The sequence below is a fragment of the Entelurus aequoreus genome, linkage group LG13, assembly GCF_033978785.1.
Source record: "Entelurus aequoreus isolate RoL-2023_Sb linkage group LG13, RoL_Eaeq_v1.1, whole genome shotgun sequence".
NCBI classification, from domain to species: Eukaryota; Metazoa; Chordata; class Actinopteri; order Syngnathiformes; family Syngnathidae; genus Entelurus; species Entelurus aequoreus.
Window position 1 is genome coordinate 35,287,542 of NC_084743.1, and position 72,089 is coordinate 35,359,630.

At 41.9% G+C, this 72,089-nt stretch overlaps 1 long non-coding RNA gene across 1 annotated transcript; it reads right to left on the minus strand.

Annotated features, from left to right (window-relative positions):
* Positions 1-7,793: 7,793 nt before the first annotated feature.
* Positions 7,794-56,756, minus strand: LOC133663842 (uncharacterized). The gene is made up of 2 exons (XR_009828420.1): positions 56,344-56,756; positions 7,794-8,096 (listed from the first exon to the last, which is right to left on the minus strand). It is a non-coding gene; the product is annotated as an uncharacterized LOC133663842 (long non-coding RNA).
* Positions 56,757-72,089: the final 15,333 nt, after the last annotated feature.

Here is a 72,089-nt window from a genome sequence, read left to right on the forward strand (position 1 = left end):
TGCCGTCAAAAAATAATTACCACTCCACTTCACATTAGCGACCCTGTAAATCCATTTCAGATGGTTAAGTTAGTGTTTTTTACACCTACCATTGTTCTCTGTTTGACTAATTTTACTCCTTCAAACCTTCTCCAACATTGAACACTGCTAAATAACAAAAGTATGTATTATTTCTGCATATATCGTATCAGATTTATAACAGTAGGCACCAATATCAGTATCGTATTAAGAGTTAAAAAGTTGTATCGGGACACATCTGGAATGGACTTACGCTGTTTTTAAGTCGCCGTGCACAATTGCACGTATTCTGGCTGTGCACCTTTCTACCGCTTAACTTACACTACCGTTCAAAAGTTTGGGGTCACATTGAAATGTCCTTATTTTTGAAGAAAAGCACTGTACTTTTCAATGAAGATAACTTTAAACTAGTCTTAACTTTAAAGAAATACACTCTATACATTGCTAATGTGGTAAATGACTATTCTAGCTGCAAATGTCTGTTTTTTGGTGCAATATCTACATAGGTGTATAGAGGCCCATTTCCAGCAACTATCACTCCAGTGTTCTAATGGTACAATGTGTTTGCTCATTGGCTCAGAAGGCTAACAGATGATAAGAAAACCCTTGTGCAATCATGTTCACACATCTGAAAACAGTTTAGCTCGTTACAGAAGCTACAAAACTGACCTTCCTTTGAGCAGATTGAGTTTCTGGAGCATCACATTTGTGGGGTCAATTAAACGCTCAAAATGGCCAGAAAAAGAGAACTTTCATCTGAAACTCAACAGTCTATTGTTGTTCTTAGAAATGAAGGCTATTCCACAAAATTGTTTGGGTGACCCCAAACTTTTGAACGGTAGTGTAAGTCTGTCACTACGCTCGTTCATCCATGATGCGCACTGTGGATTGGGCAACACTTAAATTTGGCCTTCGGCATATTCTCCCATCGACTTAAATACTTTTGTTTTTACGCGTCTCTGGAAGGTATATTACACTTAAAGTTTGGATGCAGTGTACATCACTTGTGTGATGTATATAGTTGCAAATAATAAAATAACACTACGTTTGTGTTTGTTTGTGCCATAAAAGTTTTCGTTTGTGCCGTTAAAGTTTTTAAGTGATTGTAAAATAAATTTTTTGACTAGTGATGTCATCGAGGCCCCACCTTGTCAAAATCTCCCCAAATATGTCACAGTCCCAGCGGTGTGTTAGGCGGCCAATTTCGTTTTAAAACGCTCTCCAACAGAACTTTTGATAAAACTAAGGTAGTTTGTACATACTGCAGTGACGAACTTTTCGTCGAAGCAGGTCAAGTTTAAAATATCATCTCAAAGCAAAACATGCACTTGAGGTTGCTGCTAGCAAAAAGAGGGGCGGGGTGCACGCTTATTTGATCTATGACATCACACCAGGCATCTGCGGCTCCTTACAAGCTCTGTTGTACATAATGTCCGCTGTAATATTGCCACAGATTACAGATATTATATCTGTAATGGCTATGCAGATGTTAAATTGCAAACAGCATGAAGAAATTATCTTAAATTGCACTACAAACATGACGCTACTACCAAGAAGGTCTCGGAGCGAATGCGGGTCCTAAGCAAAGAAAGACCACCGGGAGAGAGATTTTTCAAGGGAATTTTGGGACGCGAATCATTGAAACAAAACTTTTCAATGTCTCGGAGTTCATTTATTATGCTCTGTGGATATATGGAGGAAGTTTTAAATCCGAAGAAAAAACCCTGTGCTCTGGCCGATACTGTTCCAGATGAAGGTTGTTATTGTACTATTGTACTATCTTGCCAGTTGTGGGGAACACTTAGACTTAAACTTTGACTTAGACAAACTTTAATGTTCCACAAAGGGAATTGTTCGACACAGTAGCTCAGTTACAAAGGATGGAAAGGATAAAGATGGAAGGATAATGCATACAAGGGCACAAAAAGAGGGCAAAAACAAAAGGTATAAAGTAGTCTAAAAATGTACCATAGTAGCAATATAAAATATAACATATATGTAATATTTACATATTATATACACTACCGTTCAAAAGTTTGGGGTCACCCAAACAATTTTGTGGAATAGCCTTCATTTCTAAGAACAAGAATAGACTGTCGAGTTTCAGATGAAAGTTCTCTTTTTCTGGCCATTTTGAGCGTTTAATTGACCCCACAAATGTGATGCTCCAGAAACTCAATCTGCTCAAAGGAAGGTCCGTTTTGTAGCTTCTGTAACGAGCTAAACTGTTTTCAGATGTGTGAACATGATCACACAAGGGTTTTCTAATCATCAATTAGCCTTCTTAGCCAATGAGCAAACACATTGTACCATTAGAACACTGGAGTGATAGTTGCTGGAAATGGGCCTCTATACACCTATGTAGATATTGCACCGAAAAGCAGACATTTGCAGCTAGATTAGTCATTTACCACATTAGCAATGTATAGAGTGTATTTCTTTAAAGTTAAGACTAGTTTAAAGTTATCTTCATTGAAAAGTACAGTGCTTTTCTTTCAAAAATAAGGACATTTCAATGTGACCCCAAACTTTTGAACGGTAGTGTATATGGTATATAATATATACTGATATATTATATTTGAATATTATATATACAATATATAAAAAATCCCAATTACCATGTACAATACAGTATATGTAACAGCTGCAGCAAAAAAAAAAGGGCAGCATAAAATAAAGAGTAGATCCAGCAGAAAATATACATTATAGACAAAGAGAGGTAGCTAACATAGAAGCGGTCAGGTAATAGACAAATATCATCTATTGTTGTATGGCGAGTGATTATACAGCTGGATGGAGTGCGGAATGAAGGAGAGTTATTATATATATATATATATATATATATATATATATATATATATATATATATATATATATATATATATATATATATATATATATACATATATATATATATATATATATATACACTACCGTACAAAAGTTTGGGGTCACATTGAAATGTCCTTATTTTTGAAGGAAAAGCACTGTACTTTTCAATGAAGATAACTTTAAACTAGTCTTAACTTTAAAGAAATACACTCTATACATTGCTAATGTGGTAAATGACTATTCTTGCTGCAAATGTCTGGTTTTTGGTGCAATATCTACATAGGTGTATAGAGGCCCATTTCCAGCAACTATCACTCCAGTGTTCTAATGGTACAATGTGTTTGCTCATTGGCTCAGAAGGCTAATTGATGATTAGAAAACCCTTGTGCAATCATGTTCACACATCTGAAGACAGTTTAGCTCATTACAGAAGCTACAAAACTGACCTTCCTTTGAGCAGATTGAGTTTCTGGAGCATCACATTTGTGGGGTCAATTAAACGCTCCAAATGGCCAGAAAAAGAGAACTTTCATCTGAAACTCGACAGTCTATTCTTGTTCTTAGAAATGAAGGCTATTCCACAAAATTGTTTGGGTGACCCCAAACTTTTGAACGGTAGTGTATATACATATATACACAGAGTTATTGTTAATCGGTTTGGAGTGCACAAATGCAGCATGAAGAGGTTTGTGTACATTGTATTTGTTGCCTTGTAATATACTTGCTTCCCTTCCAGCTCATTCGTATTTCATCCGGGAGTTTGAATTAAGTCGACATTCTCCATTTCCTTGAATCTTAGTTTCTTTTTTTTCTCCCAGCGATGCAGTTCAAAATGTTCCGTTCTTTTAATTTGTGAAGCAAATAAACAGTATCCTCTTCATTATAATTCTTGCTATGTTTTTACTGAACGGCATCTGCTTTCGAGTTATGTCCCGCACGTTGAAACTGGCACATGTTTTCTCCTTCAACAACACAAATTAATAGGAAAGCACCAAATATGTGACAAAAAATAGAATAACTTTTACTCTGTGATGATAAAAAAAAAAACTTAACGCTGGCTTTTAACGTTACTGGTATGACAAGAAGACCCCACCTGAAGTGTTTTCTACACAACATGATCTTTTTTCCTTCAGTGGAACAATGGAGCTTTACGTGTATCAAACTGCAGCTGGATACGTGGAGATGTTGCATGTTCATTCCTCATAACTGAAGGACCTAATGACTAGTGATGCTTTTTTAATGGACTTTTTCCAGAGGAATAACCTCACTCTTTTGGACCCTCCTGTGTCTTTTGGAGATAGCCAGCAATGGAAGTTTACAAACATGGACATCTCACAGTGGGTGTCCTCCGTGAAGATATATTCACCACTAGCCTCCTGATAACACTGACATCAAGCATGCCCACAACTATTTGTTTTATTATATATAAACTACAATAGCCTTTTTTGACATTTGTATTTCTTTTTTTTTTTTCATATTTTTTAGCTGTGGTCTTAAAACTTTGATCAGCTGATGAACAGCATTCACTTTAATGCTTGTTTGCAATTGTATTTTGTCTCACTTCCATTTTTTATTTTTTTTTGCATTTTAAAGGCCTACTGAAATGATTTTTTTAAATTTAAACGGGGATAGCAGATTCATTCTATGTGTCATACTTGATCATTTCGCGATATTGCCATATTTTTGCTGAAAGGATTTAGTAGAGAACATCGACGATAAAGTTCGCAACTTTTGGTCGCTGATAAAAAAAAGCCTTGCCTGTATCAGAAGTAGCGTGACGTCACAGGCTGAAGGGCTCCTCACATTTCCCAATTGTTTACAATGCAGCGAGAGCGATTTGGACCGAGAAAGCGACGATTACCCCATTAATTTGAGCGAGGATGAAAGATTCGTGGGTGAGGAACGTGAGAGTGAAGGACTAGAGTGCAGTGCAGGACGTATCTTTTTTCGCTCTGACCGTAACTTAGGTACAAGGGTTCATTGGATTCCACACTTTCTCCTTTTTCTATTGTGGATCACAGATTTGTATTTTAAACCACCTCGAATACTATATCCTCTTGAAAATGAGAGTCGAGAACGCGGAATGGACATTCACAGTGACTTTTATCTCCACGACAATACATCGGCGAAGCTCTTTAGCTACGGAGCTAACGTGATAGAATGCAGATAGAAACAAAAGAAATAAACCCCTGACTGGAAGGATAGACAGAAAATCAACAATACTATTAAACCATGGACATACACGGTTAATGCATTCCAGCCTGGCAAAGCTTAACAATGCTGTTGCTAACGACACCATTGAAGCTAACTTAGCTACGGGACCTCGACAGAGCTATGCTAAAAACATTAGCTCTGCACCTACGCCAGCTCTCATCTGCTCATCACGATCCGTGCTCACCTGCGTTCCAGTGATCGACGGCGCGACGAAGGACTTCACCCGATCACCGATGCGGTCGGCGGCCCGGAGACGGAGGAAGTCAAGGTGAGGACAGCGGTGCGGCGGCGGGCGTTGTAGCTTTCGACGACACCCCGGCCGCCATCAGAGTCGGCAAGAAACATATATTTCCCCAAAGTTACGTACGTGACATGCACATAGCGCCACGCACGTACGGGCAAGCGATCAAATGTTTGGAAGCCAAAGCTGTACTCACGGTAGCGCGTCTGCTATCCATTTCAAAGTCCTCCTGATTGTGTTGCTGTAGTCCGCCGCTAATACACCGATCCCAGCTACAGCTTTCTTCTTTGCAGTCTTCATTGTTCATTAAACAAATTGCAAAAGATTCACCAACACAGATGTCCAGAATTCTGTGGAATTTTTCGATGACAACAGAGCTGTTTGTATTGGGACACAATGGTGTGCCATTACTTCCGTTCACTCCGTGACGTCACGCGCAAACGTCATCATACATAGACGTTTTCAACCGGAAGTTTAGCGGGAAATTTAAAATTGCACTTTATAAGTTAACCCGGCCGTATTGGCATGTGTTGCAATGTTAAGATTTCATCATTGATATATAAACTATCAGACTGCGTGGTTGGTAGTAGTGGGTTTCAGTAGGCCTTTAAGGAGTGCAAAATGTAAATGATTGCAATTTTCAACTGGACTTACAATTGTGTGTATTCATGGTTTCAAAATACCATATATTATTTTTAGAAGGGTTTTTAATCTCTAAATCCATGCACTGCGACAGTGACTTACAATGTGGGTAAAAACATACTTTTTGGTCAAGGCCACATGGGCAGCAGGCAACATAAAACATCCCAGATGTCACAAACCCAAGCCAACACCACCAGCTCTTCCTGGGGGATCTTAAAACATTCCCGGGCCAGATGGAACATTATTCTTGCCGGTATGCCGTGGGATCTCTCAATTGTCCAGAATATCCCGGGAGAATGTTATCCTGAAGGCATCATAATCCGTTCCAGGATTGTCACTAAACATTTACCCCAACTCTGTAAGCAATTATCATTCACTTTTTACTTTAGCACCAGAATTTTCATGGGTAAATACCAAAAACATGACCATCTCCTTAGTTTAAACTAAAACATTTTGTTTTAGTTTAAAGTGTAAGCAAGATGCAACTATAATTATTTTTTACTTGTTTATAATGACAAATGTACAGTTTTAGACTGCAATATTGTCAAATTAAGAACATTTATTACAAGGGATGTCAAAGTTAACACGATAAAAATGTGTTAACTATAAGTTCCTTTAACGGCGCTAATGTTTTTAACACACAATTAACGCGCATGAGTTCTGACTCCTTTTTGACCCTCAGTCCATTCCGTAGCGTAGGGGAAAGTAATGGCGAGGGCTTAATAGCGAGCAGGAATGCTCAAAGAAAAATGGGACATTATAGAAATCTCAGATCCAAAGCCATGGTAAGTCGTTCTCCCGACGAGACAAGACTATTTTATTTTCGATTGCTGGCACGCTTTGCCACTTGCAGAGGAGGAGCGTCCGTGTTTACATTACAGTTTAGTGCATTGATAATAGGGGTGTGGGAAAAAATAGATTCGAATTCAAATCGCGATTCTCACGTTGTGTGATTCAGAATTGATTCTCATTCTTTAAAAATCGATTTTTTTATTTTAATTTTTTTTTTTTTATTATTCTATTTTTTTTGTATTTATTGTATTTTTTTTTTTTTTTTTTTTTTTTTTAAATTAATCAATCCAACAAAACAATACACAGCAATGCCATAACAATGCAATCCAATTACAAAACCAAACCCGACCCAGCAACACTCAGAACAGCAATAAACAGAGCAATTGAGAGGAGACACAAACACGACACAGAACAATCCAAAAGTAGTGAAACAAAAATGACAGTATCGAAATTAGTTACAATTCCAACATAGCAGTGATTAAAAATCCCTCATTGGCATTATCATTAGACATTTATAAAAACAATTTAAAAAAGAACAATAGTGTCACAGTGGCTTACACTTGCATCGCATCTCATAAGCTTGACAACACACTGTGTCCAATATTTTCACAAAGATAAAATAAGTCATATTTTTGGTTAATTTAATAGTTAAAACAAATTTACATTATTGCAATCAGTTGATAAAACATTGTCCTTTACAATTATAAAAGCTTTTTACAAAAATCTACTACTCTGCTTGCATGTCAGCAGACTGGGGTAGATCCTGCTGAAATCCTATGTATTGAATGAATAGAGAATTGTTTTGAATCGGGAAAATATAGTTTTTGAATCGAGAATCGCGTTGAATCGAAAAAAAATCGATTTCCAATCGAATCGTGACCCTAAGAATCGATTTTGAATCGAATCGTGACCCCAAGAATCGATATTGAATCAAATTGCAGGATACCCAAAGATTCGCAGCCCTAATTGATAACATAAAATGTAGATTGTTACACTAACTGCTTTAGTAAGATGGAATAAAAGATCACCAGACAAAAAGACGGTAGACAGGAAGTTGAGAGTCACTTTTTAATCGGAGACTTTCGTCAAAATATGTCAAGACACCGCTTCTCATATCAATCACACACTGCCGGCTTCACAATGAAAGCGCTACGCATCACTTCCAGTCTAACAAAATAACAAAATGAAAAATCATCTTACATTATGATCATGCTTGATTGGCAACACTAAATTGGCCCTAGTGTGTGAATGTGAGTGTGAATGTTGTCTGTCTATCTGTGTTGGCCCTGTGATGAGGTAGCGACTTGTCCAGGGTGTATCTCAGCAGCTGAGATAGGCTCCAGCACCCCCCGTGATCCTGAAAGGGACAAGCGGTAGAAAATGAATAGATGGATGGATTATGATTATGCTTTGTCAAAATGTTTTGTAATGTAATCTGTGATAGTCTTACCTAAATAAATGTTTTCTGGCACATTGAAATAAAGTGTATATTATTTTAAAACCTGTTCTGATTGATGGTCCACAATTACAGAATGCTTAGCAGGCTGAATATTAAATTGTATTATTTAGTAGAGAACATTGACGATAAAGTTCGCAACTTTTGGTCGCTGATAAAAAAGCCTTGCCTGTACCGCAAGTAGCGTGACGTCGCAAGTTGAAGGGCTCCTCACATTTCCCCATTGTTTACACCAGCAGCGAGAGCGATTCGGACCGAGAAAGCGACGATTTCCCCATTAATTTGAGCGAGAATGAAAGATTTGTGGATGAGGAACGTGAGTGTAAACGACTATAGTGCAGTGCAGGACGTATCTTTTTTCGCTCTGAACATAACTTAGGTAAAAGGGCTCATTGGATTCCACACTTTTTCCTTTTTCTATTGTGGATCACAGATTTGTATTTTAAACCACCTCAGATACTATATCCTCTTGAAAATGAGAGTCGAGAACATGAAATGGACATTCACAGTGATTTTTATCTCCACGACAATACATCGGTGAAGCACTTTAGCTACGGAGCTAAGGTGATAGCATCGTGCTTAAATGCAGATAGAAACAAAAGAAATAAGCCCCTGACTGGAAGGATAGACAGAAGATCAACAATACTACTATCAGGAGACACCGAACCAAACACTGGACCTGTAACTACACAGTTAATGCTGTGCCGCCTGTCAAAGCCTAGCAATGCTGTTGCTAACGACGCCATTGAAGCTAACTTAGCTATGGGACCTTGTCAGAGCTATGATAAAAACCTTAGCGCTCCACCTACGCCAGCCCTCATCTGCTCATCAACATCCGTGCTCAACTGCGTTCCAGCGATCGACGGTGCGACGAAGGACTTCACCCGATCATCGATGCGGTCGGCGGCGTCGGATAGCGCGTCTGCTATCCAACTCAAAGTCCTCCTGGTTGTGTTGCTGCAGCCAGCCGCTAATACACAGATCCCACCTACAGCTTTCTTCTTTGCAGTCTCCATTGTTCATTAAACAAATTGCAAAAGATTCACCAACACAGATGTCCAGAATACTGTGGAATTTTGCGATGAAAACAGAGCTTTTTGTATGTGTCCCAATACTTCCGTTTCAACCATTGACGTCACGCGCAAACGTCATCATACATAGATGTTTTCAACTGGAAGTTCCCCGGGAAATTTAAAATTGCACTTTATAAGTTAACCTGGCCGTATTGGCATGTGTTGCAATGTGAAGATTTCATCATTGATATATAAACTATCAGACTGCGTGGTCGGTAGTAGTGGGTTTCAGTAGGCCTTTAAGCACTTATTGTCATTAAAGTGAGTTTATGTCCCTTTTGTGTTGAATTGTTTAAAAAAAGCATAATGTTTAAAAAAAAAAAAAAAGTAATTAAAGCAAACTAATTGTCCAGTCATGGTAATACAACTAGAAACGTACCTGTCTTAAATAAAATAATAAATACAATTGTATTTATCTGCGATTATCGCGATTCATTTTGAGTTAACTATGAAGTAAGTGTGATCAATTAAGATTAAATATTGTAACCGTTAGACAGCCCTACTTATTTCATATGTCTTGCGTGTGTGCTATTGTATGCTTAGCTGTTGTGTAGCTTCTAAATCCTAGTAACCTAGCCTACCATGTTTACCTTTTGACTTCATTGAAATACAACACCAACCTTGTGTGCTTATCAATGCATTTCGATGTTAACTGGCTGTCCAGCTTTGCACAAGTAAACAATTTGTACGACTCCTTGAAAGGGAAATTACATTACACATTTGAAATGCAAGCCCATTCAATCAATTTTTTGTTGTTGCTGATATCAGACCAATATTCAATGTCAATATCGGTTCGAGACACCCCGAATTATTATTGCTTTGGAAAACCTGATGTGACATATTCTGAACAAAAATATAAACGCAGCACTTTTGTTTTTGCTCCCATTTTTTCGCTTAAAGATCAAAATATTTTACTGTGTACACAAAATACCTATTCCTCTCAAATATTATTTACAAATCTGTCTAAGTCTGTGTAAGTGAGCACTTTTTCTTTGCCAAAATAATCCATCCCACCTCACAGGTGTGGCATATAGTTGCTGATTAAACAGCATGATTATTGCACAGGTGTGCCTTAGGCTGCCCACAAGAAAAGGTCACTCTGAAATGTGCTGTTTTGCTTTATTGGGGTATGGGGGAGTCAGAAAAGTGTCATTATCTGGTGTGAACACCATTTGCCTCACGCAGTGCAACACATCTCCTTCGCATAGAGTTGATCAGGTTGTTGATTGGGCCCCGTGGAATGTTGGTCCACTCCTCTTCAATGGCTGTGCGAGATTGCGGGATATTGGCAGGAACTGGGACACGCTGTCGTTTACGCCGATCCAATGCATCCCAGGAACATGCTGTCGTATACGCCGATCCACAGCATCCCAAACGTGCTCAATGGGTGACATGTCCGGTGAGTACGCTGGCCATGCAAGAACTGGGATGTTCTCAGCTTCCAATAATTGTGTACAGATCTTTGCAACATGGGGCCATGCATTGTCCTGCCGCAACATGAGGTGATGGTCTCGGGTGAATGGCACAACAATGGGCCTCATACGTCTGCCCATACCATAACCCCACCCCCACCATGGGCGACTCGATTCACAATGTTGACATCAGCAAACAGCTTACCTACACGACACCACGCACACTCTCTACCATCTGCCCTGAACAGTGTAAACTGGGATTCATACGTGAAGTAAACACGTGAGCATGCAGATGAGCTTCCCTGAGATGGTTTCTCACAGTTTGTGCAGAAATTATTTGGTTATGCAAACCAATTGTTTCAGCACAGTGGTTCTTAACCTTGTTGGAGGTACCGAACCCCACCAGTTTCATATGCGCATTCACCGAACCCTTCTTTAGTGAAAAATAAAATGTAGGTTTTTTTTTCAAATTCAAGACAAAGTTATATGTTTTTGGTAACACTTTAGAATGGGGAACATATTTCTATGTAACAAAGACTTAATTTAGGGTTTTTTGGACACTAGGGGAACACATTCTAAGTAACAAAGACTTAATTTAGAGTTATTTGTTTAGGTTTGGTTTACCGTGAATTGATTTACATGGACCCTGACTTGAACAAGTTGAAAAACGTATTCGGGTGTTACCATTTAGTGGTCAATTGCACGGAATATGTACTGTACTGTGCAATCTACTAATAAAAGTTCCAATCAATCAATCAATCATTTTTAGGGTTAGAGCAGTGGTTCTTAACCTTGTTGGAGGTACTGAACACCACCAGTTTTGTATGCGCATTCACCGAACCTGTTAGGATCCGCTGCTCGGATCAGTTTGTTTACAGTTTAGTGTCACGTGTTTGTTTCTGTTGCCATGACGGCAGATTATGCTCAGCTGCCTCTGGTTAGTGTTCGAGACGCTCACCTGTTGTCCGGGCACTAATCAGAGGGCTATTTAGTCTTTGCCCGGGCAGCACTCTGCCTGGCTTCGTAATTTGCTTTCACGCAACAGCTAACGACCACCTTGTTTCCTGCTAGCTCTCATGCTATATTATTTTGCTTACTAGCTCCCACGCTAGTCGTTTTTGTTTTTTTCTGTCTGATTTATTTGTGGAAATAAATCATTTTCCTACCTGCAAGCTGTGTCCGAGCTGTCTGCATCCTTGGGAGAACACCTCGCACCACGATGCGACCCGGTCGTTACAGTACGAAGCCAGCAGCAAGAAGTTCTCCCGCAACGAGCACGTCGGAGGAGATGGACGAAGGTGCGTGGATGGTGTTGCGAGCAATGGAGGCGGAGACTCTCCGCTATTCCCCCTCGGAGCGCCAGGACCTGATCTGGGGTCCTAACGGAAAGTTGGTCCCAATCCACTCCGTTTGGCCCGAGGACATCGCCACACCTCCGCACCACTGGACGCGTCAGCGAAGACGGAAGCCGCCAACGAGGTCTTCACTTCGCTGCAAAGACGCGCCACCCCCACAGACTCCTCCACCGGTACACAGTAAGCAATATTCAGCCCAAGATTCCCCTCCTCAAATGTTTGGCAACCCAATTGACCACTTTGCCAAACATTTCACCGATTGGGCTGTCAGTCAGCTAGAGACCCACACGGATGACGTCATCCCGCCCACTTTGGATGACGTCATAGACAAAGACTTTTTTAGACATCATGTCAATTCTTCCTGCCAGCCATTTTCAAGTAACCTTAACTCTGCGATTAATCATTATCAGGACATTTTTTTAAGGAGTAAATCTAGTCAGTCCCAGTCTCAAGTGTGGGGTGACAATAGACAGTTTGGACAATTTAGAGGAGAGGATTCAGCCCTCCCCCCGACCTCCCTCCGCCCACCCTTGAAGACGGTTCCAATCCGCAAGGAGCGCGTCTGGGATCCGCTTTTTGAGGGGGGGGCTAGTACTGGGAGCTGTGCGAGTGGGGTGGCACAACGGCGTGCTAAGCCGCAACCTCCTGCTCGGCCACCGCCACCAGTCCGTCGGCCTGCTAAGCCGCAACCGCCAGCCAGGCCACCTGCACCTAAGCTAGCGCCAAGGCTAAGGCTAGCACCAGCTCCACCACAGGTTCCAATACCTGCACCTCGGCTGGTTCCCACACCAGTACCTGCACCTCGACTGGTTCCCACACCAGTACCTGCACCTCGACTGGTTCTCACACCAGTACCTGCACCTCGGCTGGTTCCCACACCAGTACCTGCACCTCGGCTGGTTCTCGCACCAGTACCTGCACCTCGGCTGGTTCCCACACCAGTACCTGCACCTCGGCTGGTTCCCACACCAGTACCTGCACCACGACTGGTCCCCGCACCAGTACCTGCACCACGACTGGTCCCCGCACCAGTACCTGCACCACGACTGGTCCCCGCACCAGTACCTGCACCACGACTGGTCCCCGCACCAGTACCTGCACCACGGCTGGTCCCCGCACCAGTACCTGCTCCACGGCTGGTCCCCGCACCAGTACCTGCACCACGACTGGTTCTCGCACCAGTACCTGCACCACGACTGGTTCTCGCACCAGTACCTGCACCACGACTGGTTCTCGCACCAGTACCTGCACCACGACTGGTTCTCGCACCAGTACCTGCACCACGACTGGTTCTCGCACCAGCACCTGCACCACGACTGGTTCTCGCACCAGCGACTCCGGCTGCCACGACAGCGACTCCGGCTGCCACGACAGCGACTCCGGCTGCCACGACAGCGACTCCGGCTGCCACGACAGCGACTCCTGCTGCCACGACAGCGACTCCTGCTGCCACGACAGCGACTCCTGCTGCCACGACAGCGACTCCTGCTGCCACGACAGCGACTCCTGCTGCCACGACAGCGACTCCTGCTGCCACGACAGCGACTCCTGCTGCCACGACAGCGACTCCTGCTGCCACGACAGCGACTCCTGCTGCCACGACAGCGACTCCTGCTGCCACGACAGCGACTCCTGCTGCCACGACAGCGACTCCCACCGCTTCCACGGCGACATCTCAGCGACCTCGAGTGGTCCGGCGGCGCAAGCGGAAAGCAGGTCCCCGCATGCAGGCCTCGAGGACTCAGAGGCTGCTGAGATTCTGGCGCCACTCACGCCCACCTTCTCGGCGGCCACGAATGTGGCCTTACCGTGGTCGCCCGCCTCGCCCGCCTTGCCAGCGGCGGCGGCGTTCCATTCGCCGCCGCCACCTGACCCTTCCCCGGTGGATTCGGGGACACGTGGCCTGGCGACCCACCACCAAGTCACCCCCCCGCCCGCCCTTGACTCGTGAACTATTGCTTGTTTTTTTTGGGTTCCAGTTGTTTTTTTTGTTTTCTAGGGACATCTGGAATCTGTCCTTTTAGGGGGGGGTACTGTTAGGATCCGCTGCTCGGATCAGTTTGTTTACAGTTTAGTGTCACGTGTTTGTTTCTGTTGCCATGACGGCAGATTATGCTCAGCTGCCTCTGGTTAGTGTTCGAGACGCTCACCTGTTGTCCGGGCACTAATCAGAGGGCTATTTAGTCTTTGCCCGGGCAGCACTCTGCCTGGCTTCGTAATTTGCTTTCACGCAACAGCTAACGACCACCTTGTTTCCTGCTAGCTCTCATGCTATATTATTTTGCTTACTAGCTCCCACGCTAGTCGTTTTTGTTTTTTTCTGTCTGATTTATTTGTGGAAATAAATCATTTTCCTACCTGCAAGCTGTGTCCGAGCCGTCTGCATCCTTGGGAGAACACCTCGCACCACGATGCGACCCGGTCGTTACAGAACCCTTCTTTAGTGAAAAATATATTTATTTTTTTTTCAAATTCAAGAAATGTTTTTTTACTGGTGCACAAAATGAACCGTGCATGAACATCATTTTGTTCAAAGAACAAAACCAACACTGTTTGAGTTTGAGTTTATTTCGAACATGCAAGCATACAACATGATACATCACAATTTCCAGTTTCTCTTTTCAACATGTTCGAAAAGGAATAGAAAGAAGCAGAGCTTATTTAATCCTACCCCTTTTCTTTACATAACAGTTGCTAAAACGTTTTGTTCACTTCCTCTTCACAATTTATTCACAATAAACTCCATAAGTAATCACAATAAAAATAAATAAATAAATAATAGTAAGAATTTAATAATAATAATTACTGAAGTAAGTCATATTTCATATGATGAGATAAGTAAGATTACTTTAAGAATGAATGAATGGATGAAATAAATTGAGAATGTTTGTCATGGTTCTTCTTCTTTGTACTTTGTAAACACTTTAAGTTTTAAGAGTTTCTTGAAGTGGATCGTATTAGTACATTGTTTGATTGCTTTGCTTAATCCATTCCATAATTTAATTCCACATACTGATATACTGAAGGTCTTAAGTGTTGTACGTGCATACAAATGTTTTAAATTACGTTTTTCTCTAAGATTATATTTGTCCTCTTTTTTTGAGAAGAATTGTTGTATATTCTTGGGTAGCATGTGCATGAACTCACAACAAATTACACACCTTACACACATTACCATGAATTGATTAACGTGGACCCCGACTTAAACAAGTTGAAAAACGTATTCGGGTGTTACCATTTAGTGGTCAATTGTACGGAATGTGTACTGTACTGTGTAAACTGTACTGTTTCTTATAATGTATTCTCTTCCTTTGCAATCTGCTAGTAAAACTTTCAATCCATCAATCAAACAACCTGCAAATCAGATGGAAAATTAGAGGGAACATTGTTTGGGGGTATCCATAATACGCCAATAGGGAGAAGTTTTTATTTACACAATACATCGGATGTGTCTTTACCTCCGTGGCGGAGGCGCCACTGAACCCCTAGGGTTCGATCGAACCCAGGTTAAGAACCACTGTTTTAGCAGCTGCCCTGGTGGCTGGTCTCAGATGATCATGGAGGTGCACTTGCTGGATGTGGAGGTCCTGGGCTGGTGTCGTTACATGTGGTGCGGTTTTGAGGCTGGTTGGATGTACTGCTAAATTCTCTGAAACGCCTTTGGAGACGGCTTATGGTAGAGAAATAAACATTCAATACACGAGCAACAGCTCTGGTGGACATTCCTGCAGTCAGCATGCCGACTGCACGCTCCCTCAAAACTTGCGACATCTGTGGCATTGTGCTGTGTGATAAAACTTTTATTGTGGGCAGCCTAAAGCACTCCTGTATACTAATCATGCTAATCAGCATTTTGATTTGCCACACCTGTGAAGTGGGATGATTATTTTGGCACTAACACAGAATTGGACAGATGTGAACTATATTTGAGAGGACTACCCCGAACGGGACAAGCGGTAGAAAATGGATGGATGGATAGGTCTTTTGTGTATATAGTAAAAGTTTTAGATCTTTGAGTTCACTCATGAAAAATGGGAGCAAAAAAGAAAGTTAAATCCAAAACTACAGTAAATCTAAATGGAAAAAATTACGTTTACAAATATATTTTTGGTGCTCATTAACGGTCTTGAGAAGCAGAAAGTTATCAGTATCGACTTCAAAAAAATATAGTGTGTCCCTAATGATTTTAAATTAGAATATGATCTTTGTTCACTTCAAAGTACTGTACTTTAGTGGGGCAGCATAGCTCGATTGGTAGAGTGGCAGTGCCAGCAACTTGAGGGTTCCAGGTTCGATCCCCGCTTCCGCCATCCTAGTCACTGCCGTTGTGTCCTTAGGCAAGACACTTTACCCACCTGCTCCCAGTGCCACCCACACTGGTTTCAATGTAACTTAGATATTGGGTTCCACTATGTAAAGTGGTTTGAGTCACCAGAGAAGAAGCGCTATATAAATATAATTCACTTCACTACCAGTTCATTTTCAAACAAGGAATATATTCAGCATGAAAAATGTAACATGTATGTATCATCACAAATTAGTAGTATTTTACAAAAAAAATCACTAATGTCTTCTATCATTTTACCATAGCACACATAAGTCTGGGTTCTTATGGGTTAAACCGTGGATATTTTCCTACGAGGTACTGTATATTTTATTACTTTTTGTCCTCTAAACAAACTTTTTACTGCATGTTACCTCCTACCTCGCTTGTTTGTTCAATAAAGTTAAGCATTTTCCGAAAGTCTTTGAGTCATGCACCGCAGTCATTCTTGTTTCCTGAGCTGTTCTTGTAGCCTCAACAAATACTGAACAACTTGCATGTGAGAAATGACTCGAGTTCCTTTAAACTTTAGACTATCCCAGAAGCACTTAGACTTTCCAAAAGTCTTTTTATTTTTTGCATTTGCTTGAGTAAGCAAAATCAGAATTTTTTTTATACTTTGAATTACAGTAAAACACTGCGAGAGCAGATTTAAACCAGCCAACCAAGAAATCCTCTGCACTGGACATTTGTGTTTTGCACAACACAGCAACTGTTTTCTCAAAATGTGTATCTATGATAAAAGAAATAGAGCAAAAACTTGTCTGTTGCTTCTCAGGAGGACAACCCTAGCCCAAAGTTGGGCGAAATACCCAAAATCTAAGCAGCCTACTACAATACAATGTAATTTTGAAATCTATATATTATTTGCATATAAATACAAATACAACCATTTCAAAACGGCTTACAAAGGCCCCCTAATATGGCTGCTGATGTATGCAGTAACATATTGCGTAATTTCCAATTGTGTTATTTTCTCAAAACTATTATTAATCTACCTATTAATTTACTGTCAGTATTTGGTTGCTTTCTGTTGTAACATGGTTCTATCTACACCAGACCTGGGCAATTATTTTGACTCGGGGACCACATTCAGAGAAAAATATGTGTCTGTGAGCCGGTGCGTAGAACATATATATATATATATATATATATATATATATATATATATATATATATATATATATATATATATATATATATATATATATATATATATATATATATACAGTATATATATATATATATATATATATATATATATATATATATATATACAATAATGAATGTGAGTTTTTGTATTAGTGTTCCTGAAAAAAGTGACCCAAAAAGTGTATATATATATATATATGTATATATATATATATATATATATATATATATATATATATATATATATATATATATATATATGTATATTTGTAGCTGTAGAAATCTGATGTATATTATGTGTGTTTGGGTCACTTTTTCAGGATCATTAATACAAAAACTCACATTCATTATTGTGAGTTTTTGTATGAAAATAAAGAATGTTGGGTTTACAATATTAACTATGAACGATAAAACACTGAATATGAAGGTCGCTCCTCTTTTACTTCTCAGACCACCTCCCAAATCTTTTACAAACAAGCAAAACATAACAGAAATGCAACAAACACAGCAAAATACATATATATGCAAAGGGTAAAAGACACCTACAATCTGATGTATCACTTTTCTGCAGAACTTTGTTGTAAAAATCTGCTTCTGAGTCTGTCCTCGACACCTGCGTTCCAGCCTAGCTGCTCTGTAAACAAACAAACTGGCAAAGGTAATAATTGTTCTGCAGGTTTACCAACGGAACCCTTGTTACAGCTTTTATCCACTCTAAATAGTAAGGTTTTTTCTTCTCCGCGTACTGCTGGGGCTGTTGTGAGGACTTCACTAAACTATCCAATCCAAAACTGAGATAATTGTTTTTGGTGCTAAAAAAGAAAGGTTTAAAGTCGTCCAACACCTTCAATCACTGTCCCTGAAAACCTCAAATAAAACCAGAAATCTTGGGGTTATTTTAGATTCTGATTTACATTTCGACAGTCACATCAAATCAGTAACAAAATCGGCCTACTATCACCTCAAAAATGTAACAAGACTTAGAGGGCTCATGTCAGCTCAAGACTTTGAAAAACTTGTACATGCCTTTATTACCAGTAGGCTAGACTATTGTAATGGTCTCCTTGCAGGTCTTCCCAAAAAAAACTGTCAGGCAGCTGCAGCCTGTTCAGAACGCTGCTGCTAGAGTTCTAACAAAGACCAGAAAATGTGAGCACATTACACCAATTCTTAAATCCTTACATTGGCTCCCTGTACATCGGAGAATTGATTTCAAAATCCTCCTGCTCACATATAAATCACTACATGGTCTAGGGCCCAAGTATCTCACTGATATGCTCCCACTATATAAGCCCTCTAGATCACTAAGATCTTCTGAGACCAATCTGTTAGCGGTTCCCAGAGTAAACTCAAATCAAGGGAGAGCATCATTCAGTCACTGTGCAACACATAGCTGGAATAAACGTCCTGAAGATGTCCAACTTTCCCCAACTCTGACTACTTTTAAAACTAGACTGAAAACTTTTATGTTCACCTTAGCTTTCAGTTAAATCTTTTAATCTTTTAACTTTTAACGTCCGCACTGTTTTTATTTTTATTGTCTGCATTTTAATTTTGCTTTTATTTTCTTTCATTTCACTTTGTTGTCTGTGAAGCACTTTGAGTCTGCCTTGTGTATGAAAAGCGCTATACAAATAAAGCTGCCTTGCCTTGCCTTGCCTTGCCAATCCGTGTTTATTTGTTAATCTCAGTGTTTTAACCTTTTTGAGGTGGAAAAGTGATATATGTTTGTTTGTGGGGATCTCCAGAGTTGATTTCAAACACTAGATCAAATCTTAAATTCACATTTACACAATTAAACATATCCAAATAAAAGTTTAAATACTTGTACATATTACATCAATCACCAATAAATGTGTCCACTTCCTGTTCACTTTCTGTGTTAAACGTACACAACTCATATGAGCTGGAAATGTTGGGCATAGGGATTTTTCACCAAATCTGCTAAATCTCTACATACACACATACAAATATTTGATTTTGTTACTTGCTAGCATGCTAATGGTAGCATGTTGTACATATCTGAATTAATTTAAACTCTTCCAATATTTTAAGATTCATCGTACATTTAAATAGAGCTTCAGCCTGTCAATATTCAAATCCTCCCTACATTCATTCTATATTTTGTTGTAGTAATGTGTATATGCGTGAAAGCAGACTCCAGAGACTTCATGTAAACTTCACACAGCTTCCTTTACTCGTGCTTCTCAATCTCCCCAACACACTCAACGGCGCCCCCTCTTGACGCTATGTGATATTGTACTTAACATCTGTACATCCCCCCCTTTTAGCTTGTAAACCTCTTTTCTTTATTTTAAAGATTGAACTGTTTCAAAATAAAATAATTCCAAAATGATAGTTACTTATATCTTAATCACCAGGTATTCATAACTGAGCATGTTCAACTCACATTCAATAACATTAGTACCCAACATAACACACATGTTTTTAGGAACAACAAACTGTTAGGTGTACACCTTTCTTTTCAAAGACCAGGGAAAACTCTCTGGTCAATTAAAATGTTCATAAATCCAGTCTATCTGCAGGGCGGGAAACTTCTACCCGACCTGGTCATTGTTTCACCTGAATCTGTCTGCCTTTGGACAGTCTCTGTCTCATCAGGGCAGGACAGACCTCTCTCAGGGAGCACTGACAGGTGAGCCCTGTTTCGTCTTAAGCTCCCTTGGTCTGTTTCCACATTGTACGACCTTGGTGTTGAAGCCGGTCCCTGGACAGTAGCTGTAGTCTGCGCTGTTCTAATCCACACTCTCTGTCCTGGAACCAGAACTGGTAAGTCGTTTGTCCTGTGTCTCAGGTTGAATGACTCTCTCTGCTTCACTTTTAGTTATTTGTCTTTTTCCCTGAAAGCTCTGAGGTTTGGCCAGGCTGGTTTCAATGCTTGTGGAGCGGTAGGAACTGTTGATCTTATCCTCCTCCCCATCAGCAGCTGCGCTGGACTCAGCCCGTGAGCCAGTGGTGTAGCACTGTAAGCCAAAAGAGCTTTCTGAGGGTCTGGACTTTTGTTGAGCAGCTGTTTGACCGTGCAGACAGCTCTCTCTGCTTCCCCATTGCTCTGGGGATAGCAAGGGCTGCTGGTCGTGTGGTTGAAACCATAGTCCTGGGCAAAAGTGGCAAAGTCTGTGGAAGCAATCTGTGGCCCGTTGTCAGTCATCAAGATTTCCGGCACTCCAAATCTTGCAAAGATTACCTTGAGTCGCTCCACAGTTGTAGATGTTGTCGGGGTCGGGAGGTTTGCTACTTCAATGTATCGGGAGTAGTAGTCCACCACCACGATATAATGTCCATTCTTCCACTTTTTCCCATGGTCGTGCTGGTAGGGGCGTGGTCATTAAAGGTTCTGTCTTTGTCTGTGAATATTGGCAACAGATTTCACACCTTTCCACCATCTCTTTAATCTGTCTTGTTATCCCTGGCCACCATAGGGATCCGTGTGCCCTTGCCACACACTTAGTCACGCCCTGATGGCCTTCATGCAACCTTTCCATCATTCACTGCTCCATGCATCCAGGGATCAGAATCCTCGTTCCCTTAAGAAGCAAGCCCTCTGCCATGTTGATGTCGTTCCTCTCTGACCAGAATGGCAGAAGATGCTCAGGAACGCTTCTCCTGTGAGAGGGACAGCCTTTTTCCGTCAATGTTTTCAGCTGCCTGCAAACACTGTCTGTGCTCTGAGCTTCCTTGATGCAAGCTAGTTTACTGTCAGTGGCAGGGAGATGGTTTAGAATGTGATCAATGTATGCACAGCATTCTTTCTGCAAGCTGCTATTGGCCTCTCTGGCCTCCATTCCCAGGGGAGCTCTTGAGAGAGTGTCAGCAGTGACGAGTTGTTTTCCCGGGACATGTTTTATTCTTGCCTAAATCTAAGAATTCTTGGAGGAAGATCATCCAAAGACCGAGAGCCAAGCATTGAGATTAAAGGTTTGTGATCGGTTCTCACTGTGAATTCCAAGCCTAGCAGATATGAGCTGAGTCGCTCACAGGCCCATGTTTCCGCAAGTGCTTCTTTTTATATCTGTGCGTACTGGACCTCTGTGGGCTTCAGGCTCCGTGATATGTACACAACAAGTCTCCACCTACCATCTATCTGCTGCTGCAGGAGGACCGCCCCAAGTCCGTATGAAGACGCACCTCCCGATACCAATGTTTCTTTCTTAGGACTGTATTGTGCAAGGACTGGAGGAGAACTCAGCTCTTTTTAAATGTTTTCAAAGGCTGTTTTTTGTTGTGCGTCCCAGGTCCATGTGCTGTCACTTTTTAACAGGTCACAAAGGGGTTTTGTGAGAGCTGGTAGGCTGGTTGAGAACTTGCTAACATAATTCACCATTCCCATGAACCGGCGGACCTCCTCCACATTGCGAGGTTCTGGCATGTTTTTAATGGCGCTGATTTTGTCTGGATCTGCCTCGATTCCTGATGTGCTTATGTTGTGTCCAAGGAACTTCACTTTTTCCACTGAAAATTCACATTTTTCATTGAGGGTGAGGCCCGCTTTTTCACACCTTTTCAGTACATAATGCTCTTTTTTGTCTTTTCCATAGACTAAGATGTCATCTGCATGGCACAGAGCGCCCTTTGCCCCTGCGATTATTTGTGAGATTATCAGCTTAAAATGCTCAGGCGCGGAAGAAATGCCGAAGGGGAGCCTCTGAAAGCAATATCTTCCGAAGGGGGTAATAAAAGTTGTTAAAGGCTGTGATTCTTCATGTAGAGGAACTTGCCAGAAACCAGATGTTGCATCTAATTTCGAAAAGATTCTTGCCCCCTCCAGCTGCACCAGAGTCTCATCAACTCCAGGCAGTATGTGTCTCTCTCTGCACACGCTGTCATTAAGTCGGGTAAGGTCCACACAAATGCAAGGTTTCTTATTTGGCTTTGGGGACCACTACCATCCCCGCGCACCATTCAGTTGGCTCCTCAATTTTTCTTATGACCCCCATTGCTTCCATCCTGTCTAACACTTCTTTAACTTGTTCTTTCATAGGTAATGGAAAACTGAGCGGGGCCGAGAGAGCATAAGGAACTTACTCCATTCTTCAGTTTTATCTCGTAGATTCCTTGTAGCTTTCCAAGCCCTGAAAACACTTTTGGGAACATAGCTCTGTATTGATGTTTCGCTTCTTGTTTGTCCTCCTGTACTGAAGCTGCCTGTTGAACCAGGTTTAGCTTTATTAAAGCAGGAAGTCCCATTAGTGGCATCACCAGGTTTGTCACCACATATACATCCTGCCTTATTTCTCTTTTGTCTGTTTTAATGTGTGCTTTCATGATGCCCAAAACTTTAATCTTTTTAGGTGGTGTCTTCAGCCTGCCATCACGTGCTCTCAAGTACATGGCAGATGGAATAGCTGTAACTGAGGCTCCTGAGTCCATTTTATATGTTACCTTCTTTCCGTTGAGGCTGATTTCTTTTAACCATTCCTCTTCCATTCCTTCTGTGTTAACTGTCCCCGTGAAAGCTATATCTTCTTCTGTGTTGCTGTCCACTAGAGCTTCCACTCTTTGAGATGATCTGCAGACCGCAGCGAAATGTCCCTTTTTTTTGCATTTTCGACACTCTGTCTCTTTGGCTGGGTACAGTTTCCAGGGGTGTTGTGGCGTTTTGCCGCACCTTGTACATTTTTCATTATAGTATGTCTTGTTTACAGTGCTTGGCTTGGACGTAGACTGCTCTGGTCTGCGTGGGGGAGCTTGTCTATATTGTGTTTTCCCTCTGTTTGTGTTTATGGAATCCACAATAGCACCTTTAATTTCTGTGTGTGTCCCTCGTAGCAGTTGCTGGTGTTTCTTTATTTCTTCCTGCTGCCTGACCTGGGTTATTGTTTTTGCCAGCATCAGGTCTGGGTCTAACTGAAGTCTCTCTGACAGCCTGGATTCTCTTATCCCGACTACTATGCGGTCTCGTATCATTGCCTCCTTTAAGGCACCAAATTTGCAGTGTTCTGCCAGCTTATGCTCATCTGTGATAAAGTTCTCTGCAGACTCGCCTTGTTGTTGCTGACAGCTATTAAACTTAGCACGTTCATAAATGACATTGTGCTTACCCACAAAATGTTCATCAAAGGCTTTTGTCACCTCTGCATAGACTGTCTTCTGTTGGTCGCTTAGTGGTAACATAGTGAGAATGTCGTCACTCTTTTCACCCATCACATACAGTAGGGAGTTGACCTGATAGCCGTCCTCTTTTCCGCTCAATCCTGACGCCATCCTGAACCTCTCGAACCGTCTCAACCATTGCGGCCACGAGCTGGGCTCCTCAAAGTTGAAGCTGCCAGGAGGCGCGATGGAGAATATTTGCTCTGTCATCTCCCGTCCTTATACGGGTACACTTTGACAGCCAATTTAGACCCGGGAATAGCGGAATTTACACAAAAAGACGCTTGGGTCTACTCCCCTTTTCTTCGCGAGCATTATGAGTCATTCTTCAGAATATAATATAAGAATATAACAAGATTCTAGCAGTCGGCATCCTAATGACAGCAGACATTAAGTGTGCAGTAAGTGATGTATTTATTATGTTATTATTTGTTGGCTGTCAAAGTCTGCAGTGAGTAGTAATTAGTGACATTTTGAAATTAATGTGCCGTTAGAATGATAAAAATTAAAATATTTAATGTTATATATAAATTACTACATTGCATATATTTTTACATCATGTATATAAAATCTTAATTGAGTTGTTTGGATGTTTTTTTAAAGGGCTTTATAGGCAGAATAGTGCGGCTCCCGTAGGCTCCATTGTAAGCGGACTTTTGATTGCATTTATTTAATATTTAGAATGCATTAAAAAAAAAAAAACACATCCATCGTTTTGTCTTTCATAATGATTGATTGAGAAAAATAAGTGCATTTCCCCTTTAAAACAAAATCAACATACATTTTGTGAAATTGTGTGCAATGTGGTAAATGTGAGACACTAAGGCAAACCATCTTGTAGGACTTTGAACTGGAGCTCCAAATGTTCAGGTCACATAGTCAACGGAAAAATATACTCATAAAGCGGCACTATCAAACTGCCCTTGAGCAAGGCACTAAACACTCAAGGTACATCACTTCAGACAACTTCTCAGTTGTCCGCTTCTTTGTGCGGTTCAATGCACGCAAAATATGAATAGGAGTGCAAAATACCTTTTGCAAAACTACAACATTAAAGGCCTACTGAAATGAATTTTTTTTATTTAAACGGGGATAGCAGATCCATTCTATGTGTCATACTTGATCATTTCACGATATTGCCATATTTTTGCTGAAAGGATTTAGTAGAGAACATTGACGATAAAGTTTGCACCTTTTGGTCGCTGATAAAAAAAGCCTTGCCTGTACCGAAAATAGCGTGAAGTCACAGGTTGAAAGGCTCCTCACATTTCCCCATTGTTTACAATGCAGCGAGAGCGATTCGGACCGAGAAAGCGGCGATTACCCCATGAATTTGAGCGAGGATGAAAGATTTGTGGATGAGGAACGTGAGAGTGAAGGACTAGAGTGCAGTGCAGGACATATCTTTTTTCGCTCTGACCGTAACTTAGGTACAAGGGTTCATTGGATTCCACAGTTTTTCCTTTTTCTATTGTGGATCACGGGTTTGTATTTCAAACCACCTCGGATACTACAGGTATATCCTCTTGAAAATGAGAGTCGAAATGGACATTCACAGTGACTTTTGTCTCCACGACAATACATCGGCGAAGCTCTTTAGCTACGGAGCTAACGTGATAGCATCGTGCTTAAATGCAGATAGAAACAAAAGAAATAAACCCCTGACTGGAAGGATAGACAGAAAATCAACAATACTATTAAACCATGGACATGTAACTACACGGTTAATGCTTTCCAGCCTGGCGAAGCTTAACAATGCTGTTGCTAACGACGCCATTGAAGCTAACTTAGCAACGAGACCTCACAGAGCTATGCTAAAAACATTAGTTATCCACCTACGCCAGCCCTCATCTGCTCATCAACACCCGTGCTCACCTGCGTTCCAGCGATCGACGGAGCGACGAAGGACTTCACCCGATCATAGATGCGGTCGGCGGCCCGGAGACGGAGGAAGTCAAGGTGAGGTCGGCGGCTAGCGCGTCTGCTATCCATCTCAAAGTCCTCCTGGTTGTGTTGCTGTAGTCCGCCGCTAATACACAGATCCCACCTACAACTTTCTTCTTTGCAGTCTTCATCGTTCATTAAACAAATTGCAAAAGATTCACCAACACAGATGTCCAGAATACTGTGGAATTTTGAAATGAAAACAGAGCTTTTTGTATTGGATTCAATGGGGTCCTAATACTTCCGTTTCAACCATTGACGTCACGCGCATACGTCATCATACATAGACGTTTTCAACCGGAAGTTTAGCGGGAAATTTAAAATTGCACTTTATAAGTTAACCCGGCCGTATTGGCATGTGTTGCAATGTTAAGATTTCATCATTGATATATAAACTATCAGACTGCGTGGTTGGTAGTAGTGGGTTTCAGTAGGCCTTTAAAATAATATGTGTCTGACTTCAGATCATGCCTGGAGAAATAATCTGTTTTAGGGTCAAGATGTCATTATCATAAGTGTTTTTGTTTTTTTAACCCATAAGGATCCAGAGATATTTATGGTAAAGAAAAAAAATGGTAACTAGACATATATATCTTTATAATTCAAATACTGTGCAATGTTACAGTGGCCAAAAATATTAAATATACTAGTTACATAAAGCCTTTGCCTTGTTTTTGTTGAATACTTATACCTTCTACGCTACCGTATTTTTATGTTGGTCATTATACCATACCATACCATTTTTATTTATAAAGGGTGGTACTTGGAGAGCCAAGTGTTTTCTGAGGTGGTACTTGGTGAAAAGGTTTTGAAAACCTCTGACGTAGAATATATGATAATATAACATACCATATAATAAGGAACTACTATTAGATCGGAACACTTCTACTTAAAACATTAAAAAAAGTCATAAAATGCTGATTCAGTGGTATTAAAATAAACAAGCCACTAACTATCACAACTTTTGCTGCAATGTCTAGAAAAAAATGCCGCGTAATCAGCCATTTTCAAGTAGGTCACAAAAAGAACCCCAAAAGGGACAAGCGGTAGAAAATGGATGGATACAACATGACACTTTTTAGTGTAGTGCAGTAATTATCAAACTGTAGTGCTTGTATCTCTAGTAATATGTGAGCTCCATCTAGTGGTACGCCAAAGAATCACTTAAAGTACAGTGTTTTATTTTCCTATATTCAAACACAGTGTTACTTTTCTAACTGTGTGTAATCATACAGTGACCAAAAATAATAAATATACTTGTTGAATAAAGCCTCTGCCTTGGATTTATTTAATACTTAGCGCTGCTAAGCTACTGTATTTTAATGTTGGTCTAGAGCCAAATGTTTTCTGAGGTAGTATTTGGTCAAATAAAATGTTTAAACACCACTGGTGTAGTGCAAAGTACTTTGAATTGTAAAAATAATAAACGGTATATTGATGTAAATTCATTGAAAAATATACAGTATATTTATTGAGTGTCTGATTAGCATATTTGCTATTGTGACAAACATGTCACTTTTCATAACAATTTTAAAGCTAAAAGCCCAATAGCGATATTTTATTTTCCTAGCTTGATTTCTATTAAATAATTGAATATATTTTTTAAGAACATTTGAGCTGTAATTGACCTCTTATTAAAGTATTGCTATTGTTAAATGGATTAAAAATGTGCTTTAATGGCAACAAATAAGCTTTTGGAAATGAGTCCGCTTGACCTTACACTGCCGTTCTGGGGAAGCCGTATTAGAATAGTATCATGACTGTCACATGACAACGACTTCCTGTGCGTCACTTAGCAACTTGATGGGGTTCTGTATCGGAAACATTTGAACACATTTATAAAGTTCTGCTGACACGTGCCTCCATGGCTTTTTGTGTGTTGGATTACAAAACCAAGGAAGTTGTTTCCAAATTCAAATAATAATTGAATCATTTATATCTGTTTTTGTTGTTGGACGGCTTTCGAGCCGTCCCACCAGATGCAAGGTTTGTCACAGGGTTAGTGAGGCCTAGAGCATCACGGATAATCAGCTTCATTAGTGCTGCCGATAAAACCAATTTAAGAGCAGACCAGAGGGATCAGACGGGCCAGCTGTCCACACCAGTGCTTTGGCAGGCGCCCTGGCCCTGGCCCCAACCTGCAGCAAAACAACAAGCAGCCAACTGTGAACACTGCCAAGTCATTTCTGTGAGCAGCCTTAGCACAATAACACGTCCCACAGAGCTGCACAGTGTCACTATGCCATACGACCATGCAGAAATATATTGCTTCACGTCATTATCATGAATAAAAAAGTACAACAAAAATAGTTTTTGTAATATTTAGTCAATGTTTATTTAATCTTTTAAACACAACAAGATGAATCCCAAACAAGTTATAGTTGAGTGTGCATATACAAGGTGAATGGAGGTTAATTTGTGTCTCTATTACGAAATTTGTTTTTTACATCAAATTATGCTGACAATTTCAGTGAATGCAAATGTGTGAGCAAAATGTGTGTGTTTAAAAAAGTAGTTTGTTAAAATATAATATATATAAATATTTTGCGCTGAAAAACTTGTTGCTTCAAAACTCAGGACCCACTTCTGGTAAATTAAGGCCCCTTTTACACTAAGTCGGATAAGGTTATCCAGGGTAAACCTTACCCTATCCGTGTCCACACACACAACAATGCCACCGTTTAAGACCTCTCCCCCCTCCGTCCGCCGGCGCAACGCGACCTAGTACGCTTGCGCGAAAAAATAGTCACATCTAACCTGGAAGTATATACACACAAACATATATATATCGATATACATTTTCGTACCGGTACTAAATGATTGGTATCGGGACAACCCTAATATGTATATATATATATATATATATATATATATATATATATACAGTATATATATATATATATATATATATATATATATATATATATATATATATATATATATATATATATATATATATATATATATATATATATATATATATACTGTATATATGATGAAATGATTGGTATCGGGACAACCCATCCATCCATCCATCCATCTTCTTCCGCTTATCCGAGGTCGGGTCGCGGGGGCAGCAGCCTAAGCAGGGAAGCCCAGACTTCCCTCTCCCCAGCCACTTCGTCTAGCTCTTCCCGGGGGATCCCGAGGCGTTCCCAGGCCAGCCGGGAGACATAGTCTTCCCAACGTGTCCTGGGTCTTCCCCGTGGCCTCCTACCGGTCGGACGTGCCCTAAACACCTCCCTAGGGAGGCGTTCGGGTGGCATCCTGACCAGATGCCCGAACCACCTCATCTGGCTCCTCTCGATGTGGAGGAGCAGTGGCTTTACTTTGAGCTCCTCCCGGATGACAGAGCTTCTCACCCTATCTCTAAGGGAGAGACCCGCCACCCGGCGGAGGAAACTCATTTCGGCCGCTTGTACCCGTGATCTTGTCCTTTCGGTCATAACCCAAAGCTCATGACCATAGGTGAGGATGGGAACGTAGATCGACCGGTAAATTGAGAGCTTTGCCTTGCGGCTCAGCTCCTTCTTCACCACAACGGACCGATACAGCGCCCGCATTACTGAAGACGCCGCACCGATCCGCCTGTCGATCTCACGAACCACTCTTCCCTCACTCGTGAACAAGACTCCGAGGTACTTGAACTCCTCCACTTGGGGCAAGATCTCCTCCCCAACCCGGAGATGGCACTCCACCCTTTTCCGGGCGAGAACCATGGACTCGGACTTGGAGGTGCTGATTCTCATCCCAGTCGCTTCACACTCAGCTGCGAACCGATCCAGTGAGAGCTGAAGATCCTGGCCAGATGAAGCCATCAGGACCACATCATCTGCAAAAAGCAGAGACGTAATCCCGCAGCCACCAAACCGGATCCCCTCAACGCCTTGACTGCGCCTAGAAATTCTGTCCATAAAAGTTATGAACAGAATCGGTGACAAAGGGCAGCCTTGACGGAGTCCAACCCTCACTGGAAACGTGTCCGACTTACTGCCGGCAATGCGGACCAAGCTCTGGCACTGATCATACAGGGAGCGGACCGCCACAATCAGACAGTCCGATACCCCATACTCTCTGAGCACTCCCCACAGGACTTCCCGAGGGACACGGTCGAATGCCTTTTCCAAGTCCACAAAGCACATGTAGACTGGTTGGGCAAACTCCCATGCACCCTCAAGGACCCTGCCGAGAGTATAGAGCTGGTCCACAGTTCCACGACCAGGACGAAAACCACACTGTTCCTCCTGAATCCGAGGTTCGACTATCCGGCGTAGCCTCCTCTCCAGTACACCTGAATAGACCTTACCGGGAAGGCTGAGGAGTGTGATCCCCCGATAGTTAGAACACACCCTCCGGTTCCCCTTTTTAAAGAGAGGAACCACCACCCCGGTCTGCCAATCCAGAGGTACCGCCCCCGATGTCCACGCGATGCTGCAGAGTCTTGTCAACCAAGACAGCCCCACAGCATCCAGAGCCTTAAGGAACTCCGGGCGGATCTCATCCACCCCCGGGGCCCTGCAGACAAAGAGCAGCTCGAAGACTTCTATGGAAATACAAGAACCGAGACTCAGATTTCCCTCGCCCGGACGCGGGTCACCGGGGCCCCCCTCTGGAGCCAGGCCCGGAGTTGGGGCACGACGGCGAGCGCCTGGTGGCCGGGCCTGTCCCCATGGGGCCCGGCCGGGCACAGCCCGAAGAGGCAACGTGGGTCCCCCCTCCAATGGGCTCACCACCCATAGCAGGGGCCATAGAGGTCGGGTGCAATGTGAGCTGGGCGGCAGCCGAAGGCAGGGCACTTGGCGGTCCGATCCTCGGCTACAGAAGCTAGCTCTTGGGACGTGGAACGTCACCTCGCTGGGGGGGAAGGAGCCTGAGCTAGTGCGCGAGGTGGAGAAGTTCCGGCTAGACATAGTCGGACTCACTTCGACGCACAGCAAGGGCTCTGGAACCAGTTCTCTCGAGAGGGGATGGACTCTCTTCCACTCTGGCGTTGCCGGCAGTGAGAGGCGACGGGCTGGGGTGGCAATTCTTGTTGCCCCCCGGCTCAGAACCTGCATGTTGGAGTTCAACCCGGTGGACGAGAGGGTAGCTTCCCTCCGCCTTCGGGTGGGGGGACGGGTCCTGACTGTTGTTTGCGCTTACGCGCCAAGCAGCAGCTCAGAGTACCCACCCTTTTTGGATTCACTCGAGGGAGTACTTGAGGGTGCTCCCCCGGGTGATTCCCTCGTTCTACTGGGGGACTTCAACGCTCATATTGGCAACGACAGTGAAACCTGGAGAGGCGTGATTGGTAAGAATGGCCGCCCGGATCTGAACCCGAGTGGTGTGTTGTTATTGGACTTTTGTGCCCGTCACGGATTGTCCATAACGAACACCATGTTCAAGCATAAGGGTGTCCATATGTGCACTTGGCACCAGGACACCCTGGGCCGCAGTTCCATGATCGACTTTGTAGTTGTGTCATCGGATTTGCGGCCTCATGTTTTGGACACTCGGGTGAAGAGAGGGGCGGAGCTTTCTACCGATCACCACCTGGTGGTGAGTTGGCTGCGATGGTGGGGGAGGATGCCGGACAGACCTGGCAGGCCCAAACGCATTGTGAGGGTTTGCTGGGAACGTCTGGCAGAGTCTCCTGTCAGAGAGAGTTTCAATTCCCACCTCCGGAAGAACTTTGAACATGTCGCGAGGGAGGTGCTGGACATTGAGTCCGAGTGGACCATGTTCCGCACCTCTATTGTCGAGGCGGCTGATTGGAGCTGTGGCCGCAAAGTAGTTGGTGCCTGTCGTGGCGGTAATCCTAGAACCCGTTGGTGGACACCGGCGGTGAGGGATGCCGTCAAGCTGAAGAAGGAGTCCTATCGGGTTCTTTTGGCTCATAGGACTCCTGAGGCAGCGGACAGGTACCGACAGGCCAAGCGGTGTGCGGCTTCAGCGGTCGCGGAGGCAAAAACTCGGACATGGGAGGAGTTCGGGGAAGCCATGGAAAACGACTTCCGGACGGCTTCGAAGCGATTCTGGACCACCATCCGCCGCCTCAGGAAGGGGAAGCAGTGCACTATCAACACCGTGTATGGTGAGGATGGTGTTCTGCTGACCTCGACTGCGGATGTTGTGGATCGGTGGAGGGAATACTTCGAAGACCTCCTCAATCCCACCAACACGTCTTCCTATGAGGAAGCAGTGCCTGGGGAATCTGTGGTGGGCTCTCCTATTTCTGGGGCTGAGGTTGCTGAGGTAGTTAAAAAGCTCCTCGGTGGCAGGGCCCCGGGGGTGGATGAGATCCGCCCGGAGTTCCTTAAGGACAACCCTAATGTCTATATATATATATATATATATAGACATTATCTATCTATATCTATATATATATATATATATATATATATATATATATATATATATATATATATATATATATATATATATATATATATATATATATATACATCCCTAATATATATATATATATATATATATATATATATATATATATATATATATATATATATATATATATATATATATATATATATATATATATATTCAGTCACGTTTACGTGGACATGTGTTTATTACTATTTAGCAATTACCATAACAACGACACAATCCAGAAGCACCCAGTACCAGGTTCCTGCACTATTAGTTCCAGTTAATGTACAGTATTTTTGTCTGTTTGGTTTGTGCTAAACCTAAATCCCAGCACAACTGGGACATGCTGGAATAAGGAGTCCATCCTTAGGAGCTTCTACAGATGTGTGGTGGAGAACACCCTCAGCCCCAGCATAATGGTGTGGCACAGCAGCTGCACGGCTGAAGAGAGTAAGGCACTAGTTTCCTTCCTCCCTACACACCCACTCTATGAAACCCTCACCTCAGGCAGGAGCCTACGGATCAATCAAAGTAGGACCACCAGACTGAGGAACGGCTTGATTCCGAAAGCTGTTAGACTGCTGAACTCCGATGGTACTCTGATACCAATCATTATGTAGATACTGGTGTTCCTAAGGTACTCATTGGGCAAATTTAAGACCTTGGGTACTAAATGTCATGTGTCTTTTGTGTGCTGGTATGACGATAAAGTTTCTTGAATCCTTGAACTGACTCATCTGTGCAGTCACACCATCTCTGACCCGTTAATAAATGTCTTACCCTGACAGTGACCAATCACCAGCTTGGTGGCATAATGACATTTCCTCTTCATGTAAACTTTACCTCCCACAAACTGCCTCTGCAGCTATCTACAGAACAGCCTAAGGAGACTAAATCCCCATAAGACAGGGCATGCATGGAACAACCGGCTCCAGCCACAACCTGAACCTTACGTCACGGCTGTCGCATCAGCCTGGGAAATGGTGTCATTGGCAAAGGTAATCGGTCCTGTCACACTCTCACACTCTCTTGCAGAAAGCCGTGACTTTCCTGACTGTCATTCATTCTTTCTCTGTACCACTTATCTTGTTTAGGATCAAGGGTGAGCAGGAGCGGGTCCTAGATGCAGTATTTCACAATAAGGCCAGTATTTCATTCCAAGGCCAAATTAGCCTAAAAGGGCGGGTCCAAGGACAGAATAGGAAAAAATATTTTGCCTGCAACACACTGTCATCAACCCAACATTGATGATAGACTTTATTTACCATGAATTGATTTACGTGGACCCCGACTTAAACAAGTTGAAAAACTTATTCGGGTGTTACCATTTAGTGGTCAATTGTACGGAATATGTACCGAACTGTGCAATCTACTAATAAAAGTTTCAATCAATCAATCAATCAATCAATTTAAAAACATTTTTAAAGGATGCCGTTTTGATTAGAAAACTACTGAAGTTCTAATTAATATTGGTAGATAAAAAAGGTTTTACTCATCCAGTGTTTTTGAAATGACCAAAAAAGTCTCAACCTAGTTGCACTAGAGGTGCTGGAAAAAATTATTCACATCCCAATAATTTTTAATAATCTAATGCACTACAATTCTAAATTGAATCATACATTTTAAGAATTGATTTTTAAAAGATGTTTTTTAGGGCGCATCCACGCTTACTTACTGAATATTTACTTCATACGTCAGCAGCCAAGAGAAGCTTTTGTAACCTGTTTTTGAAAAGGCTTGATTAAAATGTATATACCAAGGTGAACAATTGCAATGAAACGGAAAGGGGTAAGATTAAATGAAACTGGAAATATGTGATGTACCATATTGTAACTGTTTGCATGTTTGAAATAAAGTAAAACCAAAACCATATATAATATAGTTGTAGCTCCAAAGCAGAGATGAAACTGTTTCCAAAAGGAACAATGTTTAATAAGAAAAGACACACTCACAGCAAGTGGAAAAATGACAGAAAATGCACTCAAAAGGAGTGGGGAAACAAAATGCACTCAGACGATGTGGGGAAATACATAACACACTCAGGAGGAGTGGAATATTAAACTGTGCAACTATACCGGGACAAAGCCACTGGGAAGGTGAATGTGAGTCGAGCCAAGATGGGAATGATGATCACAGGTGAGCGCCAAGCGAGCGGAAAATGTCCTTAGAGGTAAGTGAAGCATTGACCATAAACTGGCAACGATAGGCGCTGGTTGCAGGGCTTAAGAAGCCAGAGACTAATTGGCTACAGGTGTCCTAGAGTGGCTCCGCCCCGGAACTGCATAAACCAGGTACTGCAACAGAGAGCTGATAGGAGGCAGCCGGGCAGCCAAAACACCCGACAACCGTGTGAGAGTAGTTTTTACCGTGTTTTGCCTGATTAAAAACATGTAGAGGAGGTCATTCAGGAAGGAAATCTTCATCAGTTTGGGCATGTTGTTCCCTTACTGTGTCCAAAATCAACCGAACACAACTTACAACCCTGTTACGTACAAGGGGATCCCCGATCCGATATCAGCAACAAGAAAAATCCAGCGTGAGATTACATGCATGGAAAATGTCCAAAAGAAGCTCTGATACAAGAAGTCCTGCTACGTGTTAACATGTGCACAGTTCGACAGCCACTTAACATCTAAATGTCCTCCAATAAGCACACAAGGTTGGTGTTTTCTTGTATTTTTGTCATTTACAAAAGGCAAACATGGTAGGGTATAAGTTATTAAGAGCTTGCAGCTACAGAACAGCTAAGCACACAAATGAGACATACTGTAGTAAATGTCCAAATTGAACAATGTTGATGTCTAAAATAGCACATTTGTCATAAACAAGTATCAAATAATTATAGTTGCCTTACAAAATCTCCAAGGCAGAAGTATATTAGAAAGTAGACAGTAACAAACGTGTCTGCATCATTCAACTTAGTGTGTCATAAGCGTAACTTCAAAAATGATAGTGGCCTTTAGGTGTCGCCAGAAAAAACATTACCATCTTACTTCCACTTAAAGACCCTATAAGTCCATTTCAAGACGGTTAATAATAAATAAGTTATTATTATAAGTGTTTTTTATACCTACAATTGTTCTTTGTTTTACTAATTTCAATTGAGCAAACCTTTTTTAACATTCCATTAATGAGTAATAAATTAATATATAATAGGTAAGTAAACAAATATTAAATACATAAATAAATATTACACATATAAACATAAACACAACATTTAAAGTTCTAATGGATAAATAGTTATGTAATACATGGTTCAACTAGGAGATGAATAAGATTATCTTTTTTTTTTTTTTTTTAAAGGTTCAAGAAGTTTATAATAATTCTTCTTCCCTGTATACTTTGTGAACACTTGTAGTTTGGACAATCTCTTAAACTGAATCATATTAGTGCTTTGTTTGATGTCTTTGGTTAATCTATTCCATAATTTAATTCCACATACTGATATGAGAGCAGCTGGGATAAGCGGTAGAAAATGGATGAATGGATGTTGTACGAGCATACAAATGTTTCAAATTGATTTTCCTCAAAGGTTACATTTCTCCTCTTTTGTTGAGAATAATTGTTGTACATTCTTGGGTAGCAGGTTATAGTTTGCTTTGTACATAATTTTAGCTGTTTGCAAATGCACCAAATCGTTAAATTTCAATATTTGTGATTCAATAAATGAAGGGTTTGTATGTTCTCTATATCCAACATTATGTATCATTCTAATTGATCTTTTTTGTAACACCGTTAGTGAATGAAGCGCACTTTTGTAGTTGTTTCCCCATCTTTCTACACAATATCTCACATATGGTAACACCGAAATCATGGTACCAATACAGAAAACTATTGCATCTAATAGAGAATGTCTCATTTGCACCGCTGGTGGTGAAATCTATCAAAATTAGGGTGGTCCCAAAAAGGAGTGATTTTTCAAATTGACTGTCTGTTGGTTTTAAAAGTGCTCCCCCTCTGGTCAACATTTGAAATAACAAGTGTGTGTAAAAATTTGAAGTGCTCTCCCTCTCGCCAACATATGTAATAACAGGTGTGTGTAAGAAATTTAAATGCGCCCCCTTTGGGCAAAATTAATCAAAAAAGAAAATAAATATATAGAGACATACTGTAATAACTTGAAGTAAATAATGAAGATTAAAAACCAATTACAAACAAAAAATTCAACAAATTAGCTAAAAGCTTACTTTTTTTACATTTGCATTGTTTGTATATACTATTAATGTTGTAAATACAAATCTTTATATATCTAGAAAGGGTGGTCCTAAAGAGGTAGGCATTTTTCAGAGGTCTCAAGAAGGTAACAAATACAAGAATGTGTGTGTGTGTGTGTGTGTGTGTGTGTGTGTGTGTGTGTGTGTGTGTGTGTGTGTGTGTGTGTGTGTGTGTGTGTGTGTGTGTGTGTGTGTGTGTGTGTGTGTGTGTGTGTGTGTGTGTGTGTGTGTGTGTGTGTGTGTGTACAATGCTCGTATGGGATGTTGTTACGGCTGTTTTGTTGTTTGCTACAAATAGAAAAATAAAGTGGTCGTTCTGCAAGGCCAAACTGTCATCTTTTACACGAGTCAAGTCAAGTCAGTGTCGTCAAAGACACCTGATGGACGGCGAAGCTTGAAACGTTCCGCAATGTGCCGTTCAGCAGCTGTTACAAATCTCGAATGGCAGGACCGACTTTATTTCCTTCTGCTCCTCCGTAAGGACAGAATAAACTGTTTGTGGTTCGCTTTACTACAATTCCTCTTACCACGTGATTAAGCACGAATTCGCGAGATCTTAGGCAGAGATCCGAAATCCGGGGTGAGTCATTTTCCACAAATGTTGATACCACATTATATCTGACATGAATAGTGACGACTCCGAGTAGCAAAAAAAACTTGGGCAAACAAATACAGAGAGACAACAAAAGACAGTTGGAGAAGACCCAAGGTCATGGAAATAAGGGATTGGTCGATAAGGGAGGACATGACGGATGCGACCAGATGAAACAGCCCTAAGTGCAGCATGAGATAAACAAGGAAACCAATTAGTCACTAAGGCAAAATCATAAAGCCTCTTTCTCAGAAAACAAAGACTAAATCCACAAACAGAACATTAATAGACATCCTGCCTGTGAAGAACATCCTCATTTAAATGTGACTGCACAATTACAGTGTTACTAAGAATATACATTGACCTAAATGACTTGAACAAAATCAATAACCGTGGGCACTAGAGGACTTTTTTGCTCCATGACATATCCAAAATATGTAACATCTATACGAGGGTTTTCACGATACTAAAATGTCAGTAGTCGGTACCGATACCTATGAACTTCCACGATTCTTGATACACGTTTGTACTTATCTCAATACCACGATGAAAGTAAACAAAACTGAACCCATGTACTTTTAAATTCACTACTTTATTGAAGTGATTTAAAGTGTCTAGTATTTAAGATGACTGTGCTTTAACATCTTTTTACACATAATATAAATTGTAGTATCAGCTACATTCAAAAAAAGAACAGCAGTGGCGTTGAGCCTTCAAGTATACAAAACAAAACAATATTGTATCAATATTCCGGGAGTGTGACATCATTGTGCAATTTGTAATGAAAAAGGGTATATTTGCGTTTTCAATAGTATCAACATTTCAGTTAGTTTTTTATTATGTTATGCTTTTTTGCTCCATTTAACCATTTTTTATGTTTTTTGTTTGTTGATTGTATTTCTACAATGTTTCACAGGCCCATAAAAAAAGAGCTGCATTCAGCAAGTGGCCCCCAGGCCACACTTTGTCTTCCTGGTGAAATAAGTAAAGCAGTGGTGTTCAAAGTTATGCCAATTGACAGAAGAGCGTCTCTAAGATGTGTTTTGTCAGCACTTATGGGAGAGATAAAGGTTGGGTTGCACTCTTCTGGATGTTTTTGTGCACTGTGGTAATGCACACTACCTGGGCTTGTAAAGGCGGATCTCCGCTCTTACTTGCGGGACGAATGCTTTCGTAACTATTTGTATTTGATTACTCAAAAATTGCATGACGTAAGAAACACCTCTTTTGTCTTTTAATATGTACATTTACTTGCTAAATATGGAGACAAAGTAGCTTAAGTGCATCACAGATCATTTCTGCTATGTCTTATTTTTTGGCAAAACAGGCACATATGAAGTGTGTTTTCAAGCAGAGTTACGCCACACATACATTTCTGCTACACTAACAACGTTACACTGCGATGAGGTGGCGACTTGTCCAGGGTGTACCCCGCCTTCCGCCCGATTGTAGCTGAGATAGGATCCAGCACCCCCCGCGACCCAGAAGGGAATAAGCGGTAGAAAATGGATGGATGGATTGATAACAACCTTACAGTAGGAAGGGGATTCATAAGGGCATATTTGTCACGGTTTACCTGACACATGAAACGTGACAAATTAGGGGGGTGCACTATCCACTTTGACTGCCAGATGGCAGTAGTGTTGAATATGTTAAAATGTATTTTGTGGCAATTCCAACTTTGACCACAGCGTCCTTTGCTATGTAGAGTGGTGCTTTCCATCATTTTTAGCAGACTGCATTGCAAAATGATCAACCCCCTTTCTTCCTCTCACCCAGGAAGGGGGCCATATGAATCCCTTCTTTACTGTACATTATCATCTCTTTGTGGTCAAGAGCGAGAAAGTATTTCACTATTATCCGTATTTAGTACGGACAATACTGAAAAAATCATGTATCAATGTACTTTTTTGCGTGTTGGTATCTACTTGTTATTAAACTATCGATACTTCTTTGGATGATCTTGGTATCAAAATCAAGGGAAGATTATGATAATTACTGTAAATGTGTTTTTACATAGTGACCATCAGGTTTTAGGTCACCTCTCTGACAGAGGCGCTTCTCCCCTGATTGCGCAGCAATGGGAAGGGTCAATTTATGGATGATGCTGATTGGTACCGACAAAGCAGAAACCTTCCACCACATTTGTGCCCTGGAGACAATCCTCACTGAGGGCTACAGACAATTCCTTTGACTTTATGATTGGTTTGTGCTGTCACCTGTAAGTCCATACATAGACAAGTGTCTACCCATGTCCAATCCACAGGTGTACTCCAAGGAAGCAGAGAGACATTTCTGAGAATGATCAGTGGAAACCGGATGCACCTGAGCTCAATTTTCCACTTCATCGAAATGGGGTGAAAACGAATGTACTCTCAGGGCATAGCATAGATTGCAGCTGGACTGTTCAGGTTGTCTTAGATGACGCTTCACTTCTCATCCGATCATCAGCTGGTTTTATATGCTCACAGACTTAGGACAGCTCTAGGTTGAGGTGTTGTCTAGGACCCTTTTTTTCCCCTGCATTATGTCTCCCAAGGGTGAAGCAGACACTTCTGATGGCAGTGCGTCAAAGCAAAGGAACATGAAGTTAAATTAAACATAACGTATTATCCGGGCTGTAGAGAGCACTGCTATTCAAGCTGCACCCACCTAATTTTAGAAGAAGAAAATATTTTTACATATATTCGCCGCACATGACTGACTATAAGCCGCAGATATACACCAGTAAAAAAAATGTTGTAAACATTTATTTACATACTTTAATTGTTTCTAAACAGTGCCTGTCACACGGCAGTTAAACAGCTGATCAAACCAAACAGAAGTTTTCGTCATGGAGCCACCACCTGCAGGAGCTCGCTCTCCAATCAGCTAAACAGACTCAGTGATGTTTTGGTGAATTTATGAAACTGAAAAAATACACCAAGAATATCATTGTAAGTTAGTCATTCTAACACAGACACTTGTAAACGGGTTAGCATGTTGATCAATGTAAGTATAAACTGTTTTTTAGTTGTATTGTAAAACTTACAAATGTTGCTTGGATGATGAAGAATCCTTTTCAGCGGAATTGCTAAGGATGAATACTTCCGGTTCAAGGCATGAAACAGGAAGTGCATTTGCTTATAAACTTTTAGATATATTGTAAAACTTACAAACGTTGCTTGGTGTGATGAATGAAGAAACCATCATTCATTCCACAAAGAGAGAACTGTTTTTGTCTTTGCCATCAAGAGATTATGACTCTGCCCCCCTCTCCCTTGTGGAAGGGGGGGCACAGGTCCGGTGGCCATGGATGAAGTGCTGGGTGTCCAGAGTCGGGACCCGGGGTGGACCGCTCGCCTGTGCATCAGTTGGGGACATCTCTGCGCTGCTGACCCGTCTGCGCTCGGGATGGTCTCCTGCTGGCCCCACTATGGACTGGACTCTCACTATTATGTTAGATCCACTATGGACTGGACTTTCACAATATTATGCTAGACCCACTCGACGTCCATTGCATCCGGTCTCCCCTAGAGAGAGGGGGGGGGGGGGGGTCGTCACCCACATCTGCAGTCCTCTCCAAGGTTTCTTTTCCTTGCCTTTATATGGGATCTGAACCGAGGATGTCGCTGTGGCTTGTGCAGCCCTTTGAGATACTTGTGATTTAGGGCTATATAAATAAACATTGATTGATTGATTGATGTGAATACTGACACTAAATCTCTTCAATATACTATTTGTAACGATGTCGACTTTTTTTTGTGGGGGGGTGGGGGGGGGGGGTTACCTTTCATTCACAATCCTTATGTAAGACAACAACACATATGTTAGTTTTTTCTGTGCATTCTAAATAGTAAATAAATGCAATCAAAAGCCTGCATACAATGGAGCCTACTGGAGTCGCTCTATTCTGCCTATAAAGCCCTTGAAAAAACATCCAAACACCTTCATTAAGTTTTTATATACATGATGTAAGTATATATGTAATGTAGTAACATGCACATTTATAATAGCATTTAATATTTACATATTTTGAACATTTTGAGCATTCGGTGGCGCATTAATTTCAAAAACTTATCACGACGTTCGCTTTTTCCTTCAACAAAATTCCTGATTATCACTCACAGTAAACTTTATGAGAGCCAACAAACATAATCAAACATCACTTACTGTACAATGCCTGCTGTCATTAGGAAGCCGACTGATAGAATCGTGTTATATTCCTGTTTGGATGAAGAATGACTCGTCTTAGCAAAGACAAAAGGGAGGTGGAACCAAGCGCAGATCAAGCGTCTTTTCATGTCTTTCTCGCCATTTCTGGGTCTAAATGGGATGCCAATGTTGACCATCTCGTCGGGGTATGTTTTCATCCTTCTACTATCCAGGTGAAAGGTATTATTTATGATCGAGAATAAACTTCCGCTAGCTTTGGGCCGTGAAAGCAGCTCACCAGCCGCTGATGTCAAAACAGCAGCACAAGACATTAGCACCCCCTAATCACGGTGCCGCTAAAAATGGTTTGTTTGCGTAGGCGCTTATAAAAACAATATTGACTTTTACTTACGAGTTAGAATTAGAGATGGCCGATAATATCGGACTGCTGATATTATCGGCCAATAAATGCTTTAAAATGTAATATCGGAAATTATCGGTATCGGTTTCAAAATGATCGGTATCGGTTTCAAAAAGTAAAATGTATGACTTTTTAAAACACCGCTTTATATACGGACGTAGGGAGAAGTACAGAGCGCCAATAAACCTTAAAGGCACTGCCTTTGCATGCCGGCCCAGTCACACAATATCTACGGCTTTTCACACACACAAGTGAATTCCATGCATACTTGGTCAACAGCCATACAGGTCACACTGAGGGTGAACGTATAAACAACTTTAACATTGTTAAAAATATGTGCCACACTGTGAAACCACACCAAACAAGAATGACAAACACATTTCGGGAGAACATCCGCACCGTAACACAACATAAACACAACAGAACAAATACTCAGAACCCCTTGCAGCACTAACTCTTCCGGGAAGCTACAATATACACCCCCCGCTACCCCCCCAGCTCAACCTCCTCATGCTCTCTCAGGGAGAGCATGTCCCAAATTCCAAGCTGCTGTTTTGAGGCATGTTAAAAAAAATAATGCATTTTGTGACTTCAATAATAAATATGGCAGTGCCATGTTGGCATTTTTTTCCATAACTTGAGTTGATTTATTTTGGAAAACCTTGTTACATTGTTTAATGCAGGAGTCCCCAAACTACGGCCCGCGGGCCAGATGCGGCCTGCCAGCGTCCAAAATCCGGCATGCGGGTAGTTCCAAGTAAAAAATAAAAAAAAATTAAAAAATTTAAAAAATTGTTTTTTTAAATTATTATTTTTTTAATCTGTTCTTTTTCACCCATCCATCAATCCATTTTCCACCGCTTGTTACTGAGTCTCCTAGGCAGATACGGCACGCCAGAGTCCAAAATCCGGCCCGCGAGTAGTCCTGCCTAAAAAGTAAATAAAAATTGTATTTATTTATTCTTTGATTATAATTTTTTTTAATCTGTCGTTTTTCGCCCATCCTACAATCCATTCTCTACCGCTTGTTACTGGGTCTCCTAGGCAGATAAGGCACGCCAGCATCCAAAATCCGGCCCGCGGGTAATACCAAGTAAAAAAAAAAAAATTGTATATATACATTTTTTTTCAATCCGTCCTTTTTCACCTATCCATCAATCCATTTTCTCCTAGCCGCTCAAGCAAATCATATTGTCTAAAAATGCATTTTCCCAGCGGTAACGGGACGTCATCACGGTTGCGCCACAAAGGCGGCAAGTGCGCGATCTTTCAGTCAATTAGTGCACGAGGGGAAAAAATGGGGAAACATAAATTAGACTCCGAGTGTACAGTTTTTAAACATCAGTGGACAGATGACTTTTGTTCAGTTTAAGGAAAAGACAGTTTACACTGTATTTATATATATATATATATATATATATATATATATATATATATATATATATATATATATATATATATATATATATATATATATATATATATATATATATATATATATATATATATACCTGTATATATATATATATATATATAGTGCGGCCGATGGTCAAATTTTTTTAACCCAATACGGCCCCCGGGTCAAAAAGTTTGGGGACCCCTGGTTTAATGCATCCAGCGGGGCATCACAACAAAATTAAGCATAATAATGTGTTAATTCCACGACTGTATGTATCGGTATCGGTTGATATCGGAATCGGTAATTAAGAGTTGGACAATATCGGAATATCGGATATCGGCAAAAAAGCCATTATCGGACATCTATAGTTAGAATGCATTAAAAAATGAATAAATCTGTCGTCTTGTCTCTCATAACGACTGTGAACAATAGGCAAAGTTCCAAAAAAAGGGAAGTTTCCCTTAAAAAGGCTGTGGTCTTAAACTTTTGATCAGCTGATGAACAGCATATTTCACTTTGCTAGTCAACATTTTTTTTGTTTCACTCCCATTTCTTCATTTTGCATTTTAAAGCCCTACTTAGAACCTTCTTAAGATCCAACAGTGCAAAATGTAAATTCTTAATTTTGCAACTGGCCTTAGAAGTTTGTTTATAGGAGTTTTGGAGGTATGAGTCTCTGCCATTGTATGTGTGTGTGTGCGGGAGTGTGTGTGTGTTCAGTCTTACAGGGTTGTCAAACTGAGTGTGTTCCCTTGTGCTTGCATGAAGGCGTTTGTGTGTTTGCGTCCACAGGATCTGTACAGCAGAGTTTTCGAAGCCAGAGGCACAGATCCCGCTTAATCTGCAGTTAACGGCTGTTTAAACAACCTCCATAAACGTTTAACAGCTCTGCCTATGCCCTATTCAATGGGAGGCATTTTACTTCACGCAGAAACAGGCGACCAAGGCGAGCGCCCCCCGACTTGCATGTAATGTGTGTAAGAAGGCAGCCATTATCAGCCTCACAATGACACAATTCACTCGGACTGTGATCCCGTTTGGTTTGTGTCGGGACTGATGGATATCTTGTTGGAGGAGGTCATCAAGAGCTGGTGCATGAAGGATTGATGTGTTCACTGGGTTCCAGAGTCTTTCCTTTGGCAATGTTTCTTGTAGGAGATGAAAAGATGCGACGCGCAGCTGACGGTTTACATCCACAGTAAATAATGTTGTTTTTTTTATTTACAAAGGGGTGTCTCGGTTTTTGTTTGCAATACTTACCATAAAGTCCAAGACAGATCGAATCAAATGTAAACCGAAACGAAAAAAAGTATTGTTTTTCATGCAGTAAACCGATGTGGGTTAGTTTGTTATGTAGCAACGTTTGGTCGTACGATATCCGAAAACAGAATCCTCTTAAAAGTGAGGTGTATTCTTATTACTTAATTTTGATGCTTCTCAAACAATTCCAACATCAAAATGCTAAACTCATTAAGAACACGATGGCGAGCTATAGACACATTTAAAAACAATTCCTGATTTATTTATTTTTCTATTCCACATTTTCTCTGACTTTTTGAAAAACTGTCTATTTTTTCTTTCTTTCTTTAATTTATTTCGAACATGAACACACTTACAGCACAATACATCACAATTTCATATCATTTCTCTTTACATTCTGTTCAAAAAGGAGTAGGAAGAAGCAAAGCTTATTTAATCCTACCCCTTTCCCACTTCAATGCATTTACAAATACCTACGTTCATTGACTAACTTCTTTTTGTAGCACAATTACATCAGTGAATGATTAATACAGCAGTTGTTGTAATAGATAATTAAGTCAGTCATGATAAACATACTGAGATTAAGAATATCCCATTTTCAATAAGGTTGAAGGTATTTCTCATAATTCTTCTACTTTGTACTTTGTAAGCACTATTAATTTGAATAACCTCTTAAAGGCCTACTGAAATGATTTTTTTTTATTTAAACGGGGATAGCAGATCCATTCTATGTGTCATACTTGATCATTTCGCGATATTGCCATATTTTTGCTGAAAGGATTTAGTATAGAACAACGACGATAAAGTTCACAACTTTTGGTCGCTGATAAAAAAAAGCCTTGCCTTACCGGAAGTAGCGTGACGTCACAGGAGGAAGGATTCCTCACAATTCCCCATTGTTTACAATGGAGCGACAGAGATTCGGACCGAGAAAGTGATGATTACCCCATTAATTTGAGCAAGGATGAAAGATTCGTGGATGGGGAACGTTAGAGTGAAGGACTAGAGAGGCAATGCAGGGTGTATCTTTTTTCGCTCTAACCGTAACTTAGGTACAAGGTCTCATTGGATTCCACACAATCTCCTTTTTCTATTGTGGATCACGGATTTGTATTTCAAACCACCTCGGATACTATATCCTCTTGAAAATGAGAGTCGAGAACGCGAAATGGACATTCACAGTGACTTTTATCTCCACGACAATACATCGTTGACGCACTTTAGCTACGGAGCTAACATGATAGCATCGGGCTCAAATGCAGATAGAAACAAAATTTTAAAAAACCCTGACTGGAAGGATAGACAGAAGATCAACAATACTATTAAACCATGAACATGTAAATACACGGTTAATAATTTCCAGCTTGGCGAAGCTTAACAATTGGAGCTAACTTAGCTACGGAGCTAACGTGATAGCATCAGGCTCAAATGCAGATAGAAACACAATTTAAAAATACCCTGACTGGAAGGATAGACAGAAGATCAACAATACTATTAAACCATGAACATGTAAATACACGGTTAATAATTTCCAGCTTGGCGAAGCTTAACAATTGAAGCTAACTACGGAGCGGCGGCGGGCGTTGTAGCTTTCGACGACACCCCGGCCGCCATCAGAGTCGGCAAGAAACATATATTTCCCCAAAGTTACGTACGTGACATGCACATAGCGACACGCACGTACGGGCAAGCGATCAAATGTTTGGAAGCTAAGTGCTAAGTAGTAGCCTTAGCTTCCCGTGCGATCGGCAACTTGTTCCGTCGGTTTGTTTTTGTTTTGTACCTCTTTGAGTGTTATTTTACTATTAAATCATGTTTCTACCTGCAAGTCCTGTCCGGAGTCGTCCACTTGCACCCTGGGAGAGCAAACCCCACATCACCATGCGACCCGGTCGTAACATTATCTGTATTAAGGATTTTCCTTACAGCATTTTAGCTGACTTTAAGCTCTTACGCAGTCACACAATTTGCTGTCTACTAATCAGCCCTTAAAGGCCTACTGAAATGAAATGTTCTTATTTAAACGGGGATAGCAGGTCCATTCTATGTGTCGTACTTGATCATTTCGCGATATTGCCATATTTTTGCTGAAAGGATTTAGTAGAGAACATCGACGATAAAGTTCGCAACTTTTGGTCGCTGATAAAAAAGCCTTGCCTGTACCGGAAGTAGCGTGACGTCACAGGTTGTGGAGCTCCTCACATCTGGACATTGTTTACAATCATGGCCACCAGGAGTGAGAGCGATTCGGACCGAGAAAGCGACAATTACCCCATTAATTTGAGCGAGGATGAAAGATTTGTGGATGAGGAAAGTGAGAGTGAAGGATTAGAGGGCAGTGGAAGTGATTCAGATAGGGAAGATGCTGTGAGACGCGGGTGGGACCTGATATTCAGCTGGGAATGACTAAACAGTAAATAAACACAAGACATATATATACTCTATTAGCCACAACACAACCAGGCTTATATTTAATATGCCACAAATTAATCTCGCATAACAAACACCTACCCCCTCCCGTCCATATAACCCGCACAACACACTCAATCCCACAGCCCAAAGTACCGTTCACCTCCGCAAAGTTCATACAGCACATATATTTCCCCAAAGTTACGTACGTGACATGCACATAGCGGCACGCACGTACGGGCAAGTGATCAAATGTTTGGAAGCCGCAGCTGGGTACTCACGGTAGCGCATATCCAACTCAAAGTCCTCCTGGTAAGAGTCTCTGTTGTCCCAGTTCTCCACAGGCCAATGGTAAAGCTTGACTGTCATATTTCGGGAATGTAAACAATGAAACACCGGCTACGACGCAGCCGTTATGTGTTTGAGTTGCTGCAGCCGGCCGCTAATACACCGCTTCCCACCTACAGCTTTCTTCTTTGCTCTCTCCATTGTTCATTGAACAAATTGCAAAAGATTCACCAACACAGATGTCCAGAATACTGTGGAATTTTGCGATGAAAACAGACGACTTAATAGCTGACCACAATGGTGTCCCAAAATGTCCGCTACAATCCGTGACGTCACGCGCAAACGTCATCATACCGAGACGTTTTCAGCAGGATTTTTCGCGGGAAATTTAAAAATGCACTTTACTAATCTAACCCGGCCGTATTGGCATGTGTTGCAATGTTAAGATTTCATCATTGATATAAAAACTATCAGACTGCGTGGTCGGTAGTAGTGGGTTTCAGTAGGCCTTTAAGCCATCCATCAGCTCAAAGATGGAATTGCTGGACAGACAATACAGTATGTCAAATTTTTTCATTTCTGACAAAAATATGTTGATTGTCAACATGAACACAGAAGATAATCTCTCTTCATTGTCTGTCATATTGCAGCGATATTTTCCTTCTGACCACAGTACATCCATTTGTACATACTGTACGTACAGTCCAGTAAATCTGCCAGTTTGCTCTGAGATTCCTAACATACTAAGTAAATATAAATGCAAAACAGTTTTAGACTTGATGAATTACAATGCGAGGGCTAAACCATTATATTTGCATCTTCTCCATGTTTGTTGGGAGTCCTGATAATCAGCATTATTTCTACATATAAAATACTACTACCATTTACAATTGGTTCTGAGGTGCAGCTCTTAACTCAAAACACTTGTATCTTAAATCAACATCCCCTATTGAAATTCAATGAAATCAGTTTTACTGCTCTGCCCCCCATAAAGCAGCAAAATGCTGACATGTCAAATGCCTCCTAAAAAGATAAACAAGCCTTCAGATATTTACCTCAGCTGTGTCCCAGCGTTCTGTTTACATGCTAAATATTGTACTTTTGAAAGATTCCTTCAAAAGGGATGCACGTTTAGGGAGCCACAATTACATTTCCATATTTATTGTTACACATATGCAGGCGCTGCATGAATTCGATGAGGTTGCATGTCTTGCCAAATCGCCAGCTCCAATTCAAGAGCAATCTGCCACGAACGTGTCATCTATCCACAGTGCGAAGCTGCTTTTAAGATACTAATACTCACCATTGTGGCGGAAAAAAAAAAAATTTAGGTCACATTATCGCTGTAGGACTAAAGGAAAAGGAATGGCTAAACATGCTACATAAAATTGGAATGGGGTTTAGAAGGCCCCATTCGTCGCGATTTACCTAACATATGAGACGTGACGAATTGGGGGGGGTGCACTATCCACTTTAGCTGCCAGATGGCAATAGAGAGTTCAATATCTTAAAATGTGTTATGTGGTAATTTCAACTTTGACCACAGCATCAGTTGCTGTGCAGAGTGGCGCTTTCCATAATTTTCAGCAGGCAGCATTGCAAATAGATTACCCCCATCCCCATCAGCAAAACCACTCAAAGGTTTGTAATACATCAAGATTTCATCCTAAAAAGTTCCTTAAAGTCACGCACGCTGTGTCAGTTTGAAGTGAATGCACTTTACTCACGACAAGTCATGACTGTCCATCTAGCATTCTCCATTAATCAACAGGCCAATATTAAAGGCCTACTGAAACCCACTACTACCGACCACACAGTCTGATAGTTTATATATCAATGATGAAATCTTAACATTGCAACACATGCCAATACGGCCGGGTTAACTTATAAAGTGCAATTTTAAATTTCCAGCTAAACTTCCAGTTGAAAACGTCTATGTATGATGACGTATGCGCGTGACGTCAATCGTTGAAACGGAAGTATGCGGACACATTGAATCCAATACAAAAAGCTCTGTTTTCATCTCAAAATTCCACAGTATTCTGGACATCTGTGTTGGTGAATCTTTTGCAATTTGTTTAATGAACAATGGAGACTGCAAAGAAGAAAGTTGTAGGTGGGATCGGTGTATTAGCGGCGGACTACAGCAACACAACTAGGAGGACTTTGAGGTTAGCAGACGCACTAGCCGAATGACCTCACCTTGACTTCCTCCGTCTCCGGGCCGCCGACCGCATCGGTGATCGGGTGAAGTCCTTCCTTGTACCGTCGATCGCTGGAACGCAGGTGAGCACGGGTCGTGATGAGCAGATGAGAGCTGGCTGGCGTAGGTGCAGAGCTAATGTTTTTAGCATAGCTCTGTCGAGGTTCCGTAGCTAAGTTAGCTTCAATGGCGTCGTTAGCAACAGCATTGCTAAGCTTCGCCAAGCTGGAAAGCATTAACCGTGTAGTTACATGTCCAGAGTTTGGTAGTATTGTTGATCTTCTGTCTATCCTTCCAGTCAGGGGCTTATTTATTTTGTTTATATCTGCATTTAAGCACGATGCTATCACCTTAGCTCCGTAGCTAAAGTGCTTCACCGATGTATTGTTGTGGAGATAAAAGTCACTGTGAATGTCCATTTCGCATTCTTGACTCTCATTTTCAAGAGGATATAGTATCTGAGGTGGTTTAAAATACAAATCCGTGATCCAGAATAGAAAAAGGAGAGAGTGTGGAATCCAATGAGCCAGCTTGTACCTAAGTTACAGTCAGAGCGAAAAAAGATACGTTCTGCACTGCACGCTAGTCCTTCACTTTCACGTTCCTCATCCACGAATCGTTCATCCTCGCTCAAATTAATGGGGTAATCGTCGCTTTCTCGGTCCGAATCTCTCTCGCTGCTGGTCTAAACAATAGGAAAATGTGAGCAGCCCTTCCACCGGTGTCGTCACGCTACTTCCGGTAGGGGCAAGGCTTTTTTTTATCAGAGACCAAAAGTTGCGAACTTTATCGTCGTTGTTCTATACTAAATCCTTTCAGTAAAAATATCGCGAAATGATCAAGTATGACACATAGAATGGATCTGCTATCCCCGTTTAAATAAAAAAAATTCATTTCAGTAGGCCTTTAATCCACTCAAAAAAGTGAAATAATGAGGTCATATAATAATCCATAAAGTTGCTTTGAAGCAAGATAGCATCCTACGGCTACACTACGGCTTCCGGTCCGTCAGTCACATACTTGCCAACCTTGAAACCTCCGATTTCGGGAGGTGGGGGGTGGGGGATGGGGGGCGTGGTCGGGGTGGGGCGTGGTTGGGGGTGTGGTTAAGAGGGGAGGAGTATATTTACAGCTAAAATTCACCAAGTCAAGTATTTCATATATATATGTATATATATATATATATATATATATATATATATATATATATATATATCTACATCCTGAAAATATGCAAACAAAACTGTGTTTAGATAATTGATACTTCAAACTTGCATAAATAAATCTTAAGGAATACAACATAACTTGGCTTCTGAGAGCTTCAAAATGTAATGAATAAAATTCTAAAGATGTTGATAAACAAGCAATTATTTTAATAATTAAATATGGTCATTTTAAATTAATTATTATGATCATTTAAAATTATTTATTTAAAATATGTTTATTTTAATGTATAATTCTATGGCTGGATGTAATAAGGAGTCAGAAAAAATACAAATAAAAATATAATTAATTTTGATGTTTTTAGCAAAATATAGTAAAAATGTATTTAGTTTTTTTTATTTTTTTATTAATAAATATATTTATTTTTAGGTAAGATAGACATAATAATACAATTTATCTCTAGTCTGGATGATTTAGTTCTTGTCACCCTGTTGTCCTCCCGTCTCTTCCCCATGGAGATGCCTTACGTCAACAACACGGTCGGCGGCCCGTCGGTGCGCAGCTCGTACATCGCCGCCTCTACTTCACCCTCAGCAGCCTGACCAGCGTCGGCTTTGGCAACGCCGAGAAGATGTTCTCCATCTGCACCATGCTCATCGGCGGTATGCCGATGAGCATTTTTCATATGGAAAAACGTGACTGGGCAGGCACGCTGTTTATATCGTGGGAAAGCGGACGTGAAAAAAGGCTGTCCTCACTCAGGTCCGCATGGAGCTGGAGAGGGCGTGGCCATTTTCAGGAGAATATTTGTCCCGGGAGGTTTTCGAGAGAGGTGCTGAATTTCGGGAGTCTCCCGGAAAATTCGGGAGGGTTGGTAAGTATGGTCACTCAAATATGTCCATGTGCAACATAAACACAAATAACAATTCCTATTGTTACAAAATTCACACCCACATAACATGCTAATTGATTGCACTGCAAAAAGTCAGTGTTCAAAAACAAGAACAAAAATTACAAAAATTAGGGGTATTTTATTTGAACTTAGAAAAATTATCTGCCAATAGAACAAGAAAATTTGTCTCGTCAAGACTTTCCAAAACAAGTAAAATTAACTAACCTCAATGAACCCAAAAATACCTTAAAATAAGTATATTCTCACTAATAACAACTGTACTACTATATGAGTACGTATTTTCTATTGTTTCATTGAAAATAAAACAGCAAAGTCCATTTGGCTGTCATCTGTTTTAATATGAGACACAATTGTGTCAAAGTCATGATTTTTTTTTACATGCTTGAAATAAGAATGTATTACTTTAAAAAAAGTAGTTTTATACTTGTGAGTGTTGATGACACAGCTTTGCAACAGTTGATATTCTAGTTTCAAGCATGTTTTACTCAATATAGGTCATAAAATGTCAGCAACAAGATGTAATATCTTACTGAAATAATTTAGGACCAAAACCCTTCAAACAAGTAAAACACTCTAGCATAACATCTGCTTACTGAGAAGAATTATCTTATCAGACAGAAAATAAGCAAATATCACCCTTATTTGAGATATTTAATCTTACTTATATTTCAGTTTTTGCAGCGTGTATTGATTTATATGATTATATTTGATAGGAGGTCTATGTTTTGCACAGCATGCCATATATAAATATTGCTTCCAGTTTAGTGTAATTGTAATGAATAGAAACACTGTGATGGATTTGTGTGGTGTTTACAAGAAGATGAAATGACTGCATTTCAACTTCCACTGCACACATAGTTGACTTCTTTAAGACCTAAAAAAACAGGTGTTGATAAAATACTTCCCGACTCTGAGATGTTACAGTACATCGAGGTGGGGGTGTTTTGGTTATGGTTCAATTTGTGCTTATTAAAATGCTAATTAAAAAGCATTCTTTCCACATCTTTATTTCCACAAATTACATATAGTACGGACAGGAGTACCGATAAATACCGGCATTGAAAAGGAATATCGACAAGGGTATCGTACCAATAAAATCTTAACAATAAACATCCCTACTTAACACCCATATTGCGCACTAATTTAATACTTAATCTGATTTCCAAAAATACTCACAAATTCTAAATGTAATAAAATAAGCTTCATAAAAATGTGTCATTGTGAAGTGAATTATATTTATATAGCGCTCTTCTCTAGTGACTCAAAGCGCTTTACATAGTGAAACCCAATATCTAAGTTACATTCAAACCAGTGTGGGTGGCACTGGGAGCAGGTGGGTAAAGTGTCTTGCCCAAGGACACAACGGCAGTGACTAGGATGGCGGAAGCGGGAATCGAACCTGGAACCCTCAAGTTGCTGGCACGGCCACTTTACCAGCCGAGCTATGTGTTTACTTTAGTTACTTGCCATAAAACATTTAATAATTATATTATCTATTCTCAGAGTATCGGATCGGGACTTGAAATCAGATCAGATGTGAGGTCAAACATTTGGCTTGGGACTGAAGGCCAAAAAAGCGAATGGGGACATCCCTACTAACTAAAGATATTTGATTTATAAATGACAATTTCTACTTTGTGGAAATTCACTAATCAAGTCTGGAATTGATCAACAGCATTTACTCTTTTTACCATGACTGCTCAATCTTGAAAATTGGCTTTGGACACCCTCGTTTGAGTGAATCTGGTAAAACCTGAGGAAAAATACCCTAAGTCTAAGGTCCTGAAACTAAGAAAATCCAAAAACTCAGTTGCTGCCAAGCGTTTACACGACGCTGAACATCAGCAGCCGTTGCACAAGAACAAAGCACAATAAAAACAGTATCAGCAGCATTGTGTGAGTAAGCGCACACAAACACACTCAGTGTTGTGTGTCGGACGGCGAGCAGAGCGTTTAGGAGGGCGAGACTCCGCTCAGTACTGAATGCTAGTACAGTGATTTACTGTTCCTCTCAGCAGTGTTATAAACGCTGCTCCGTTTGTTAATGAGCTTCTGACATGCTGCATGTTTCCAGCGTTTTTCCCTTCGGCTCAGCCGCAACAGCTGCCTGATGGCTGTTCCTATTAAAAGGGCATTGACAGTAGTACACACTCTGTGGTAAAAAGTAACATTCCGTGCTTTGCAAATATGTGTGAGGCTGGTTCAGTGTTCAGATCCAGTCTCTCCAAGCCAGGATTTTACTGGATTTGGTTGTGATTATCACTGCCGAAAATGCCTTGCAGCAAACGTTTCGGGCCTTCGTTTATTCAGATAACATTACATCAGCTTGGTGTTTTGCAAATGTGTTACCAATGGTTGTAATGTTCTTTGTAACTGTGACACACTTGTACGGTCTTACTAACTCCACTGATACTTTGAGTTTTATTAGTAATCTGTTCCAAGAAGGTCCGACAACGACTGGATCATACAAAAATCGGATACAGTAAACCCTTGTTTATCGCTGTTCATTGGCTGTTATTTTCTTCATGTCTTTAGCGCAAAATTTATGACGAAAGTGGTGAAGCTGAAATTTAATTTGCACTTGTATTTTTTTATTAATTTAGTTATGTTTTCATTTTAGCGCTGCGTAATTGCATGTAAATGTATTTTTCTTTTTTTTCAGTCTTTTCTTGAGTTTTGTTAGTAATCTGTTCCAAGAAGGTCAGACAACGACTGGATCATACAAAAATCAGATACAGTAAACCCTTATTTATCTCTGTTTATTGGCTGTTATTTTCTTCATGTCTTTAGCACAAAATTTATGACTAAAGTGGTGAAGCTGAATTTTCATTTTGCACTTTATTTTTCGTATTAATTTAGTGATAATGTATTTATTTTAGAGCTGTGTAATTGCATGGAAATATATTTTTCTCTTTTGTTCAGTCTTTTCCTATTCAATGTATTTGATTGGCACTTATTTTTGAATCAGCCTGACCTAAGTCGTAAAATAATATTTTCGATTAACACTTGGTTTCATATAATTTGACAAGGTTCATCCAATTAAACTGTAAGTAGGTTAATTATAATCAATAAATACGATTAAAATCAAAAGTAAAATGATTAATTCAGTGTCAATAATTAAATGAGACATAAAACAACATCTACAACTTATATAAAAAATAAGTACATTCCTCTAGTTGGAAGTGGAATTGTTGTGGATGACAATGCATGATCTGCTAAAGGTTTGCGCGTACTAAACACATGCAAACTTGATAGCACACGCAAAACTGATCGACTTAACACGTGCGCAGTGGATTGCGTCTTTTAAGTGAGCAGAATAAGGAGCATAATCCTTTTAGTGTCTCTGTCTTCATGAATATGCAGAATATATACTGATTATCAGAACGCCCACAATATGCAAATATATTATACAGCACACGCAACGGGATTCATCATCACTGATCACTGTTTCACGAGCACTATTTTGCGTTTTATTTAGCGCCTCTGAAAAGTATGTGCTAACAGATAGTTACGCACACGGCTGTGAGAAAGGAGGTGCTCATGCTGCAAAGACAGGCGGTGGACAGAGGATTCTCGGTCCTACACGTGTGTGTCAACATATTTGGACTGTCAGAAATTCAGCAACATCCTTTTCTAAAATATTAGCTGGGTGACTTAAGGGTCTGATTAAAACAAATTAAATCGATGCCTTTTAGTGTCTGTTGGCATTTTATGTTAAATGACGTTAGTTTTTTAGATATACATCGGTAGCGTATCACCTATATGAAAGTTTGCATTTTTTCACGCGTTGAGTGTAATAAGTGCAACCTCTCTCCCATGAGCGCACATTGAATGCTGAAAAAAGAGGATTTCAGTGTACAGGTCCTGCAGGACTGCTTTTAAAATGCCCATAAACATTGGTACATGTCTCCTGCTAGTTTGAAAACATAGCAAAATGTCACAGGTAGGAAGGAGCATGATAACATGAATGTGCAGTAAATCGGGAGTTCTGAACCTTTTTGACCTTGGGCACAACATTTCCACTACAGAAAGGCTTGTGACCCACTTAAATGTTAGCATTGAATTAGTAATCTTACTCTTGATGTTACTCATGTTCAATAGTTATATATCTACTATCACCCCATGTTGCAGCATGACAATGCACGGCCCCATGTTGCAAGGATCTGCGCATGGGATGCTGTGGATCGGCATATATGACAGCAGGTTCCAGTTCCTGACAATATCCATCAACTTCCCACAGCCATTGAAGAAGAGTGGGACAACATTCCGCAGGCCACAATCTACAACCTGATCAACTCTATGCGAAGGGGATGTGTTGCACTGCATATGGCAAAATTGGTGGTCACACCAGATATTGATTGCTTTTATTATTGGTTTGCTCCAGTATAACAAAGTTATTATGAAGAATATATTTAGACTTATTAAACTCAATAAATGGTTTGTCTTAAAAATACACACATGAATTTGTATTCAGTGTTAAAAAAACAAAACATCATATAGTTCTCACATGGGCTTCATGGCTCTCTTAGCAAAAAGGTTGCTGACCCTGTAATCTAGTTTGGTTAAATGTGCATGAAATGACAACATCATGAAAAATCCTGGAGGTGTTTTAGGTTCTATCGGATCAATACTCGACTGAGGAGATTGATATTTTTCAGTTTTCTTCTGTGTTGTGTTGAGATGTTGTTATAATGACCTACACCAGGAGGTTATGTGTATTGTTAGTTGGCTAGTTGTGTCAAAGGCTTTAAATGTTTTTCAAGTACTAGCCCTGGATTTACCTGGAAGTAGCCTAATAACAATAAAAAATGTTGTTGAATAAATAACAATTTTCAAATTATGTTATGCCTCCCTTTTATTAGCATTATCAAATTCAAAGATCTTACATTTTTATATTATTAATTTCTCAGTTCATTAAATGTATTTACCAAGGGGTAAATAAATGCCAATTTTCAAATGAAGGAATATGTTCTTGTTACTACCAGAAACCTGAAAAACTAAAATTAATTATATTTTTGTAATAAAAAAATTAAATATAATTACTAAATGTTAAATAACAGCAGTTGTTTTTTGTGCATCATAATAAGTCACCAATTATTGGTTTCAATAGACAAGTCCACAATAACAGTAGATAGATTATTTCACATGCAAGTAGAATAGAATAGATCAGAACAGTCCAGCTAAAGTCTGAACTGGCCTTTTCTGTAGGAACACCAAACAGAATGAACATTGTCATGTGACAGGTTTTAACTTACACAACTTTCAGGGTGCTAAAGGCTAACTTTCCCATTCATCTATTATATATGTGTATTTTATATGTTTGTATATTCTATCTGCAATACATTACAAAGGAAAACGACATCTAACAAACCCGGTGCAGAGACGAAATCATTGAAAATAATTCCACTCACCTCAGTGCTGTATGAGTGCATGAGTAATCCAAGAAAGATGTCCATTATGTTTGATCCAGTCTTCCTCTTCCAGTGACTCGTTGCCATGCATGTTATGTCCTAAGATACTGTCTGTCTGGAGGACAATCAGGCTGTGACTGACAGCTGCTAGAACTACAACTGATAGCCAAAATCCATTAGCTAATTACAGCTAGACCAATGGGACGTTGTCGTCACCATCACTGGGTGATTGAACCCAGGACCACAGATCCCGGTATGTCCCAATGTCCTGCCCCGTATGACCAAATCCCCTATCTTGGTCTGTCTGGACTTGACATACAGAGCCACCATTCCGAAAGGACGCTGTCTAGACGACATGCAACTCTTGCACGCTCTACTCGCAAGGGTGGATTATTCTTCAACCACCTGGACCTCGCAAAGATGACACGGTGTACACTTTGGAAACAATTCTCTTTACGTTACAACAGTAGAGTACATTTATGTTGAAACTATGATTTTTGCTCAATATATATATATATATATATATATATATATATATATATATATATATATATATATATATATATATAAATTATTGCGACAATTGCATTATTCATTGTTAACTCAAAATTAAGCGCAGAAATATATAATCTTTATCATTAATAAGTGTATCCGAGACAGATAATTTTAAAGTTTTTAATAACATGACTGGACAATTAATTTGCTTTAATTAAATGTTTTTAAACAGTATGCTTTTTGAAACAACTCAACACGAAAAGGATATAAACACATTTTTAAAGAGGATTTAAAAAATTCCTGCAGTGCATTGGTGTCTTGCCAGATTTTCTATTTTGTAGGAATACAGAATTTGTATTCCTGCTTTAGGAGCACTTGCATTTAGAGGAGAGGATCTACACTTCCATGTTTAGATAACAGTTTCACGCATAATAACACAAAATATGGATTGTTACGATCATGCTTTGATTGTCAAAGATGTTAAGTGATATTTTTTCTACATTAATAAATGTTTCTGATAATCTGTACTTTACATTTTGTATAAATTAGTAGTAGTAGGAGGTTATTTTGGACATGTTAAAAACAAATCAAATAAATAAATAATGAAAAAAGGAAATAAACATTAAGGTACAGAAACAGAAACCAATATTTCACTATGAAAACACGTAGAAAATGAAAACAATACATAATTGTTGGGATTTTTCATATCCAAAAAGAGTGGGAAGAAGTGAAACTTATTTACTCTCACCCCTTATTTTATAATTCAAATAACTAGCTTTCTTATCATCATTATTATTACATACAATTATAAATTTACCAGTCTTATTACAATATATTATCAATAATCTTTTACCCACTTTACTCACTTTTCTTTGGCACAAAAATACAGTACATACGTACAATATACACATACTGTATATTGTCACATGAATACAAGTACTATTTGATGGTAACACCAACCAATAACAGGTAAATAACTACCAAAATAATTACAATAATAATAATAATGTAAACACTTTGTGATTGTTAGAAACCCTGATTCTTGTACATATTGAAAATTATGTCTTTGTATCGAGCTTGAAGACCTTGATGGAAAATAAAAACAAAGGACCCAGATTTTCCTCGCCCGGACGCGGGTCACCGGGCCCCCCCTCTGGAGCCAGGTCCGGAGGTGGGGCAAGATGGCGAGTGCCTGGTGTCCGGGTCTGTCCCCATGCCCGAAGAGGCAACGTGGGTCCCCCCTCCAATGGGCCTTAGAGGTCGGGTGCATTGTGAGCTGGGCGGAAGCCGAAGGCAGGGCACTTGGCGGTCCGATCCTCAGTTACATAAGTTAGCTCTTGGGACGTGGAACGTCACCTCGCTGGGGGAGAAGGAGCCTGAGCTATTGTAGAAGTTCCGGCTAAATATAGTCTAACTCACTTCGACGCACAGCAAGGGCTCTGGAACCTGTTCTCTGGAGTGGGGCTGGACTCTCTTCCACTCTGGCGTTGCACGCAGTGAGAGGCAACAGGCTGGGGTGGCCATTCTTGTTTCCCCCCGGCTCAAAGCCTGCACATTGGAGTTCAACCCAGTGGACGAGAGGGTAGCTTCCCTCCGCATTCGGGTTGGGGGATGTGAAGTGAAGTGAAGTGAATTATATTTATATAGCGCTTTTCTCTAGTGACTCAAAGCGCTTTACATAGTGAAACCCAATATCTAAGTTACATTTAAACCAGTGTGGGTGGCACTGGGGGCAGGTGGGTAAAGTGTCTTGCCCAAGGACACAACAGCAGTGACTAGGATGGCGGAAGCGGGAATCGAACATGGAACCCTGAAGTTGCTGGCACAGCCACTCTACCAACCGAGCTCCGCCGCCCCACCGGGATGGCTCCTGACCGGGATGGGTCCTGACTGTTGTTTGTGCTTACGCACCAAACAGCAGTTCAGAGTTTGATTGTGTTATGTTTGGACAAAAGGGGAGGTGACGGCAAACATACACCAGGAACAGTATGAACAATGTTTTATTATGTATATAGACAATATATATATATAATAATAATAATAATAATAATAATAAACAATACAACTAAACTATAGAATGAAGTGTGTGACCAAAATACCAGAGTGTGTGATGTAAGACTATGTGTGTAGTTAGCTGTTGTGTATTACTGTGATGTTGGATGAGGAAGTAGACAAGTCCAAATTGGGCAAGGCAAAAGGGGTCCAAGATGCACGAGGGGTCCGTGGGGCAGAGAAAGACGTCAGAGTCCGGGGGGCGAGCGAGGAGTCGGGAAACGAGGAAGGCAGTCCAAAACACAGGGGAAGATCCAGGGAATAGTGAGACGCACAGCTCACTGTCCAGGCGGCGGAGGGTACTGCGGGGACACGGGAGAAAACAAGGGACAAGTAAGCCACGGAGAGGGAAAACAAGAATAGAGCATAAAGCTTGTTGCTTACTGAACACCATGAGAAAACTAAGTTTCCGCGCCGATCCTTGGGTCCACCCTGCCTTTATCCGGCACACCCTCATCAATCTCAGGTGTGCAGATTTCTGGTGAGTGATTGCAGCTGGTGGCTGCTGCAGGGCGGAGACGCGCGCGGCGCATCCCTGGATGTGCGCACCCGTGGGCGTGTCCCGAGGTGCGCACAGACGGCAGGGGTCTGAGCCGTAACAGTATCCCCCCCTATGGACAGATTCCAGATGTCCTGGAAGTAGAACCCCCCCAAACAGGAACAACAGACAGGGGAGGGCGGAGGGGCGAACTGGTGGTGGGTCGCCGGCCCAAGTGTCCCCGAATCCACCGGGGACGAGTCTGGTGGCGGCGGCGAGTAGAACGCCGCTGAGGCCGGCGCGGCGGGCGACCCAGGAATGGCCACCATCTTGGCCGTCGGGAAGGCAGACACGTGTGGCGCCATAGTGCGTCTCGCCGGAAACGAGGAGGTGACGTCTGAGGCGAAGAGGATGAAGTCGGAGGCGTGGAAGCGGCGGACGTCTTCGGCGGCGTGGAAGCGGCGGACGTCTTCGGCGGCGTGGAAGCGGCGGACGTCTTTGGCGGCGTGGAAGCCGGCGGCGTGGAAGCAGCGGACGTCATCGGCGGCGTGGAAGCAGCGGACGTCATCGGCGGCGTGGAAGCAGCGGACGTCATCGGCGATGCAGGCGTGGAAGCAGCGGACGTCATCGCCGATGCAGGCGTGGAAGCAGCAGACATTGGCGCCGCCGGAGACGAGGAGGATGGCTGAGGATCAGGCCGAGGTGCTGGGGTGGGCGCTGCTGGCCGAGGTGCAGAGGTCGGCGCTGCAGGCCGAGGCGCGGAGGTCGGCGCAGCCGGCCGAGGTGCAGAGGTCGGCGCTGCTGGCCGAGGTGCAGAGGTCGGCGCTGCTGGTCGAGGGGCGAAGGTCGAGGCCAGCCTGGGAGCTGGAGGAGACATGGGGTCAGCCTGGGAGCTGGAGCTAGCTCGGAGGCTATCCTGGGGACTGGTGCTAGCTCGGGAGCTAGTGCTAGATCGGAGGCTAGCCAAAGGGCTGGTGCTAGCTCGGAGGCTAGCCGAGGGCCTGGGGCTAGCTCGGAGGCTAGTCGAAGGGCTTTGGCTAGCTCGGAGGCTAGTCGAGGGGCTGGGGCTAGCTCGGAGGCTAGTCGAGGGGCTGGGGCTAGCTCAGGGGCTAGCCGAGGGGCAGGTGCTAGCTCAGGGGCTAGCCAGGGGGCTGGTGCTAGCTCAGGGGCTAGCCAGGGGGCTGCTGGCTGTGGCTGGGAAAAACGAAAAATAGGTGGAATAAGTCTGGCCGGGGGTAGCCTGTCTGGGTGCGGCTGCGCTACCCCATCAGCACAGCCACCAGTACTACCCCCCCACCCCCCTCAGAAAGCGGATGCCAGACGCTTCTTGCTAGCTGAGGAACAGTCACTAAGGGTGGGAGGTGGGTGGCCAGGCGGCGGGTAAATTCTTCCATCCCTACAGCACTGCTAAATAGTCCATGAATTTGCTGAGGTGGGCTAGAAAAATTGTCCAGGGTGGATTGAAAAGAAAAAGACATAATGAGAGGGGCAAAAAAAAAGAGGAAGAAAAAAAAAAAAGTCACTGGGGGCGGAGCTAAAGTCACTAGGGGACGAGCTAAAGAAAAACTGTGCCGTCAGGTCTTTATATATAATTTGGCGGGAACTTACTGTTATGTTTGGACTAAAGGGGAGGTGACGGCAAACATACACCAGGGGACAGTATGAACAATGTTTTATTATGTTGCTGCTTCTTGATCTTAGCGCCGCTTTCGATACCGTCGATCATAATATTTTATTAGAGCGTATCAAAACACGTATTGGTATGTCAGACTTAGCCTTGTCTTGGTTTAACTCTTATCTTACTGACAGGATGCAGTGCGTCTCCCATAACAATGTGACCTCGGACTATGTCAAGGTAACGTGCGGAGTTCCCCAGGGTTCGGTTCTTGGCCCTGCACTCTTTAGTATTTACATGCTGCCGCTGGGTGACATCATACGCAAGTACGGTGTTAGCTTTCACTGTTATGCTGATGACACTCAACTCTACATGCCCCTAAAGCTGACCAACACGCCGGACTGTAGTCAGCTGGAGGCGTGTCTTAATGAAATTAAACAATGGATGTCCGCTAACTTTTTGCAACTCAACGCTAAGAAAACGGAAATGCTGATTATCGGTCCTGCTAGACACCAACATCTATTTAATAATACCACCTTAACATTTGACAACCAAACAATTAAACAAGGAGACTCGGTAAAGAATCTGGGTATTATCTTCGACCCAACTCTCTCGTTTGAGTCACACATTAAGAGTGTTACTAAAACGGCCTTCTTTCATCTCCGTAATATCGCTAAAATTCGTTCCATCTTGTCCACTAGCGACGCTGAGATCATTATTCATGCGTTCGTTACGTCTCGACTCGATTACTGTAACGTATTATTTTCGGGCCTCCCTATGTCTAGCATTAAAAGATTACAGTTGGTACAAAATGCGGCTGCAAGGCTTTTGACAAAAACAAGAAAGTTTGATCATATTACGCCTATACTGGCTCACTTGCACTGGCTTCCTGTGCACTTAAGATGCGACTTTAAGGTTTTACTACTTACGTATAAAATATTACACGGTTTAGCTCCAGCCTATCTCGCCGATTGTATTGTACCATATGTCCCGACAAGAAATCTGCGTTCAAAGAACTCCGGCTTATTAGTGATTCCCAGAGCCAAAAAAAAGTCTGCGGGCTATAGAGCGTTTTCTATTCGGGCTCCAGTACTCTGGAATGCCCTCCCGGTAACAGTTAGAGATGCTACCTCAGTAGAAGCATTTAAGTCCCATCTTAAAACTCATTTGTATAATCTAGCCTTTAAATAGACCCCCCCTTTTTTAGACCAGTTGATCTGCCGTTTCTTTTCTTCTCTCCTCTTCTCCCCTGTCCCTTGCGAGGGGGAGTTGCATAGGTCCGGTGGCCATGGATGAAGTGCTGGCTGTCCAGAGCCGGGACCCCGGGTGGACCACTAGCCTGTGCATCGGTTGGGGACATCTCTGCGCTGCTGACCCGTCTCCGCTCGGGATGGTTCCCTGTTGGCCCCGCTGTGGACTGGACTCCCGCTGATGTGTTGGATCCACTGTGGACTGGACTTTCACAATGTTATGTCAGACCCACTCGACATCCGTTGCTTTCGGTCTCCCCTAGAGGGGGGGGGTTACCCACATATGCGGTCCTCTCCAAGGTTTCTCATAGTCATTCACCGACGTCCCACTGGGGTGAGTTTTTCCTTGCCCGTATGTGGGCTCTGTACCGAGGATGTCGTTGTGGCTTGTACAGCCCTTTGAGACACTTGTGATTTAGGGCTATATAAATAAACATTGATTGATTGATTGATTGATTATATATATATAGACAATATATATAATAATAATAATAATAATAATAATAATAATAATAAACAATACAACTAATCTATAGAATGAAGTGTGTGACCAAAATACCAGAGTGTGTGATGTAAGACTGTGTGTGTAGTTAGCTGTTGTGTATTACCGTGATGTTGGATGAGGAAGTAAAAAAGTCCAAATTGGGCAAGGCAAAAGGGGTCTAAGATGCGCGAGGGGTCCGTGGGGCAGAGAGAGACGTCAGAGTCCGGGGGGCGAGCGAGGAGTCGGGAAACGAGGAAGGGAGTCCAAAACACAGGGGAAGATCCAGGGAATAGTGAGACGCACAGCTCACTGTCCAGGCGGCGGAGGGTACTGCGGGGACACGGAAGAAAACAAGGGACAAGTAAGCCACGGAGAGGGAAAACAAGAATAGAGCATAAATTTTGTTGCTTACTAAACACCATGAGAAAACTAAGTTCCTGCGCCGATCCTTGGGTCCACCCTGCCTTTATCCGGCACACCCTCATCAATCTCAGGTGTGCAGATTTCTGGTGAGTGATTGCAGCTGGTGGCTGCTGCAGGGCGGAGACGCGCGCGGCGCATCCCTGGATGTGCGCACCCGTGGATGTGCGCACCCGTGGGCGTGTCCCGAGGTGCGCACAGACGGCAGGGGTCTGAGCCGTAACAGATTGATTGATTTAAACTTTCATTAGTAGATTGCACAGTACAGTACATATTCCGTACAATTGACCACTAAATGGTAACACCCGAATACGTTTTTCAACTTGTTTAAGTCGGGGTCCAGGTGTCCTGAGTACTTTCGTGCTCGTCACAGATTGTCAATAACAAACACAATGTTCATACATAAGGGTGTCCATATGTGCACTTGGCACCAGGATACCCTAGGCCGCAGTTCCATGATTGACTTTGTAGTTGTGTCATCGGATTTGCAGCCTCATGTTTTGGACACTCGGGTGAAGAGAGGGGCAGAGCTTTCTACAGATCACCACCTAGTGGTGAGTTGGCTGCGATGGTGGGGGAGGATGCCGGATAGACCGGGCAGGCCCAAAGCATCCTGTCAGAGAGTTTCAGTTCCCACATCCGGAAGAACTTTGAACATGTCACGAGGGAGGCCCTGGACATTGAGTGGACCATGTTCTGTACCTCTATTGTTGAGGCAGCCGATTGGAGCTGTGGTGGCAAGGTAGTTGGTGCCTGTCGTGGTGGTAATCCTAGAACCCGCTGGTGGACACCAGTGGTGAGGGATGTCGTCAAGCTGAAGAAAGAGTCCTATCGGGTCCTTTTGGCTCATGGGACTCCGGAGGCAGCGGACAGGTACCGACAGGCCAAGCGGTGTGCGGCTTCAGCGGTCGCGGAGGCAAAAACTCGGACATGGGAGGAGTTTGGGGAAGCCATGGAAAACGACTTCCAGAGGGCTTCGAAGCGATTCTGGACCACCATCCGCCGCCTCAGGAAGGGGAAGCAGTGTACTGTCAACACCGTGTATGGTGGAGATGGTGTTCTGCTGACCTCGACTGTGGATGTTGTGGATCGGTGGAGGGAATACTTCAAAGAACTCCTCAATCCCACCAACATGTCTTCCTATGAGGAAGCAGTGCCTGGGGAATCTGTGGTGGGCTCTCCTATTTCTGGGGCTGAGGTTGCCGAGGTAGTTAAAAAGCTCCTCGGTGTGCAAAGCCCGGGGGTGTATGTGATCCTGCCGGAGTTCCTCAAGGCTCTGGATGCTGTGGGCCTGTCTTGGTTGACAAGACTCTGCAACATCGCGTGGACATTGGGGGGCACCTCTGGATTGGCAGACCGGGGTGGTGGTTCCTCTCTTTAAGAAGGGGAACCGGAGGGTGTTCCAACTATCATGGGATCACACTCCTCAGCCTTCCCGGTAAGGTCTATTCAGGTGTACTGGAGAGAAGACTACAGCATAAGGTCGAACCTCAGATTCAGGAGGAACAGTGTGGTTTTTGTCGTGGTCGTGGAACTGTGGACCAGCTCTATACTCTCGGCAGGGTCCTTGAGGGTGCATGGGAGTTTGCCCAACCAGTCTACATGTGCTTTGTGAACTTGGAGAAGGCATTCAACTGTGTACCTTGGGAAGTCCTGTGGGGAGTGCTCAGAGAGTATGGGTTATCGGACTGTCTGATTGTGGCGGTCCGCTCCCTGTATGATCAGAGTCAGAGCTTGGTTTGCATTGCCGGCAGTAAGTCGGACCTGTTTCCATTGAGGGTTGGAGTCCACCAAGGCTGCCCTTTGTCACTGATTCTGTTCATTTTCTTGTATGGACAGAATTCCTAGGCGCAGTCAAGGCGTTGAGTGCATCCGGTTTGGTGGCTGCAGGATTAGGTTTCTGCTTTTTGCAGATGATGTGGTCCTGATGGCTTCGCAGCCGAGTGTGAAGCAACTGGGATGGGAATCAGCACCTCCAAGTCAGAGTCCATGTAAAAAGAGATCTTGCCCCAAGTGGAGGAGTTCAAGTACCTCAGAATCTTGTTCACGAGTGAGGGAAGAGTGGATCGTGAGATCGGCAGGTGGATCGGTGCGGCATCTTCAGTAATGTGGATGCTGTATCGATCCATTGTGGTGAAGAAGGAGCTGAGCCAAAAGGCAAAGCTCTCAATTTACCGGTCGATCTACGTTCCCATCCTCACCCATGGTCATGAGCTTTGGGTTGTGACCAAAAGGACAAGATCACGGGTACAAGCGGCCGCAATTAGTTTCCTCCGCCGGGTGTCGGGGCGCTCCCTTAGAGATAGGGTGAGAAGCTCTGTCATCCGGGAGGAGCTCAAAGTAAAGCCGCTGCTCCTCCACATCGAGAGGAGCCAGATGAGGCGGTTCAGGCATCTGGTCAGGATGCTACCCGAACGCCTCCCTAGGGAGGTGTTTCAGACACCTTCAACCGGTAGGAGGCCACGGGAAAGACCCAGGACACGTTGGGAAGACTATGTCTCCTGGCTGGCCTGGGAACGCCTCGGGATCCCCCGGGAGCAGCTGGACGAAGTGGCTGGGGAGACGAAAGTCTGGGCTTCCCTACTTAGGCTGCTGCCCCTGCGACCCGACCTCGTATAAGCAGAAGAAGAAGATGGATGGATGGATGGATGGATGGATGGATGTCTTTGTATTGTTTTTTAAACAAAATTAAGGTTGGACAATCTTTTAATTCCCCATTCAAACTGTTCTATAGTTTAATCCCACATATTGAAACACAAAAGCTTCTTCGTGTTGTGCATACATTCTGAATTTTAAGATTGAAATTACCCCTTAAATTATAACCCCCTTCCCTCCCAGTGAAAACCTTTTGCACCTCAGTTCAGTTCAGTTCAGTTTCAGTTTAATTCGAACAGAAAGTGAATTGTTTTCGCTTTATATGTAGTTTTTACTGTTTGTAGTACCACAAGATCTTAAAATTTCCATAGTTAATGAATGTATTTGGGTGATCCCTATATCCTGCTTTATAAATTACCCTTATTGCTTTTTTCTGCAGGGTGATGACTGGCTATAGTGTGCTTTTGGAACTATTGCCCAAACTTCTGCACAGGAGTGCAAGTTAATGGCATTCATATCTCTGCATGACAATATTATAACCTTCTCTACCTACCTATTAATAAAATCGAATATTCAGCCTCTTTAACACTCTGCAATTGCGGACTACAATCAGAACAGGTTTTAAAAAATATACCATAACAATGGTAATATTGTGTAGTAAACTGTAACTACCCGATGTGGGCTGCAGAGGGCAGTGGCAGGCATGCCTGCAGTATTAAACCTAGTCTCAGTGGTAGCGAAGAAGAAGAAGAGATTGTTCATAGACAATCTTTCTCCTTCATATCGCCGCTGTCATTTCAATACATCCATCCATCCATTTTCTACCGCTTATTCCCTTCGGGGTCGCGGGGGGCGCTGGAGCCTATCTCAGCTACAATCGGGCGGAAGGCGGGGTACACCCTGGACAAGTCGCCACCTCATCGCAGCATTTCAATACAATTAGTTTCAATTTACCAGAAAACATTTATTTAAGTAGAAATACCATAGAATAACAGAATAGCATGATCGTATTGTAAGACAATGTTTTGTTGTTTTTTTGGTTAGACCGGATGTGAAGCATTGCGCTATTAATGTGAAGCCGCCAACTGGACGTGTGTTATTGGTATGAGAAAAGACTTGACACGTTGTGACGAAAATCTCGGATAAAAGTGACTTTAAATTTCCTTTCTACCGTCTTTGTTTCTGCTGAGCTAGTATTCCATCTTACTAAAGCAGTTCAAGTAACAATCTACATTTTATGTTTTCAATGCACTTAACTGTAATCCAAACACGGACATGAAGTTCCTCCATTCTACAAGCAGCAATGCGCGCTCAGTGTTGGCCCACGGCGATTGAAGGTAAAATTGTCTTGTCTTGTCCGGAGAACGACTTGCCATGGCTTTGGATATGAGATTTCCATAGGGTCCCCATGACTTTGTGCAGTTCTGCTAGCTATTTTTGAGCCTGTGGCTCAACAGTAACTGGACCGCATTACACATTTCCCCAAACTACGGAACGGGCCGAGGGTCAAAAACATTAATTGCGTATTAAAGGCCTACTGAAATGATTTTTATTTATTTAAATGGGGATAGCAGATCCATTCTATGTGTCATACTTGATCATTTTGCGATATTGCCATATTTTTGCTGATAGGATTTAGTAGAGAACAACGACGATAAAGTTCGCAACTTTTGGTCGCTGATAAAAAAAAGCCTTGCCCCTACCGGAAGTAGCGTGACGTCACAGGTTGAAAGGCTCCTCACATTTTCCCATTGTTTTCAATGCAGCGAGAGCGATTTGGACCGAGAAAGCGACGATTACCCCATTAATTTGAGCGAGGATGAAATATTCGTGGATGACGAACGTTGGAGTGAAGGACTAGAGTGCAGTGCAGGACGTATCTTTTTTTGCTCTGACCGTAACTTAGGTACAAGCTGGCTCATTGGATTCCACACTCTCTCCTTTTTCTATTGTGGATCACGTATTTGTATTTTAAACCACCTCGGATACTATATCCTCTTGAAAATGAGAGTCGAGAACGCGAAATGGACATTCACAGTGACTTTTATCTCCACTACAATACATCGGCGAAGCACTTTAGCTACGGAGCTAACGTGATAGCATCGGGCTTAACTGCAGACAGAAACAAAATAAATAAACCCCTGACTGGAAGGATAGACAGAAAATCAACAATACTATTAAACCATGGACCTGTAACTACACGGTTAATGCTTTCCAGCTTGGCGAAGCTTAACAATGCTGTTGCTAACGACGCCATTGAAGCTAACTTAGCAACCGGACCTCACAGAGCTATGCTAAAAACATTAGTTATCCACCTACGCCAGCCAGCCCTCATATGCTCATCAACACCCGTGTTCACCTGCGTTCCAGCGATCGACGGAGCGACGAAGGAGTTCACCCAATCACAGATGCGGTCGGCAGCCCGGAGACGGAGGAAGTCAAGGTGAAGTCGGCGGCTAGCGCGTCTGCTATCCATCTCAAAGTCCTCCTGGTTGTGGTACTGTAGTCCGCCGCTAATACACCGATCCCACCTACGACTTTCTTCTTTGCAGTCTTCATTGTTCATTAAACAAATTGCAAAAGATTCACCAACACAGATGTCCAGAATACTGTGGAATTTTGAGATGAAAACAGAGCTTTTTGTATTGGATTCAATGTGTCCGCATACTTACGTTTCAACGATTGACGTCACGCGCATACGTCATCATACGTAGACGTTTTCAACTGGAAGTTTAGCGGGAAATTTAAAATTGCACTTTATAAGTTAACCCGGCCGTATTGGCATGTGTTGCAATGTTAAGATTTCTTCATTGATATATAAACTATCAGACTCCGTGGTCGGTAGTAGTGGGTTTCAGTAGGCCTTTAAATAGTGGTCTGTATTCCTGGAAAGAGTGATGGCACCTTCCTGGTTAGGATGAAGGCCGTCCCTCCATGAGCAAGCCCGGTTGCCCCCAGAAAGAGGGCCAATTATCAATAAAAGTTAGTTCCTCTCGCAGGCAGTCGGCCAGAGACAAGTACTCAATGACGAGACATCTTTCTAGCAAGATTACAAGTCCTAGCTATGTTCCTCTTTGTAATCTCTGAATGTCTTATCCTAGTGCCGAGGTTTACAACTATGTTCGCGTAGCTGGTGGTGCCATTAGCCTGTCGTACGTGTGAACTAGGCTTGTTGCGAATCAGCGTGAGGGAGCAGACGCCTTCGGAGCATAGTTGCTTTGGAACGCGACTAGCTTAGCTTTGTTAGCTTAGCAGCTAGCTAGCTGAGGATGAGGTGGTGAGACAGAGAGTGGGTGCTTTGAAAGTGATAAGACTACTAAATGTGTTTGAGAAGGAATAAAGAAAGTTGTAAAACAATTAGAAGCACACAGATAAAAAGATAGTACTTAGCTTTTTTGCAGCAACGAGCGGCAGCACACTTATCCGGACGTGACGTCACTCAAGGGTGTTTGGTTACATTTCTACCACATATGGATAATCTGCTGATGTCACACTTGAACAAAACGTCACACTTGAACAAAATTCCAAAACGACAGTTTAGAGGAAGTATGAAGAAAGGCAACATTGTTTTATAAATATCCCCGCAACACCTCCATGGTTTAATAAACATTTTGAGGGACTTATGCAGATCCCAAATACACATAAGCAAGTACCAACAAGTAAGGTTTTGCATGATAAGGCCCCTTTAAGGTAGAGGAGCATGTGCAGACTGTCACGATCGGCTTTGCTAGGACCCCTACGCAAAGAGCAACACAATAAGAATAATAACAAAAAGCGCATTCAAAAAGGAGTGAGGAAAAATAACTAAGGATGCACACAAAAAGGTGTGAAAAAACAGCAAACGCAATCAAAAGGTGTGGAGAGGAAATAGATGCAGGCGGCAGATCATGACACGTACAAAATATATTTTATGATTAATCTGTGTTTATACTTGATTTATGTGATACTTAATGGATTAATTACATGAGTTAATGCAGTCCTTATTAAATTGTGGGGTGGTGCAATGACCCCTCCTAGAATCTGATGAAACATATGTAGCGATTGTCTTCACTGTGACTACGATTAGAGACGAGGAAAGACTGAGGTGTTGGTTTCTTTAGTTAGTAAAAATACAATGTTAAGCAGAGGTGTACTTATAACAACTTTATAGACAAACGATACTATTTATAGTCACGGTATAGAGTGGGGTGCGCAAAATATTTTCTTCTTCCTAGGGTGGGGCGTAACAGAAGATAACTGAGAGGCACAGTTAATCCATTAAATTTGACAGCCCTACTTCAAACATAGGTGACAAATTCATAAAACTACATATTTATAAATAATAATATGCTGAAAGTTAGGCATTTTGGGCCGCGACAATCACAACAACAAAAAGCTCGCAAAATCCTGGAATGACTGCTTATGGGTTAAAATAGGCGATGACACTGTTTAAACTTGTAATGGTTCCAAAATAATCTCTAGGCCGTCTTGATTGTTTTGCTGTGGATTACATAGATTAAAAATCCTATTTGAAGGTCTGCCGGGAGACACTTCATTTTTTTTATCCTTTCACTGAGGTGAAAGCGTCATCTGTGAGTTCACGGGGGGCGTTTTTAACTTCAGCTCTGGACAGAATATCCATTGTTTTATCTGTCTGTGTTCAGGTTACATTGTTCCTGCACTCTCTAATCCAGATGTTGATCTGTGCACATCTCCTCGTGTAGACTTTTAAGCGACGCATCATTGAGGACACGATGACGGGGCATGTAGGGTGAAAACTAAACGTTACAGAGTTGGTATGCACAAATGTATAATGCAGATTAGCGAGCAGGATTCCAGTCATTCATCTCTTGTGGTGTATTTTTAGAAAGATCGTAAATCCTTTGCTCCCTCTGACTCTGTCTAATAGTTGTTCTGCAGTTTGATTTAGGTGGATTACTGGATGACGGGTGCCACGTGTTGCGCCTGAGAGTGTGTGTCTGTGTGTGGAGGGTGGACCAGGATGTGTAGGTGTGTGTATGTGTGTGTGAACCTATTGCACTCTTTTTTTGTATGTGTAGGAAAGAGATGTAAAATCCAGTGATGTTATTTAAGAATTAAAATTCAGTGCACTGCAGAGATCACCCTGTCTAGACTCTGGTAGTCTTATAATGGGATTCAAGCAGATTATCTCCATTACACTGTATTTATAATTGTAATATGGGCAAGCCAGCGAGCTCTAGTTCCATTCTGCCAGATTCAGCTCCTCTGTGACATTCATGTATTCAAATATTTATGTTGGTATAAATTATATTTATTATTGGGCTAAAAGAGGTGCCATTCCAACCAATCAGTGCCATTTGCATCCCCAAGCAATAAATAATAGGATAGGAAAGAACTGATGTAACCCACAATGGGGAAATTATGTAGCTGCAGTGAAGGTACAAAAAGTCCACAAAAATAAGGTCAAAAACACATGAAAACGAGAGAGAAACATCAAGAAATATAAAATACATTGAAAGAGCAGAGCTGATGCAGCCAGCTGCCACTTCAGCAGTGTCATATCTACATACAGGTACAATAGTAAAACACAAGGTAAAAAAAAAAAAAACTCCACATCTCCTCTTGTCTCTCCACGTGGACTCCGGTGAGGCAGAGAGCCAGCAGATGGTCTCCGGTGCAAACATAGTCTAAAAGGCAGATCCAAAAAGTTCACCAAAAAGAAGTTCACAAAAAAAGCACCAAAAAGCATCGTAGAAGTCACGAAAGGGCCTCGCCTTTTTGCGCAGTCTCGAATGGGCCCGAACCAAAATGCATAATCCACGTAAAAACAAGAGGGAAACATCACAAACACAATAAGGAGGAAGCACAAGAGCACAGAGCTCCTGCAACCAGCAGCCACTACAGCGGTACCACCTTGAGGGGGGGCCTTCTTTTATCGGTATCAGCCAATATATATTTATATATATGTTGTTGTTTTTTTACAACTACAACCGAAATACATCAGCAGATACAATATATACACATTTGATACCAGTATTTTTTATTATATATATATTATATATATATTTCATTATTAAAATGGTTATAAGTAGAGAGAAAGTTAGTTGGAATAAGCAGTGCTCCATTCTGCTAACCTGCTGGCCTGCTCAAACACCACCACCCCCACCCCCGCACACACTCTCCCTCTCTTGCTCTTCTCGGAATGCTGATCGCCGACCGCACATCTTCTAGAACAAATTGAGAACAGGAAGTGAACATATGTGTTAGTAGATTCCCGGGCACGGCTACGCTGCTGCTCACTGCTCCCCTCACCTCCCAGGGGGTGAACAAGGGGATGGGTCAAATGCGGAGGACAAATTTCACCACACCTAGTGTGTGTGACAATCATTGGTACTT